At 37.9% G+C, this 72089-nt stretch overlaps 1 non-coding gene across 1 annotated transcript; it reads right to left on the reverse strand.

The window, feature by feature from the left end:
• Window positions 1-44348: 44348 nt before the first annotated feature.
• Window positions 44349-44420, reverse strand: TRNAA-UGC (transfer RNA alanine (anticodon UGC)). The gene has a single exon. It is a non-coding gene; the product is annotated as a tRNA-Ala (tRNA).
• Window positions 44421-72089: the final 27669 nt, after the last annotated feature.

The raw sequence follows: 72089 nt of genomic DNA on the forward strand, positions 1-72089 counted from the left end.
AGCCCTAATCCCCAATGTGGCTGTATTTGGAGATAGGACCTTTATAGAAATAATTAAGGTTAAATGAGGTCATAAGAGTGGGGCTGTAATCCAACGTAACTTGGGCCCATATGAGAAGAGGAAGAGATATTGGGGATGCGTGCACGCAGAGAAAAGTCCATGTGAGGATGCAACGAGGAGGTGGCCGTCCACAAACCAAGGAGAGAGGCCTTAAGAGAAAGCAAACCTGCCAACACCTTGGTCTTGGATTTCCAGCCTCCAGAACTGTGAGACATTTCTGTCATCTAAACCACCTATTTGTGGTATTTTCTTATGGTAGCCCTAACAAACTAATACAGCTGTAGAAACAAAACATTTGAGTTTTGAATATGGTATCTTTAACATGGACATAATGTGGTTCTTTATAGATTACCTTAGTCTTACAGAGGTTCTAAAACTGAAATAGTGGCAATTCTAAGGACATGCAAGCTATGTCAAATAATATTTAACTGAGTTTTTACTAGGTAATGTAACAGAGTAGATACCAAGGATAAATGGGAATATAAAACAAATTAAATGAACTTGCTAGTTATGCAACCCATTAAACTGAGGGCTATTTTCCTCAATTTACAATTTTATTCATTTAATAGATATTTATTGAGAGCCTCCTATGTGTTTAGATACTATGCTAGTTGGTAGAGATACAGAAATGAATACACAGCCAATTCAGTAATTAATTCTGCCAAATATATAGTATAGTGAGGGAAATAGAAAATAAACAAGCACATAAGTTACAATTAAAATTTGTGCTGAGGTCATAAAATAAATGAAGTTGCTAATATAAGTATGATATCAAGGACTATTTTTTTTCTAGATGTTGGGGGTGGGAGTTTATTAATTAATTTATTTCTTTTTGCTGTGTTGGGTCTTGGTTTCTGTGCGAGGGCTTTCTCTAGTGTGGCAAGCAGGGGCCACTCTTCATCGCGGTGCACGGGCCTCTCACTGTCGCGGCCTCTCTTGTTGCGGAGCACAGGCTCCAGACATGCAGGCGCAGTAGCTGTGGCTCACGGGCCTAGTTGCTCCACGGCATGTGGGATCCTCCCAGACCAGGGCTCGAACCTGTGTCCCCTGCATTAGCAGGCAGATTCTCAACCACTGTGCCACCAGGGAAGCCCTCAAGGACTATTTTTAAATGTAGGGTTCAAGGAATCCTTTGACAAATCTCAGGTGGCAGATGGGTATAATATAATCTTGCCAAGAATGGAGCGAATGCCACAAACAGACCCTTCACCTTGACAGTCTTCTAGCATATGTAGTGTTTGTTCTGCACTGGAAGAATCAATACAAATTTCTGTACTAGGAAAGCACCAATAACATCACTACTGTACCATAGCAATTGGTGGTTAGTAGTAACTTCTTTGGATAATGGAACAGACCAAAAAAAATGGGTGGGAGAATTAATAGGCCTCATCAATCGTGCATTTATTAGGGAGTTAATGTTTTAATATAACTTGTATTCAAATAGGAATTATTCATGTGTAATTCAGTGACTAACTGGATTCTAAAACACACACATACACATATTAAAGCTTTTACCGGAAAAGAATCAAGGAAGAATTTTAGTCCTCGGAACTGTTTATTACACAGCATAATTCCTCTCTTCTCAAACTTTTTTTTTGTATGCCAAGTATTATGTTGAGTAAAGTAATAAAACTTTAATACAAGTGTTGATATATAGAAATTATAAAATGTAAATACAGAGAATGACTAATATTAAAAAAAAAGAATGGAGTGAAAAGTGTTCCAGTTGCAATGAAGGTACCAAAATGGGACAGTGTTTGAGCATGCTCTAGATGTGCATTTGAGCATGGTTACAGCACTGTTATATCCCCCAAAGAATAGGAAAATGAAACACATATATATAGTCTCACATGGTAGGAAACCTGTAGGGAGAAGAATCTCTCAGCTTGTACAGAGTAGTATGAGTTGGCATACTACTGGGGGTTATGACCAACTAGATGTAGAATCCAGGGGGTCATCTCTTGGGTAGTCTCAGACAGCTGCCATTGGAGGTATGGGCATTTCAAAAGGCATGTCAAAAGCCAGCTTAAAGAGAGACGGGCTAAATCTAGGATCTATAGTGATAGTGATAATAAATAGTGATAATAATGAATTATAACCCATAGAATTCATGAGTCCACACTGATAAAAAATATAAGTGAATACAGAAATGGAGACGAAAAAAGCTCTTCCTTATAGTACAATGCGAACAACTAGTAAATGTAAAAGGAACAATGGGATTACAAAATGAACATCTGGCAACAATTATAGTAATAATTCAAGCATAAAATAGCAATAAATGTTCAAATTACTGGGTAAAATTTTAATAAAAAGTGAGATTTTATATGGTCTGGAAGTATCTACCCATAAAATACTGAAAGCTAACTCTACAGTGGAGAAAACTGGCATCCTCCATCTTAATGATGTGACTAATCAAATGATAAAAGTTAACACCACCAATAATAAGACACATAGATATTTGCCACTTTATTTGCAATAAGAAGAAACTTTATGACAGAGACCCTGGCCAAATACGCATAACCTAAATCTAAGAATAAGAAAACAGTGGGAAAATCCAATCTGAGAGACATATTACAAAATGAGTGGCCTGTACTCCTTAAAAGTATCAAGGTGATCAAACTCAAGGGGAGATTCAGAAATAAGCTGTTCTAGATTTAAAGAAACAAAAAAGCCATAACAACTGGATGAAGCTCATGATCTTAGAATCCTTTTCCTATAAATGATACCATTGGGACAGATGGTAAAAGTTGAATAAGGTCTCTGGACAACTAATATACGAGAGTTCTTTGTACTAGACTTAAAACCTTACTGCAAGTTTGACATTTTTCAAGAGAAAAAGTAAAAGAAACAATGACACCAACAGTGTGTTTCTGGCTGAGTCTTCAGATAGTTCTGAAGCAAAAATTGGAACTGTGCTAAAGTATTTCTTTAAAAAGCCAATGTGGATAGACCATGAGTACAGGGGAAAGTTGGAGACTCACAATTTGTCCAGGGCTTTGTAAACCAAGATAAGGCATATGAAATTTTAAGATCGCTAACAAACCATTGGAAGTTTGTAAGTTAGGGTATGATAAAGGCTATTGGGCACTATGCAAGGAATACAGCATGGGAAAGTGGAGAGAACGAGATCAAGGAGACCAGATAGTCTTTGCAGTTGTCAATGTGAGAGGCAATAGCAGCCTCTACTAAACAGATGCAATGCAGATTGAGATTTTAAAGGTATAAGAGTATTATGCCTAGTGAAATAAGTCAGAAAGAGAAAGACAAATACTGTATGTTATCACTCACATGTAAAATCTAAAAAATGAAACAAATGAACGAATATAACAAATGAGAAACAGACTCACAGATATAGAGAAACTAGTGGTTACTAGCTGAGGGAGGAGCAAGATGGGAGTAGGGGATTAAGAGGTACAAAATATTATGTATAAAAAAGACATAAGAATATATTGTACAGCACAGGGAATACAATCAGTATTTTATAATTATTTTACATGTAATATAATCTGCAAAAATATTGAGTCACTATGCTGTACACCTCAAACTAATATATAAATTACCTATACTTCAGTTTAAAAACTGCCAAATATAAATTCTAGAATGGAAAAGTTCAATATCTGAAATATTAAAAAGATAATTGAGCAAGTTTTAAAAGTGCATTAATGACAGTCAGTAGCTTGAGTACAAAGCCACAGAATTTGTCAAATTTGAAGAAAAGCAACAGCAAAGAAAGACAGTCTATGAACTGTACACAAAATATTAAGCAGTGTAACACATGTCATTGCAAACTCAGAAGAAGAGAAAAAAGGGGAGAAAAATTACTGGAAGAAATAATGGTTGAAAATTCACAATTTGGTAAAAATCCAACTACTTTCAGATGCAAGACGTTCGCTGAAATTTAACCAAGATAAATACAAAGAAAACCACACCTAAGCACACTGCAGTCAAACTGATAAAAACCAAAGTAAAAGACAAAAACTTGAAGACAATCAGAGGGAAAAAAGACATTCAGGGAACAAAAGTATAAATTATGTCTCAATCATCATTCATAATAAAGGATATCAAAGGAAAAAGAAAGGACATATCTAAATACTACAAGTAAAAGGGTATTTATATTTTTGAGTTAGTAGTTTCTTTTTTTCTGGATATATGCCCAGGAGTGGAATTGCTGGATCATATGGTAGTTCTATTTTTAGTTTCTTGAGGAACCTCCATACTGTTTTCCATAGTGGTTGCACCAATCTGCAATCCCACCAACAGTCTACAAGGGTTCCCTTTTCTCTACATCCTCACCAACATTTGTTATTTGTAGACTTTTTGATGATAGCCACCCTGACAGGTATGAGGTGATATTTCATTGTAGTTTTAATTTGCATTTCTCTAATAATTAGAGATGTTGAACATCTTTTCATGTACCTGTTAGCCATCTGTTTGTCTTCTTTGGAAAAATGTCTATTCATGGCTTCTGCCCATTTTTTATTGGGTTGTTTTGCTTTGTTTTTGATATTGAGTTGTATGAACTGTTTGTATATTTTGGATATTAACACCTTGTCAGTCACATCATTTTCAAATATTCTCTCCCATTCCATAGGTTGTCTTTTCATTTTGTTGGTGGTTTCCTCTGTTGTGCAAAAACTTAAGTTTAATTAGGTCCAATTTTTTAATTTAATTATTAATAATTTTTTTATTTTTTTATTGGAGTATAGTTGCTTTACCATGTTGTGTTAGTTTCTACTGTACAGCAAAGTGAATCAGCTATATATATACAAATATCCCCTCTTTTTTGGATTTTCTTCCCATTTAAGTCACCACAGAGCACTGAATAGAGTTCCCTGTGCTATACGGTAGGTTTTCATTAGTTACCTTTTTTTTTTCTTTTTTGCGGTACATGGGCCTCTCACTGTTGTGGCCTCTCCCATTGTGGAGCACAGCCTCCGGACGTGCAGGCTCAGCGGCCATGGCTCACAGGTCCAGCTGCTCTGCGCCATGTGGGATCTTCCCAGACCGAGGCACGAACCCGTGTCCCCTGCATCAGCAGGCAGACTCTCAACCACAGGGAAGCCCTAGTTACCTATTTTATACATAGTATCAATAGTGCATATATGTCAATCCCCATCTCCCAATTCACCCCCCCCCCAGAGGTCCTATTTTTGCTTTTATTTCTTTTGCCTTAGGATACAGATTGAAGAAAGCATGCTACAATTTATGTCAAAGAGTGTTGTGCCTATGTTCTCTTCTAGGAATTTTATGGTTTCAGGTCTTACATTTAGGTTTTTAAACCACTTTGAGTTTTGTTTTTTTTTAATATGGTGTGAGAGAATGTTCTCATTTTTTTTTTTATTTTACATGTGGCTGTCCAGTTTTCCCAGCACCACTTGAAGAGACTGTCTTTTCTCCTTTGTACATTCTTGCCTCCTTTGCTGTAGATTAATTGACCATAAGTGCACGGGTTTATTTCTGGGCTCTCTATTCTGTTCCATTTTCCTATGTGTCTGCTTTTGTGCCAGTATCACACTGTTTTGATTGCTGTAGCTTTGTAATAGTGTCTGAAGTCTGGAAGAGCCATACCTCCAGCTTTGTTCTCTTTTCTCAGGATTGCTTTGGCAATTCAGGTCTTTGTGTCTCCATATAAATTTTAGGATTATTTGTTCTAGCTCTATAAAAAATGTCCTGGGTATTTTGATAGGGATTGTATTAAATCTATAGATTGATTTGAGTGGTATAGCCCTTTTTAACAATACTAATTTTCCAATCCAAGAACATGGGATATCTTTCCATTTCTTTGAAGCATCTTCAATTTCCTTCAATGTTTTGTAGTTTTCAGAGTATAGATCTTTCCCCTCCTTGTTTAAGTTTATTACTAGGCATTTTATTTTCTTGATACAATTTTAAATGGATTTTTTACTTTCTCTTCCTGATATTTCGTTATTAGTGTATAGAAATGCAACAAGTTTCTGTATGTTAACCTTGTATTCTGCAACCTTGCTGAATTCATTTATTAGTTCTAATAGTTTTGGGGTGGAGACTTTAGGGGTCTCTCTATATAGTATCATGTCATCTGCAAATAGTAACAGTTTTACATGTACCCTAATGTTCATAGCAGCACTATTTACAATAGCCAAGACATGGAAGCAACCTAAGTGCCTATCAACAGATGATTGGATTAAGATGTGGTATGTATACAATGAAATATTACTCAGCCATAAAAAAATGATATCCTGCCATTTGCAGCAATGTGGATGGACCTAGAGAATATTATGCTTAGAGAAATAAGTCAGACAAAGACAAATACTATATGCTATTACTTATATGTGGAATCTAAAAAGTACAGACGTATATACAAAACAGAAACAGCCTCATGGACATAGAAAACAAACTTGTGGTTACCAAAGGGAAGAGGGACAAATCAGAGGTATGTAATTATTAGAAACTACTATCTATAAAATAGCTAAGCAACAAGGATTTACTGTATAGCACAAGGAAATATACCCATTACCTTGTAATGAACTATAATGAAATATTATCTGCGAAAGTATCGAGATTGAATGACTATACTGTACATGAAGCTAACACAATACTGTAAATCAACTATACTTCAATAAAAAACACTAAAACGGTGTTAATCCATATTGTATACATAGCAAAAAACATCATCCAAAAATGTTTGAGACTAAAGACACTTTCAGATAAGCAATAGCTGAAAAAAATACCACCAGCAGACCTGCACTAAAAAGTACTTTAACCATCCTTGAAACTGATACCAGATAGAAAGAAGAGTTAAGTAATTGGAAAAGGTACAATGTGTCCATGTGTTGGAAACTCAAAATAATCAGAGATCAATTCTCCCCAAATTAATCTATAGATTCAACACCACCACCATCCCCCAAAAATCCAGAAGCTTTATAGAAATTGACAAGTTGCTTCTAAAATTTTGTTAGAATGAAATTCAGGTAAAATAACCTAGAATTCTTGAAAAAGAAGAGTTGGAGGACTTATACAACTTGAAGACTTACTATCAAACTGCAGTAACCAAGACAATGTGTTAGTGATGTCCAGAGAGAGAGGAAAATAAAAAAATCACTGAATCAGAATAGAGGTTACAAAACTAGAACCAGCCATGTACATGCAAATATTTTAATAAAGTTGCCAAGGTAATTCAATGGAGAAAGGGAAGCCTTTTCAGTAAGTAGTGCTGGATCCTCTAGGTATCTGTATAGCAAAAGATTAAAAAAAAAAACAAAAAAAAACAACCTCAAACCCTACCTCACACCATATACACAAACTGATTCAAAATGGACTACAGACCACAGTCAGGGTGTTAACAATGGAGAGGGTGTGCACAGCCAGAGAATAAGCTCTGATGGATATTTTTTTCCTTAAGTAATATCCTGAGGTATTCTAGGAGTCATCTTGGGTTCTTGACTTTCTTAACCTCCACTCTACCCTTTCATATTAAGTCAATAGACAGTAATGCCAAAAATCTGCTGGAATAGAGAAGGGACATTTTTAAATCAACATCACTGACTCCTTGACCAGAAATTTACCTGGCTTCCTTAGACTTCTTCTTGGGGCTATTAATAGGTGTACTTCATGACACTGGTTGTTTATGCTCAGGATGTCCACCAATCTGACTAAAATATTTTGAATTATTTGGCCTACCATTTTTCTAACCTAAGAAAATATAAAACAAAGTGTCTGAGGAAAAACCCTCATAAAGATAAGATGTGATATAATGTAGATTTTACATACGAACCCAATAACAATGATCTTTTTTTATAGTAAGATTTTAAACAACATTCTGGCTTTCTACTAAAGATTCCCTTAGAGACTGCCAGATTCTCAAAGGAACAAAAATAGAAATAAAAGCATATGTAAATCTTCATGGACATTCTTCCACTCCCTGGGGAAAGAATAAATGTTATAACGATAAAAAAGAATTGCTGTAGCTTCATATTCAATAATAATAATAACAACAACTGCAACACCTTTAAAGACAGAAATTAAGTTCTATTAATCTCACCTGGAAAAAGGAGAATGCCATTGAAATCTACAGTAAGTATACTGTGCTCTCCATGTGGGAGTTTGAAATTATTTCCTGACTCTCAGATAAGAATTTCTCTAATGATTTAATTTGTATGTTTTGGAGTAGCCTGCACACTGACCTGGGCTTTAGAAATTATTATAATTTTTTTAAAGGAAACCGTGTTCAAGTAGTTATAGAACTAAACTAGTGATACAAGGAGTCTCTGCACAAAAACTGATAACTTATGTCTCATATTCATAATAGTGAGACAGGATCATCTTTAAATACTGTATTAATTGCTGATTCTATGCTTTTGCATTTCTCTGAATTATTTTTAGGAACCAGCATTTTCTTTTTGCCTTCAAAGTCACCTAAGACACCAGGATTTTTATTTTGTATTTGATCCTAGTGTGAAGGAACTAAGAAAGTGAAAGACTTTTTTTAGCTAAAACAAAAATAGTACTTTGAGGGCCATTTTCTCCTTAGTAGATTTATTATAGTTTATTATATATCTGATATCCAACACAAAGAGAACTAAGAATTGAATGGAAAGATTTTTTTTTCTCATTTTATTCTTCACTGGGAGTTGAGTCCGTTTCTAGCATTGTCTCATGTAATTCACACAAACAAGAACTTTGAGTAGCAGTACTGTGGTGTTTCATATGCTCTGACAGTAGACATATTAGCAGCATCTCCTCCATTCCTGTCTTGTTCACAAGAAGTTATTGGCTGCATTACACCACACCTCAGATTAGAGATGGGTTTCACTGGCAGCACTGTCAATATTTTAGGTTTTATACACATACTCATTTCAGTGAAAAGGAAGTAAATAAAGTCAACCAGCTATTTAGCAAGTAATAAACAACACACTGAAGCCTGACTGAACTTGCTACATTTCAACTGTTTTTATGGACATTATGTAGACAAAGACAATTTCAGGTGAAATAATACTAGATCTATAGTAGTAAGACCGAGATTTACTGGAACTTCAACCACAAAATCTGGAAATAACGGGTGAGTTTGCAAATGGAAGGATAAGGAGATCCAACACTGATTAGACTAAATCCCAGTTCAAGGGGCCATTGTGATATGAAGAGGCTTCAAGTACAGACATCTCTTACTTTATGCCAGTAATCTATTCTTAAAAATAATTTGGCCTGAAAACGCTAACCAGGAACTATTTTCCATCATTTCAAATGGAAAACAATATAATGTATTTCATATCAACCCCAAGCTCCTAACCAACTTCCTTCAAAGTGATTAAAAATGGTAAAACATAAATATCCGTTATCATGTGGTGTGTGAAATGCTTAAAACCTGACTTGCTGATTACCAAACAATTAAAACGGTTTTAAATAGCTGCTGTATATACTGTTACATGGCCTCTCTTTGCACAAAGAACTTTCATGACTCACATCCCCTTTGTTGACACTTGGTGTAGTGTTAAAGATTTTGACATGTGACTCTGACATTCTACAAATTATGTCTGGAATGCAATTCAAAAGATGTTAAAAATATTGTAAAGAGTTTGTGTGACCTAAATACAAGATTTTCCGATAAAAGTAGTGGCCGAGGGTGGGGGGGAAACATTGAATTGAGAAATATATACAGTCCACGCAGTTTGGGTATTAAAAGCCAAACAGTATTCTATGGAAAAACCTTAACAGGAAGACATTCTGTGGGGGATGCCTATAGAACAAAAACTAGTCCTATAGGTCCTTATACACAAGAGAAAGAGGAAGCTAGAAAAGAAAAATGTCAGCTAATATCAAGATAAAATAGAAATGAATGACTTGAGAAGCAAAAAAGAAGGTTGGTTAAAATTGTGAAGAAGAACACAATGTAAGAAAATTTTTCTGACTTGCAGCATACATACATATATGTATATATAAATATGCATATATATGTACATACATATACACACACAAAGATATCCTCTTTAACTCCCTTGTGCTGTTACACTCCCCCTGTGCCTGCTTTACACATGCCAAACCTTGGAACAAGCCAACTATTTATCCTCTCTATTTATAATGCATTATACTGAGCATTATGAGAAAAATGCAATTATAGTGAATAGTTCTTGATTTTGTTTGGTTTAGGTTCAGCTTCAGGTGACCCAGACAACAACAAGGTGGCTTAAGCAAGTTTATCTTTGTCTCATGTAAATGAAATCTAGAGGTAATCATTCCTAATCTAAACCCATAAATTCAACCTCGTGATTCAAGATGGCTACTTAAGCTCTAGCCATTATGTCTGCACTTCATCCAGCAGGAAGAAGGTTGGGCAAATAGGTTGTGCCTTCTCCATTTAAGAACATGTCCAGAAAGCTGCTCATCACATTTCTACTTACACCCTGTTGGCAAAAACTTAGTAATATGTCCAAACCTAAGTTCAAAGTAGTCTAAAATGTAGTATTTATTCTGGATATCTACATGGCCAAATAAAAATCAGGGTTTCTACTACTAAAGAAAGTGAAAAGAGACATTCAGAGACAACTAGGATTTTCTCTAATATCACTACAAATTCACGGTCTACCTTAGAGGTCAGCAAATGATAGCCCAGGGACGAAATTCAACCTGTATGTGAAGTTTTATTCCCACAGCCATACCCATTCTTCCGGTATTATACATGACTTTGTTTGGGCTACAATGGCCAAGTTGAATAGTTGTGGCAGAGACCATATGGGCCTGCAAAGGGTAAAGTATTTACCATCTGGGCCTGTACAGAAAAAAAAATTTTCTGACCCCTGATGACAAAAGGTCAACAGCTTTCTCAGTCCCTGTTACCTCTCATTTGTCTCTACCTCCTATTTGTGGACTTTTCATCCATTTCTTAAACAATGAGATTCCCAAGGCACTGACCTTTGTTTCAGTCTTGCTCTCTACAGTTTACTGGGACAACCTCATTTGCCAAATAAGGAAGACGCCTTTGCTTGGAGCTGATGGTACTGTTCTCATGGAAGGCAAGTAGAAGTAGAAACACATCACTTTCTATTTTAATTTTGTATTCTCTATTGAGGTAAGTGTTGCTTGTTCTGAGAAAAAAAATTAAAGATGATTAAAAAGATTGTAAGATGGTACAGAGTTATTCTTAAGGCATCTCTTGGCCTAATCAAATCATATCTCAAGGGACTGAAAGAACATATACATGAGTTAGCCTAATTATTGTAGGTGATATTTGAATAATCAAGGAAAATGAGATATTGAAAGTTTCTAGACTTATGTTATTCTAATTTTCCAGAAGAAAAATGTACTTTCTACCAAATTTATCCCAGCAATATTGACACCATTTGTTATAAAGATTCTGGAACGATTTATTAAAGAGATGGTATGAGAGTACCAAAGTCTTAGAAGTGAATAAAACATCTAAATTTGAGCATTAGATTTAATATTTTACTCTGATGTTAAGCACCGTCTAATTAACATTATATAATATTCGATACCATCATTAAAATTAATAAAAAATTAATCGTTTATTCAGAAGATACATGTAAGTATATTTTCCTTCCTAGTAGGCTTTTGAAATATGCCTATCATGCTATTGATTTAACATAAGTTTTTTAGTGTTGACAACTTTAAATCCTTTTTGATATAAAGTTATTTAACTGTACACTACAGCGTCAAGCAACAATTTTGTTTTCTTCAATGAAAATTGAGGAAATAAATTTTATAAGAAAGTTATAACCCAAAGATGCAAAGTCATGTGAGTAAACAAAATACGGTTAAAATGAAAAAGATAATGAGAATATGTAAAAATAAAGCACTCTTTTGTGGATAATTTCTAATTGATTATTTCCTGTCATTCAGTTTTGCTCGGATTTGATGCATGAATTCTCAAAATACATGTTTTAGCAACTGTATTTAGTTTTGCAACATTGGCAGCTCTCAGTAGCATAGCATATATCATTGGTGTTTTTTCTGGAGGCAACTAGAATTGACTGTATCAAACATACCAAAAATAGTGCAGCTAGAAAGTTATGGCAGTGATGACCATCAAAATGAAACTTTTAGTAAAAACAAAGCTTTTTCCCTGATGACCCAGGTTCCTTGAAACTTCAGTTTTATTGATCTGGTTACAACTCCAGTTAATAACACTATACACTGAGAGTACATGACTCATGAACAAACTGAGAATTAAATGAATAGCTTCAGACATTAAGTCCCATTCCTTTTTTGTAATTGCAGAACTGCAACTTGGCTTTACTGGTCTTTAGATGGTAATACCTTCTTTTTTTTTTTTTTAATCAACAACACGGTGACTCCCACTGAAATAAACACACCTAAGGAGTCCACATTGAAGCTAAGTATGCAATTGATGTGTTTACTGCTACTGAAGTATAGGTATTAGACATAGTAAGAACTATTTATATCACTTCTGTGGGCCAGGCACTGCCTCAGACTTTATCTGTATAATCCCATTGATTCCTCATAAATTTATAATGTAGGTCATACTGGAACTATAATTTTTCTCATTTTACAGATGAGAAAATATAGAGGCTCACAGCTCTCACAGGTAGTGATAGAACCTAGGTTCAAACCTATGTTTATCATCTGATCTCAAGACTCTTACTATGCTATAAAATCACACAATGATAGATACAGGAAAGAATGTGCTGAGTTCCAAAGATAACATTACAAATAGAAACCTATGTTATTTCAATGATGAGTTTTGCTAAAAGACAAGCAGGGTGTACTTTTTAAATTTCCAAAAATGTCCAATTCCCTATATGTCATGACCTTGCCAATTCTTATAGTTTTATCTCCTGCCACATTCCCATTCATTCTATTTGCTTTAAACAGTTCAAAGATTGTATTTCCTCCAAAACATAATGTTCATTCGTGTCTCCATATCTTTCCACATGGTGTCCCTTTTGCCTAGGATATTCTTTCCAAGGTTTCTCCATAAGGTAAATTTCTATTCATCCTTCAGGATGCGGTCTACATGCCCGAACCTCCAGCAACTAGCAGAGTTCAGAAGGTTACGAATGGATGTGACTTCTTTCCTGCCCACTCGTGGAGATATTTTGTACCTTCAAATATCTTTGCTTCCTCGCCTTGTACACTATACTCCATCTTGCCCTACTTACTCAAGAACTTACTTGCCACAGTTTTTCCTTCGCTCTTCACACCAATGTTTCTTCCCCACTGGAGCATTCCCATCAGCATGGGAAAGTTCAATTATTTCTCCTATAATAACTTAAAAACTCTTTTGACCTAACTTCACTCACCAGTCATTGCTTCATTTCTCTGCCCCCTTTTATGACAAATCTCGTGAAAAGTTGTCTATACTTGCTATTCTATTCTCACCTGCTAAGACACCGGTATCCCTTGTTTGGTCCACTCCAGGACAAGCAGTCACCTTGTGTTCCTCTAACGTTCCAGAATATTCTCAACACAGAGCCTTTGCACTTGTTCCTTCTAACTAGAGTGCTCTCCCCCAGGTATAAGCTTCCTCACTTCCTTTCGGACTCTGCTCAAATTTCACCTTCCTGGTGAGGCATGGACTCAGTGCAATTAAAAACATAAATAGCACTCCCCCAGCCTCAAGCATTCTATAACTTCCCTTTACCCTGCTTAAGTTTTCTCTCTAGTAATTACCATTTTATTCACTATATGTTTACTTGTTTATTTGGTCATATCCCACCACTAGGATTCAAGTTATTTGAAAGCAGGGACTTGTTTTGTCTACTGCTATGTCTCCGGTGTCTAAAGTCATCCATGGCACATAGTAGACCCTTAATACCTGTTGAATTAAGTAATTTATTGACTAATTGAATGATGACTTTTTAATGTTCATCAAATGCAAATTAAGTTTTATGCAATTTTATTCCTTGAAGTAATTAAGTTATTCATCTTTTCTCCCATAGTTCTCTCATAATTAACAATAAAAATTTGTATTGAATAGACAGCAAAAGACAGAAAGTCTTGAAATAGTGGGCCCTTTGCTTGACCATCATCTTTAACACAAAACTTTCCTCCCAGTTAATCCAAATGTAAAAAAAAAAAAATCAGTAACTAACATCTATGAAGCACTTACTTTGACTCAGGTATTGAATTAGTTTGCCTACATGTTATCAAGATATAAAACGGCCCTACTATTAGTCCTATTTTACAGATGAAAAAGCTGAGGTTCAAGGTGGGTATAGTAACTTGCCCAAGGTTACAAAGATGAGGAATGCAGAGCTAGAACTTGAACACACTTCTCTTGGAGTCTAGAGACTGAACTCACAAGCACTGAGGTAAGTGGTTGATTAGCAACTCAAACTTTACCACTGTCTTCTAAATAATAAAATGATATCAATGTGATTTATAAATATAGGGGTGTAAGTGGAACCTACTTATGTTATAAAATACTGTTATGATTAAAAAAGAAAACTTGATAAAACTACTCTTAAAAATGTGAGATCTTTGGGACTTCCCTGGTAGCGCAGTGGTTAAGAATCTGCCTGCCAATGCAGGATACACAGGTTCGATCCCTGGTCCGGGAAGATCCCACATGCCACAGAGCAACTAAGCCCGTGTGCCACAACTACTAAGCCTTCACTCTAGAGCCCATGAGCCACAACTACTGAGCCCACATGCTGCAACTATTGAAGCCCTCGCACTGTAGGACCCACGTGCCACAACTACTGAAGCCTGCGCACCTAGAGCCCGTGCTCTGCAATGAGAGAAGCCACCACAAAAGAGAAGCCTGTGCACCACAATGAAGAGTAGCCCCAGCTGGCCACAACTAGAGAAAGCCCGCATGCAGCAACAAACACCCAACGCAGCCAAAAAAAAAAAAAAAAAGAAGAAAAAGAAAAGAAAAAATATTAAAGAAAAAAGTATTAGCTCTGAAGGTGCTAACATATTAAAAAATATATATATGAGATCTTTGATTTGGAGGAGTTAAAGTTGTCTTATTACCATTTCACTTTTAAATAGTGATATCACATTTTCATAGCACTTTAGAGCTTAAGTTATTCTTGGCACTTATTTTCTTCTCATAAAAATCCTGTGATACACATAGGAAAGCCCCACTTTGCAGCTGGGAGAATGGGGGCTCAATGAGTCAGGATCAGTCTACTACAAATCCAGTTATTTTTGTCATTTATTTCAAATTCAAGCATCATAAATCCAGAATAAAGTAGGAGAATCATTCAATATAATGCTGGAATTTCTAGGCTGTGTATAGGGTGACAGGGTATCTAAAGCGTGTATTATATTGTGATAATAAATGCATACACAATAAATTAGTTTTTAATTTAATTTGCCTTGATCCAATAACTTTATCATTTATTAGAATATTTGGTGAAAAATGAAAAAACAGATACAAAAAGGTAACATAGTGTGGAAGGATTTAACATCTTTCATATGCAATAGCAGAAATGGAAAGCAAAGCTGGCATCTGTCAGACTCACTGATTTCATTCTAATGGTAACTAAAAATGAAGAAATTAAATACTTTCACTTGTTAATCTTCTATCTAAAGGTTAAGCATTTCCTCATGATTTATATACAATCAATAATATTTCATTGAGAAATTTATATCTAAATCACATGTATGTATAGTTTGAGTTCCATCTCAAGAAAGCCCTTGGACATAGAGAACAGACTTGTGGTTGCCAAGTGGGAGGGGAGAGGGGAAGAGAAGGATTGGGAGTTTAGATTAGCAGATGAAAACTAGTATATATACAATGGATAAGCAACAAGGTCCTACTGTATAACACAGGGAACTATATTCAATATCCTTTGATAAACCAGCATGGAGAATATGAAAAAGTATATATATATTTATATATATACACACATATATAGATACATATATATAATATGTATCTATATATGTGTGTATATATATATAAACTGTGTCACTTTGCTGTACAGCAGAAATTAACATAACATTGTAAATCAACTATATGTCAATAATTTTTTTTTAATTTACAATAAAAAGAAAGAAAGAAAGCTCTTGGAAGTTAGATCCAAATCTATGTTGACTCTTGCCTAATTGCAGGCAATAAAGAACTTTTTGAAATCTTGGCATTTTCTATGAAGTACTTTTGTTTTACATTTTAAGCTATCTGTAATCATTCTTCGCAGATTACTATTAACTAACTATGGTCAGAAGCACGCTGTGCCAGCATCTATACCCTCTATTATTTTGAAGTGCTGTAAAAATTCCTGAGAAGAGTAGGCATCATTTCTAACCTAATTTTAGTGAGATCATATACACTAATAAAAAGGTCAACCAGATCATTTGAGTAGATGATGTACAAATGAGAGTGTAGTTGACATTTTGTGGTACTATAGATATATCTATCATTTTGCATACTTCAATTTTTTAAATTCAGAGCAATTTGAAGAGAAGGAACAAAGGTAATTCATAAACTTGAAAACAACTGAGGTAGCTGGCCAAAGGCGTAAGAATTAACATTTCAAGAGGTGAAATAGTGATTTGGGCCCCTTCAATACTTAGCATTAGCTGAAAAGCATGTATGATAACAACTTGAACTGCCATTCATTCATACATCTACTCACTCATTCATGTATTTCATGAACACTACCCACACACAAGGCACTTTGATGTGTGGCCAAATAATATGCTGAAATAAAGTGTACTTTAAACATACAGTTAATACAATCAGAAATTCAAGTATATCTCCTGCAAGATTATTTAAATATCAATACACGAAGTAAGCAGGGTTACATCATTCCATTCCATGAGGGAAGAGGTGAAAAGGAAAGCTATGAAGAGAGGCAGCCAGTTATTTTGTGAAGGGTACTGTGGAAGGATATGGCAAGTGAAATTAGTCCAACCCTTGGTTCAAATGCTAACTCAGTTGCCCTCACCTGAAAAGACATTTGTCCCATCTATCAAAATAAGGTTGTTATGAAGAAAAATGGAAAAAAATTAGAATGAAAGTACTCTGTAAACCATAAGTCACTATATAAATCTCTATTAATAAGTGATGCTTTTGATAGTGCATTAAAATACGATATGTTAGTATCTTGATATCAGAAGCAAGAATATTAAAAAGGGATAATGAAACAGGATCCATTAAAGTGAGATCAAGAAAGAAGACATCTCCATCCAGTATCTAATATCCTGGGTGCTGTGGAGCCAATGTTATTGCTCACGTTTTTCTACTAGGTTCACATTCTCTACATTCTTATTATATAGATAATAATAATAACTATTATTTTGTGATGTTTAGTGAATATATGCAAGTAATATAAAAAATGTAGCATGAAAAATAAATCCAATTTGTTTAATTAATGATAAAGTTACAATTCAACAATGATTTATATCAATGGCTCAGTTTTGATTTCAAGAGGCAGCAAAATGTCATGGTTAAGTACAAACTCAAGCCAGAGTGCCTGGGTTTAAATCTCACCCTCACTACTAAATTTCTCTCTCTGCCTTGATTTTCTCATCTGTATTTAACAGATTAAGATAGCCCCTACCCTACTGGGTTATTATAAAGATTAAGTGAGTCAGTGTTTGCAAACTGCTTAGAATAGTGCCAAATAATACTATTATGGAACTTTTTGCTATTATAAGCTTATTATTTTCCAAAATGTTAAATCTGATTTACATCTGTGATGATAGATGATATATGTATTCTCATTTAATATTATCAAAGAGAAAATATTCTACCTGCCAAGAGTAATAATTACTTTGAGTTACTGTATTAGTTGACATATGCAGAAAGCCACTGGTACAAACTAGCTGTAAAAAAATGTTTCTATAGCTCCAACTACAGGCCAGGAGAAAATGGCGGCATCGCCAAAGTCTTTGGTGCTTAGATAGAGTACAGCTCGACTGACTTGTGGTATACATACCACTGATTACTCTCTGTATGCACTTGTGCAAGGTATTCTCTGGTGCCAACACCTGCAGTTTAATGAGTGGCCATCTGCTTCTATTCTAAAGTACTCAGTCAGCTTTAAGAAAGTGAATTAGTTGCCCCTTGGCAGATTTTGAAAATGTTTGCAGTGTGTGCCCCTTTAGTAGACAGTATTTATAAAAGCCTAATATAAGATTATACCACACCTATAAACCCAACATATGTCTCTTTACTGTAATGTCCTGAATAGAACTGAGGATTTGATATATACTATAATTAAAAATAAAATGCTGTGGCTGTCTCTAAAATATAACTAGCAGGCAGAATAACTAAACTCATACCTCCTTAGTTTCCAAAGTTGTCTGAGAATTCACATATACTCTGATAGGTAACGTTTTTAAATTTATTTATTTTATTTTTGGCTGCATTGGGTCTTTGTTGCTGCATGCGGTCTTTCTTCAGTTGCAGCGAGCGGAGGCTGCTCTTTATTGCAGTACGCGGGCTTCTAACTGCAGTGACTTCTCTTGTTGAGGAGCCCGGGCTCTAGGCATGCGGGATTCAGTAGTTGGGGCTCACGGGCTCTAGAGCGCAGGCTTAGTAGCTGTGGCGCACAGGCTTAGCTACTCCACGGCGTGTGGGATATTCCCGGACCAGGGCTCGAACCCGTGTCACCTGCCTTGGTAGGCGGATTCTTAACCACTGCGCTACCAGGGAAGCCCTGATAGAGAATGGTGCTACTTAAAATGAACTAAGGAGAACTCCAAAATCAGGAACTAAGGAAATATCTTAACCCTCTACCACAGAGAGTAAATGTTCTCAAAGCAAACAGGAGATTCAGGTCAGCCTAGAGTAGAAAAAAAGTTGCTCCTGTGATGAAAGTACAATGACACCAAGGAAGCCACTTCTTTTGTGTATGCAGGTCATCCAAGCCTCTATTTAAACAGAATTTCTGCAATTGTTAAGAAACTAAATTTTATAAACCAAAATTTCTAAGCACAGTATTTCAGTTTATATTGAAAAACAGAATTTTCCGACAAACCAGGACTTTACTTTGAGATGGCCTGCAAATTATTCAATCAAAATACAGACTATATTACTTTTTGGTGAGCAGATTCTTTATCTGAAGGATGGCAATAAAAAAGGTATCTTGACTAACTAATGGCTATAAGCTGTAAAACCCTGATATATCAATAAAAAGGAGACATGATAGTCCAGAACAGACACCACTTGAATGGGTCTTAGATGGGACCCAAGAAAACTTGTCTATCCTTTTGCCAAGTTCCAAAAAACTTCTTTAGATATCCTAAGATCATAGATGAGGCTCTAACCATAAACTTGTTTCTCCATAAACTTTCTTTCCCTGCTTCTGGTCCAGGAAGTATTTTATAACAATGGTAATGTTTGCAGTGATATCATGCATTATGTGTTAACTGCAAAATAATTTCCCTTGACTTTTATATAAAGATGACAGTCAAGTAAGTCCCCAATTCTGAAATAAACTATTTATAGAATCACATATAGATATCTAAAGCTATATTAGAAATGCAAGTGAAGAATATTAATTCAGGTCCTGAAAGAGCCCAGAAAAAATTCCACAAATAAAAGAGGCATGGGGGACTCATACATAATACAGGACAACAGATAAGACAGGAAGAGATTCCCAGTTACATTCCATTAAGTACACATCCACTGACAAAGGAACTTTGCGCAAATAAAGTAGGCAACTCCCTGGTCTATGATATCAGAACTGCTTTCTGAAGAAGAAGCATACGGCTTTTTTTCTTTTAGCCTCCATCATGACCATTAACATGTCCCCATTTTTTATGTTTTTGGAATGCCATGAAATAGACAGCAGAACATACAGGATATGTCTTACAGCATTCTCAAGTTAAAAGTTTTTTCTGCAAATGTGTTGACATGACAAATCCTGGAAAAAAGGCAATCTGTGTTGTAGTTTGTCTTTCATGGCTTTCTTTGAGGGAAAAATTATGGACTATTTCAAAGTATTCCGGTATTAATATTCCTTTGTGGAATCAGATAGCTGGGCCCTAGAAGTTAATATCCCTTTGTAGAATCAGATAACCAGGCAAGAGGGAAATAAGATACCTCCTCCTCAGTCTAGCAGTACCATGCTATTAAAGGATACCAGGCTTCAGAAATAATGGTAAGCAGCTAAGTTTCTCAAGCAAAACTCCAATGTAATATCAAAGAGAAAGGATGCTAGGAGCATCCAAGTAGAACCTAAGGGTAATCAAAGAGAGACAATCTCTGTTGTTTAATGGAAAACCAGATATGTGAATGAAACTCATTATTTCAAAATTAATGAAAGAGAAACAACAATAATGAGCCTTTGAAAAGATTTCATGGTCAAGGGATAAAGAAAACACACCTATGCTAGAGAAATACTTTGTCTAATTAATAAGAAAATTTTAGAGATCACCTGCTTTCTATAATCACTTTAAATCAAGAAAAAAGGAACTTAGATAAGCAAGTGATAAAATGAAATAAATGCACAAGAGACTAAGGTGGAAAAGTCATTTCAATGTGCAGAGTATTAAAGAAAAATGGATAAGATATCAGAAGAGTATAAGCAAGCCAAATAAAAGTGCTGGAATAAAAATTTGCATCCAAAACCAGAAAGAACAAAAATGACTCTATAGATTGTCAAATCAGTGATGTAACATTCAAATTCGAGAACACAGCATTATTAATCAACTATTTTGCTTACAAAAACATGTTGATAAGAGTTTAAAGTAGTATTAACATTTTGGAAGGCAACATGGCTATGTCTATTCAGGTCTTCTGCCCCTTTTTGATTGTGTTTGTTTTCTGATGTTGAGTTGTATGAGTTGCTTATACATCTTGCATATTAACCCCTTGCTGGTCATATCATTTGTAAATATTTTCTCCTATTCCATAGGCTGTCTTTTGTTGATGGTTTCCTTTGCTGTGCAAAATCTTGTAAGTTTAATTAGGTACCATTTGTTTATTCTTGCTTTTACTTCCATTGCCTTGGGAGACTGACTTAGGAAAACACTTGTAAAATTTATGTCAGAGAGGGTTTTGCCTAAATTCTCTTCTAGGAGTTTTATGGTATCATGCCTTAAAATGACTTGAGACTTAAATATGAGTTTATTTCTGTGTATGGCATGAGGGAGTGTTCTAATTTCATCGATTTACACATGGCTGTTCAGCTTTCCCAACACCACTTGCTGAAGGCGGTGTCTTTTCGCCATTGGACATTCTTGCTTCCTTTGTCGAAACTTAATTGACCATGGGTGTGTGCGTTTATTTCTAGGCTCTCTGTTCTGTTCCATTGATCCATATGTCTGTTTTTGTGCCAGTGCCACACTGTTTTGACTACTGCTCTGATATTTATTATTTCTTTTCCTCTACTAACTTTGGGCTTTGTCCTTTTTCTAGTTCGCTTAAGTATAAGGTCCTTTCAAAACACTCCCATTTACCACTGCAAGAAAAAGAATAAAATACCTAGGAATAAACCTACCCAAGGAGACAAAATACCTGTATGCAGAAAACTGTAAGACACTGATGGAAATTAAAGATGATACAAACAGATGGAGAGATATACCATGTTCTTGGAATGGAAGAATCAACATTGTGAAAATGACTACACTACCCAAAGCAATCTACAGATTCAATGCAATCCCTGTCAAACTACCAATGGCATTTTTCACAGAACTAGAACAAAAAATTGCAAAATTTGTATGGAAACACGAAAGACACCACATAGCAAAAGCAATCTTGAGAAAGAAAAACGGAGCTGGAGGAATCAGGCTCCCTGACTTCAGACTATACTACAAAGCTAGAGTAACCAAGACAGTGTGGTACTGGCAGAAAAACAGAAATATAGATCAATGGAACAGGATAGAAAGCCCAGAGATAAACCCATGCACATATGGTCACCTTATTTTTGATAAAGGAGGCAAGAATATACAATGGAGAAGACAGCCTCTTCAATAAATGTTACTGGGAAAACTGGACAGCTACATGTAAAAGAATGAAATTAGAACACTCCCTAACACCACACACAAAAATAAACTCGAAATGGATTAAAGACCCAAATGTAAGGCCAGACGCTATCAAACTCTTAGAGGAAAACATAGGCAGAACACTATATGACATACATCACAGCAAGATCCTTTTTGACCCACCTCCTAGAGAAATGGAAATAAAAACAAAAATAAACAAATGGGACCTAATGAAACTTCAAAGCTTTTGCACAGCAAACGAAACCATAAACAAGATGAAAAGACAACCCTCAGAATGGGAGAAAATATTTGCAAATGAAGCATCTGACAAAGGATTAATCTCCAAAATTTACAAGCAGCTCCTGCAGCTCAATATCAAAAAAACCCACAAACAACCCAATCCAAAAATGGGCAGAAGATGTAACTAGACATTTCTCCAAAGAAGATATACAGATTGCCAACAAACACATGAAAGGATGTTCAACATCACTAATCATTAGAGAAATGCAAATCAAAACTACAATGAGGTAACACCTCACACCAGTCAGAATGGCCATCATCAAAAAATCTACAAACAATAAATGCTGGAGAGGGTGTGGAGAAAAGGGAACCCTCTTGCACTGTTGGTGGGAATGTAAATTCATACAGCCACTATGGAGAACAGTATGGAGGTTCCTTAAAAAAATAAAAATAGAACTACCATACGACCCAGCAATCCCACTCCTGGGCATATACCCTGAGAAAACCATAATTCAGAAAGAGTCATGTACCACACTGTTCAATGCAGCTCTATTTACAATAGCCAGGACATGGAAGCAACCTAAGTGTCCATCATAGGATGAATGGATAAAGAAGATGTGGTGCACGTATACAATGGAATAATACTCAGCCATAAACCAAACAAAATTGAGTTATTTTTAGTGAGGTGGTTGGACCTAGAGTCTGTCATACAGAGTGAAGTAACTCAGAAAGAGAAAAACAAATACCATATGCTAACACATATATATATGGAATATAAAATAAATAAATAATAGTTCTGAAGATCCTAGGGGCAGGAGAGGAATAAAGATGCAGATGTAGAGAATGGACTTGAGGACACGGGGAGGGGGAAGGGTCAACTGGGACGAAGTGAGACACTGGCATGGATATATATATATATATATATATATATATATATATATATATACACACACTACCAAACGTAAAATAGATAGCTAGTGGGAAGCAGCCGCATAGCACAGGGAGATCAGCTCGGTGATTTGTGACCACCTAGAGGGATGAGATCGGGAGGATGGGAGGGAGATGCAAGAGGGAGGAGATATGGGGATATATGTATACCTATAGCTGATTCACTTTGTTATGAAGCAGAAACTAACACACCACTGTAAAGCAGTTATACTCCAATAAAGATGTTAAAAAATATTTTAAAAATAAGAAAAAAAAGTATAAGGTCCTTTCGCTTTTAGTCTGTGTGTGTCTTTAGGTCTGAACAGAGTCTCTTGTAGCCAATATATATGGGTCTTATTTTTGTATCCATTCAGCTACCCTGTGTCTTTTGATTGGAGCATTTAGTCCATTTACATTTAAAGTAATTGATAGGTGTGTACTTATTGCCATTTTGTTCATTGTTTGGGGTTGCTGTGGTTCTTTTTCGTTCCCTTCTTCTTTTGCTCTCTTCCCCTATAATTTGATGACTATCTTCAGTGTTACGTTTGGATCCCCAAACAGGAGGCTGGAGCATTTTTCTGTGGAGAAACTTACAGATCTAAGAAAGATAACTTGTTTGCAGCCTGTGCTGCTAGACAGGGTTTTCACCTGTGTTTGTTACGCTAATTCAGTAACCACTTACCTCTCCGTCTTGCTTAACTTTTAAACAATTCATTTTCAGGATCATGTTCTCACCCATATTATCCATATTTTTGTATTTGAATTTTTTTTCCTTTATTCTAATTTTAGCAGAACTTGGATAGGATAGGAGCAGAGTTAATAGTGTTGTTTAATCTGTCATATTCTACTATATTTTCTACTATAACCAGAAAAATCAGAGGTTAGGTAAAAATTTTTAAATCCAAGTTGTAACCTTTAGTGTTTTAGTGCCGTGTTAATGACATCCTTCATGTGGCTTAGTTAGTATCTTAATTTGCCTCTCTGGGTTGTGACTTTCTTTTTCTCTGCTCTGATTCAGAAAAGAGCCATGCTAACCATATTTTCTGATTCGTGCCTTAGAGAGAGAAGTAGTTAGCAGTACTGACATGATGAGCAACATCACTGGGGGCTGCAAATACATTTGATGGTCACACTAAACTCTTTATAAAAATTATAAAGATTGTGCTGCTATTTATATGTTGGGTGATTTACAAAAGCCCATATATGTTGTTTTCCAATATAATTTGTGTTAATGGATTTTTTCTGTTCATATGAGTACATTTTGACCTGGGTATCCTGATGAAAAACTTGCATCTGAAGGAACAAAACAACTAAGGTTCTCTACATGTTCAAAATGAAACCCTTAACTTCCAATGAGAAGGGGAATTGATAGGACCAGAAACATACTACAATTGTCTATCTATTGTCCAATTTCCAATCTTCAATATTACTACTGAGTGGATCATGAAATAAAGCTGAGAGGACATCATTCCTTGAGTACGAATAGCATTAGAGAAATACTGGAAGATATAAAACCATATAAATGTTATTGTTCATATAAAATTTGACTACTTTATAATTGTTCAGATTCATTATAGTACTTGAGAAAATGAAAGCCATGAAAGATTACACATCTTGCCCAAGATCACAAAAGTAGTATAATGGTAGTTGCCAAACCAAAACCTTGTTTCTAGACTTCTGGTGTTTTATCCTATACCAGTGTGGTACATTCTAAACTGCTTTGCAACCAAACACAAATAAGTCTCAATTTCAAGATTATATTTCATAGCTGTGTGGCTGTGGACATATGACATTAATTTCAGTTCACTCATTTTAAAAATGGAAATTTCTTTCCATGACTACTTCATAGCATTATGGTGAAGATAACATATGAAGTACCACCCACAGTTGTTATAATATTGTAAGTGCTCAAGTATTTATTGTTTTAATCAACAGCTGTTCATTTAACACTTACTATGACCCAGGCACAGTGCTAGATGTTGAGGCTTTAAAGCTGAGTAAGACATATGTAGATTCTGTCCACGCAAAACTTAAGACCCAGTGAGAAAGGGGTAATAAAAACAATTACTATGAAGAAAAAAATGCACTGCAGTGGTAGAGAATAATGATGTGGGGGAGATGGCTACTGATAGAGAATGGTTAAAAGGAATAATTGAAGTAGTTAATGATGGTACACCATAGGCATGGGCACATTGACCCGTCTAGATTTGAAACCATTACAGCCTGCACTAGTATGCTGACAATGAGGATAGAGAGTTGACAGAAGGTGAGTTTGGGAAATAGAACAAACATGATTTCTCGATGGACTGAAAGTGAGAATGAGAAAGAGTGGATGACTCAGATTTCTGGCTTTATTAACTGAGTAGATTTTTGAGATCCCTATAAAATGTGCAAGTGGAGACCTTTGAGAAGCCTTTTGGATTTGAATCTGTAACTCAGTGAAGAGATAAAGCACAGAGATAACTTTAGGCATCCATTAGCATATAGATGGTATCTGAAGCAAAGGAGACGGATAAGATCACTTAAGGATAGAGAACATAAAGTATGAAGAGGGCTCAAGATGTAGCCCTGGAGCATTTGAATAGTGACACAGAAAAAGAAAAAAAATCAGTGAAAGACAGATAAAGGTTTGATGAAGGTGAGAAATCTGGAGTATGACATCACGTTAGCCAAGAGAAGACCATTTCTAGAGGAGGTGGTTCATTATATTTAATGATCCTTGAATGTGTTTTAATCATAGTGAAAATAATGTTTGAAACTCCTGTTTATTTTCTTCTTGCCAGTGCAGTTGGCTAGCTCCCTTCCACATGGGCTCCATTTGTCTATTTGGCCATTAGTTAAGGAAACAACGAGCCCACCAATGATTTCAGAGTGTCACGGAGAAAAGTTTCCATTCCTCCATAAAAATGGCTTCTTTTACTGCATTTTTTTATTGTGGTAAAAACACATAAATTTACCCTTTTTAACAACTTCTAGTTTTTATTTATTTTTTGTGTGTGTGGTACACGGGCCTCTCCCGTTGCGGAGCACAGGCTCCGGACGTGCAGGCTCAGTGGCCATGGCTCACGGGCCCAGCCACTCCGCGGCATGTGGGATCTTCCCGGACCGGGGCACGAGCCTGCGTCCCCTGCATCGGCAGGCGGACTCTCAACCACTGCGCCACCAGGGAAGCCCAACAACTTCTAGTTGTACATTAAAAATTGTTAACTATGCACAGTACTGGACAATAGATCAAGAATTTTCATCTTGCATGACTGAAACTCTGTATCTGTTGAACAACAATTCCCTATTTCCCTCTCCCCAGCCCCTGGCAGCCACCATTCTACTTTGTTTCCATGAATTTGACTACTTTAGATGCCTCATAGGTGGATTCATACAGTATTGGTCCTTTTGCGATTGGTTTATTTCACTTAGCATAATGTTCTAAAGGTTCATCCATGTTGTGGCATGTGACAAGCTTTCTTTAAAGCTGAGTAACATCCCAGTGTTTGTATATATACTACATTTTCTTTATACCACATTTCCTTTATCCACTGATATATGGTGTGTCTGAGAGTGTCTGAGGTCATCTCATTGTAGTTCTGATTCTATTTCCCTGATGCTTAGTGATGTTGAGCATACTTTTATGTGCTTGTTGGCCATTTGTATATCTTCTTTGGAGATATGTCTATTCAAGCCCTTTGCCTAATTTTTAATTAGGTTATTTGATCTGTTATCAGATACACTGTTTGCAAATATTTTCTCCCATTCCATAGGTTGCCTTTTCACTCTAGATTTTTTTCCTATGCTAAGCAGTTTTTAAGGTTGATGTAGTCCTACTTAATTTATGCTGCTTCTGTTACCTGTGCTTTTGATGTCATATCAAAGTTTTACTAAACAGGTTTTAAGCTACTAATATTTCACTAAGATTTTATTTTTACCATATAGAAAATGAGGACACTTGAGTGTTGAATTGACATGTTCAGTGTGCTTTTCATCTCTATTGAAGAATCACAATAAGATCTTAGAGTTTGTGTGCAGTATAGGGTTTCAGAAATCCTTGGCCATAAACCCAGGACTGTCTGGCCTACTCTAGCACACCATATGGCCTGCTTAATTAATGGCCACTCTGTGGTGACATCAATAACATGTGTTCTACAATTCAGTGACTTTAGTGATCAACAGGATTTTACTGAGATCAAGGGATCAAGGACTGATTAAAATTGAAGTATGGAAAGTGAATTAGAAAAATAATCTGAATTAATATCACTTGCAGATGATAGGATTTGTCTTTCAGCAAATCCATAGAATAAACTAAATCTACTACTACAAAAGTGTTCATCAAAGTGTCTTCTTAACCAATACACAGAAATCAACAGTTTTACAATTGATAAGCGATAACTAGCTTAAAATTTAAATAAATCTCCAATTTCTAACACCCACAAAACGTGAAACACACAGAAGTAAACTCAATATGAAATGCACAGATACTGTATGAAGAAAGCTATAAAACTCAGGTAAGAGACACAAAAGAAGACATGAATAAATAGAGAAGCATATTTTGCTTTTGGTTAGGGAGATACCACATAGCAATAGTGCTAATTCTTCCAAATTACACTACAAATTTTATGCAATAGCACTTGAAATTTAAACAATTTGGGAACTTGACAAAATGAGAGTAAAATTTATGTGGAAAATAAACAGTACAGATTACCCAGCAAAATTCTGAGAAAGGAGAGTGATTGGGCATATCAGTCCTACTAGATATTAAAATTTATTATGAAGCTGCAGTAATTAAGGAAGTATGTTACTGGTTCAAGAGGAGACTGACAGACTGTTGTAACTGAAGAGAGTACAGAAATAGGCTTTCCTATAAGTATAGAATTATTTAAAAATATAAACTTGGGTTTCACCTGAAATTAAACCTCTTAGAGGCTCAAGGAAGACTGAACTAAAAATGTAACTTCTTGGTTGGCTAATAGCCCAAAACTTAATTAAGGCAACCCTTTATATTAAGTGGCAATCCCTACCAAAGTACTTATAAACCCTCCTATCCAATGCAATTTTATTTCCATGGGCTTACATCTAGTTTTCACCCATATGCTCTTTCTCTCTCTCTCTCTCTCTCTCTCTCTCTCTCTCTCTCTCTCTCTCTCTCTATATATATATATATATATATATATATTTAAATAGTTGCAAGAATGTAAAAAGATAAATATGTTCAATAACATTTCATGAACACCTTCCTGTTTTTCTATATAACCTTAATAATGAATAATTTAACAAGTTCTTTATCATTCTGGAGTGAAAATGATTCTAAAATTTAATTTGTTCTATATTTAATTTTTGTTCACTTTATTGTATAAGCAGCATAGAGCTACTTAGTCCATCTTTTCAACTAGTCTCTTGTAATATATTCTATAACAAATGTTTTAGTAGATATAAATTGCCTTCTGAAAGGATGGTATGAATGTACATTGCATAAGTGTTTACGTTTTCATGATGTATTTACATAGTGAAAAGATACTGATTATATCTTAATCTGAGTTGCACAAATTGATAGTAATGCTGAAGAATTCTGTGTGTATTATACATATGTACATAATTTTGTTTTAATTGAGTATTCCCTTACCCACACATACATTTGTTTCTCTATATATCAGAGGTTAATTACATATTATTCACTGTTAATCCAGAAACTTTAGCCATGTTATATCTGACAGGAAACTTTTCCTTTAACCAGTGATAAGCCCAATATAAATTAACTTAAGTAACTTTATAGACAGTAAGTATTAATGGAAATTACAGATTTCCAATAAATATACAAAGGCTTTAAGATCAAACACGACTAAGCTAAAAACACCTGAGTGATGATAATGTGGGAGGAAAATGGGAAGAGAAAAAGTAACTCAGGTAAAGGGTTCTCAGAAGTAGCCCTGATAATTTGTCCTCATAACAAATGGACATCTAGGAAAGAGCAGCAAGAGAACAAGCTGTTCTCTAGAAAAAGGTGAACTACCAACACTGACTCAAGGAGAAACAGAAAACCATGAGACCTATAATCATTGGAAATTTTCATTAGTATTAAAAATTCTGTAATAAAGCACCAGGTTATTGTTAATGAACATTCTAAGGATAAATAATTTGTACAGGTTAGAGTTTAAGAGTAGAGATCATGAAGAGCTGCCAGACTCATTTTATGAAGCCAATTCAACCTCCATACAAAACCAGGTAAGGATAATCTAAGAAAGGAAAATCACAGGCAAATTTCATACTAATTGAACACTTTTGCAAAAATCTAATATGCAGAATACCCAGTAACACATTTATGTAAATAAATGTTTAGCCATAAACCAAATATAGGATTATTTGTTCTATGTATAAATGCCTATATAATACATGTATTTAAAAATGTGGATAAGAAGGCACATCTAGCTTCAGGAGAGCCGTTAAATCTGGACAGAGATGAAGAAAGGGATCAGGGATGGTAATAAAGTAGGTTTCAACTGTGTATCTACTTTTTTTTTTTTTTTGTGGTACGCAGGCCTCTCACTGTTGTGGCCTCTCCCGTTGTGGAGCACAGGTTCCGGACGCGCAGGCCCAGCGGCCATGGCTCACGGGCCCAGCCGCTCCGTGGCACGTGGGATCCTCCCGGACCGGGGCACAAACCCGTGTCCCCTGCATCGGCAGGCGGACTCTCAACCACTGCGCCACCAGGGAAGCCCTGTTTTTTAATATATAAAAATCCAAAGCCAAAACTGCAAATGTTAACATTTGTTCAGTGTGAGTTTAGTCACATATGTTTATTATTCTTTGAGCTTTTCTATGAGTTTGAAAACTTTCATAATGAGGATTGTGAATACAGACAGATATGTACTATTGGTCTCCATAACAGGAGCAAGTTCAAGTGATTTCCCTCCTGAACCCACTCTAGTCAGGTTGAGAGGAAGAAAAATTGTAGACAGCAAGTATAAATAATGATTTCAAGAAGTTTTAATATAAGGGGGAACAGAGCAATCTGGAAAAAGCTGGAGGGAGATATAGAGTCTCAAGGAAGGTTCGGTAAACATGACAGATATTATAGCATATTTTATGCTGAAGGGAAATATGTAATAATGAGAAAGATAATTCAAGAGAGGGAAGAATTTCTGGAAGTATGTCCTCAGCTAAGTGAAGGGGAATGGGAATTACTCTAGTAAAGAAAGTCAACTGTAGTAACGGGAGAAAAGAGAGACAGATGCAGGGAGTTTGATAATGATGCTGGGGGCTTGTGGAAGGTGCCTTCTGATTGCTTGTCTTTTCTTGGTGAGGTAGGAATATGTATAGGGAAGTAGCATATGGAAAAGTGGTAGTACTTCCAGGCAGCATTAAAAGTGCACTTGAGGATAGGTGTTATGACTTTTAAGTGAGTTCCATTGGCATGATTGTTTTCCACCAGCCATGTTCAGCTGCATGAGTGTAGGTGGAGAATAGTCTAAGTTAAACAGGATTTTGTTTTTTCCTTGATGGCTAGAGAGCGCAAGGGGAACAAGAAATTTGAGTGTATAAGCATGGAAGTGATTATAATGACTGACCTTGGAATTGACGCCGAGGAATGAGGGAAATAAGAACATGAGGTGGGTGAAGGATAAGCAAAAGGTGGCAGGATCAATGGATTAGAGGTCCCAATGGGGGCTAAATGTGGTTAAAAGTGTGTAGTAGAGAGGGTGACCTGAAAAAACAGGGGTTGTTGGTCACAGATTGAGATTTATGAAATGGAGTTTATGGAGGGGTGGCAGTTGACTGGCAATGACACTCTCTAGGATAGCATTATGGGAGTGAGTGGCGAAGGTGGGGTGGAGAACAAGATCCTTTGGTGAAGAAGTTAAGAAACTGAGGCCTGGGTATTGGGAAGATCATTCATGGGGATATTAAAATCAAGGATTATGACAGGAGCCGTGACAGGCTTGTGGTCCTAGCCAAGATGAAAGATCCCCTATTCCAGGTCTCCTCTCTGACAACTAAAAATCCCACAACAAAAGGAAAATGGAAGGCTCTAAAAGTCTTTAAAAGGTTGAAAAAAGATTGCATAGAGGCTTTGAGACTTGAGGAATGACATGGCAGTGTGTTCACTCGGTTTCCTTATTGTTTCCATGTATCCTAAACAGGGCACTTAAGCCTTCAACCCAAACCAATAACAGGCACAGATAAAAATGATTTTTAAAAAGCCTGTTCCTCCAAGCCAAAGGACTTGAAATGTAATGGCTTAAGAACAGAAAATCTTTTTGACAATACCCATCTGGCTCCAGCCAGACACCAATGGCAAACGCACACCCCCTCTCTGGTTTCAGCTCACCTAAGCAGGAAGCCGATATTCCCAACATTTCCCCACACACCACAGAAACAGCCAGCAAGTGTCCTGGTTCCCCCAGTGATGCAGTATTGGTGAAACCAAGAGATGTGATGATCCAGCCCGTTCTTAGAAGCAGGTGATGGTCTGATTGCCCGGCTAAGTTAGTGTAGGTGCAGTTGAGTAAGGAGCTGATCTTCCAACCCCTACGCAGTAGAATTAGGTAATACTCTTGACTGTCAGCAAAATTCAGCAAGCTAAGCTTCAATTCCCACCTAGCAGCAAGGAGACTTCGTGAGGATTCGCGAGTCAGAGCAAATGAGCACTCTTCTTCCCTCCCACCTGTCCCAGGTGTCAGCAGGATCCAGCAGGTAGCTGAACATCGACCCTGAATTGGCAGCAGCAAGACTCAACAGCTGGTGTGAGTAGAGTGGACACGATGATGTCCCCCACTGCTGGTGTCAGTGGGGCCCAATGGGGAACTTAACATCCACACCCAACTAGTGGCAACAGACAGACTGAACAATGTGGTATGAGGCAGTGCTAGGCAGCATGCCTGTGCTTCTCCCTACCCTTGTGCCAGTGGGTAAGAGACCGAGTACCCACACCCAAGCAGCGTCAGTGAGGTATAAGGAGGTGTTGCAAGAGGAGCTTAACAACTTTATTTCCCCCTCCCTCGGTGGCATGAGCCCAGTGTGGAGCTGAGCTTACACCACAAAGAAGGAACAGGGCATTGTGAGTTGGTGCCCAGCTTCTGTGAAGGGGTCTAGGGCAAGGGGTGAGCGGAATTTCCACTCCATCCATGTGTAATGAGGCTCTATGAGTCAGGACTCCACTTTTGCTGCAGAGGTGTTGGTGACGCCCAGGGGGAAGTTGAACCCACGCACCCACCAGAACCTTGAACTGCACCTTAACAGGGAAATTCCCTGCTAAGAGGAAATATTAAATATGATCCAAAGTATTAGAATTCGACATCTTTCTTAGTCTGTTCAGACTGCTATGACAGGATACCATAGATTAGAGGGCTTATAAACAATAAGAATTTCTCACCTTTCTGGAGGCAGGAAGTCCAAGATCAAGGTGCCAGCAGATCTGGTGTCTGGTAAGGGCCTGCTTACCTGGGTCATAGACGGCAGTCTTTTCACTGTGTTCTCACGTGGAGGAAAGGGCGAGTGATCTCTCTGGGGCCTCCTTAATAAGGGCATATATCCTGCTCTGCCTTTATGTCCTCATCACTTCCCAAAGACCTCACCTCCAAATACCATCACGTAGGGGATAGGTTTCAACATATGAACTTCCGGGGGATACAAACATTCAGTTTATAGCAACATCCCAAAAAGCCAGGATACAAAAATAAAAATTACCCGTCATCCCAAGAACCCGGAAAAAACAATTACAACACAAATGAGAAAAAAGCAATCAACAGATCCGAAAGGCATATAGTGTGTGTTCTCCAACCACAGTGGAATCAAAATAGAAGTCAAAGACAACTGAAAAAACTCTAAAGACTTGAAAATTAAACAACACTTCTAAATAATCCCTGGGTCAAAGAATAATTCTTAAAGAAAATAGAAATACATAGAGCTCAATGATAACGAAAATACAATATATCAAATTACATAGGAGGCAGCTAAAGCAGTGCACACAGGTAAATTTGCAACACTAAATCCTTGGATTAGAAAGGAAGAAACACTCAAATCAGTAATTTCCTACGTTGAGAAATTAGGAAAGTAAGAGCAAAATAAATTCTATGCAAATAGAAGAAAGTAAACAAAAGGAGCAGAAATTAGTGCATTGAAAATTAAGAGTTATAAAGTCAATGAAACAAAAAAGCTGTTTTTTAAAAAATATCAGTAAAATTGACAAACCTCTAAAGAGACCAACAATTTTTTTTTTTTTTTTCAGTACGCGGGCCTCTCACCGCCGTGGCCTCTCCCGTTGCGGAGCAACAGGCTCCGGACGCGCAGGCTCAGCGGCCATAGCTCACGGGCGCAGCCGTTCCGCAGCATGTGTGATCTTCCCGGACCGGGGCATGAACTCGGGTCCCCCGCATCGGCAGGCGGACTCTCAACCACTGCGCCACCAGGGAAGCCCAACAATTTTTTAAAAGATAGAATTCCAACATCAAGAATGGAAAAAGTAATATCACTGCAGATCCTGCAGTCATAAGGATAATATAAATGATAATAAGGGAATGTTATAAACAAATCTACACACGCACATAAATTGGAAACTGAGGAGAAATGGATAAACTTCTTGCAAACCACAAACTCACAAACTACTGAAATTCAACCAAGATGAAACAGGCAATTGGGAGTAGTCCTCTAACCATTAAAGAAGTTGATTTGCAATTAAAGAACTCCTGCAAAGAGATCTCCAGGCCCAGATGGTTTACAGGAGATTTCTACCAGATATTTAAAGAGGAATAGACTGCAAATTTACAATTTCTTCCAGAAAGTTGAAGAAGAATCACTCCCTAACTCACCTTATGAAGCTAGGGTTACCCTAATATCACAGAAAGAAAAAAAGGAAAAGGAAGAAAAACTGTAGGTCAATATCTCAAACAAAGCTGCCAAATTCATCAACAAAATATTTGAAAATCGAACATGGCAAAGAATAATTACCATGAGCAAGTTGCTTTTATTCTAGGTATGCAAAACTAGTTCAACATTGAAAGGTCAATTAATGTAATGCACCATATCAACAAGGTTAAGAAGAAAAACCACATGACCATAGCCATTGTAGAACAAACATTTGATAAAATCCAATGCCTATCATAATTTAAAAACAAACAAACAAACACAACTCAGCCAACCAGGAACAGAAAAGTTTCTTCATTCTCACACATAGCCCCCTACATCTCAAAACCAGCAATGGCACATCAAATCCTTCTCACTTTTGGAATATTTTTGACTTACCCTTCTGCCGCGTCTCTCCTGCCTCTTCCTTTGATGCATCTCTGACTTTCTTTGGCCTCCCTCTCCTACTTATATCATGTGATTACTTACATTGAGGCCACCTGGATAACTCAGGCTCTCCTCTTAAGATCATCTGATGACCAACCTAATTACATCTGCACGTCCTTTCACAGCAGTACCTGGTTTAGTACATGATTGAATAACTAGGTGATGGGAATCTTAGAGATTTAGACTTATGTCTAAAAAATGGCAATAAGTGTCAAATTCAGACAAATCTCCGTATGGACAGGGATAGGAAGTCTTACTGGATGAATCCTAATTAAGTTTCTTCCTTTTTTTCTATTCCAATATTTACTAAATATTTACTGAATGAATGATATGTACTCAGATTGTTAGTTAGATTGTTAGATGAAATGGATAAAGTTGTGAATAAGAAACATCCCCTGCCCTCGTGGATCTGGTATTCCTGTGGCAAATACCAAGAGCTAAAATTCTGTGATGAATCCCAAGAAGCGAACAGATGGAATGCAGGAAGAAGAGTGCATTGGGCCGGGCGCCGCGATAGCTAAAAAGAGGGGAACCTGAACCAGTCTAATGGAGAACAAAGTTTACAATCTACAGTTCTCCAACGCTGGGGAAGCTGATGACTTCCACAATCATTTCAGACCTAAGGTTACATCTAAGAAATGGTAGGCAGGTATAGAAGTCTTCAGGCAGGGTATGTGAAGGTTGGATAGAGATCACAGGGATTTCCAAATACTTAAAGAGTATAGCTCTATAGGAGAGGTTTTGACGGGAGGTTGGAAAAGTACCCGTAATACTCCAGGTTTCTGGTCCTCAGTAAACATCCTTGCTATGTTTCTTATTTGAAATACATAAGATAAACATTTGTATTTCATAAGCAATAACTTTCAAAATTATTCTGAGAAATAATATGGCAAGAACTGTTGATAATAAATTAATCTTTCTTTCTTTTGTTCTTTCGTTCTTCCTTCTTTTAACTGTTGAAGGAAGAGGGGGAAGTTGAAGGTTAGGTAACATTTAGTTATACAAACAGAACAACTCATTTTCCTGTGACCTCCAGGCACTTATGTAAGTGTCCATCATTTACAGGAACCAGTGCAGTGCCCAGTTTACACAGTTCACACTATTGGGATCCTATTTTTCCTCCTAAAATGAATCTTCCTCAATAACCACTTTCCTTTTTATTTTTAACTTCCTTTAGGAGGAACAGCTTGGGGTGAGGAGACATTTCACCATGGTGCCAAGTGAAAGGCTCCTGAAGGAAACAGTGGGAGTGACTATTTTGACATTGACCGTACTGCCTTAAAATAAGTTTTTGATGAAACAAAAAAAAAATGGCCCATGAAAATAAGATCCAAGCCAGCACCAAACATCCTGGTGCCATCTCAGGAAACCACTGTACTTACTGCACATATAATCTAACTGTCTACACTCAAAAGGTGCTAGAGAGATTGTTTTAGGTATAATGTGCGTCATGATTACTTTCAAAATGACTTAAGGCTTAGTCACACTTAAATAGTGCAAAATGAGACAAGATTAGACAGAGACCATCTTAATACTCAGTTCACGTTTTGCCTCTTCCAGGAAGTCTTCCCTGACCCTGCTCCCTTTCAGCTGTTAAAGCTGAGTCATGTGCCTCTTCCTTTGTCTTACCATATGGCCTTTTGCTTCTATCTACTACAACACGTGTCTCCTGAAGGTTGGAGGCTGCTGGTAGTTTAAGATGGTCTTCAGCTTCAGGAGATGCTGCTCATTTTGTGGCAGGTCAATAGATGTTGCTAAATGCTTGGCATAGATTAAGTACTTAGTAAATAGCTGCTCACAGTCATAAGTGGGCACAGAAATAGGCCCTGAGTTTCTTGATAGTGAAGGAAATAAAGGAGCCATAGTGAACTATAAAATTTGAGGACCCTTTTTTCTCTATTCTTACTTGATCTTTCAGAACCAGGTGCACAGGAAACCACATCCTCTTTTTGGAAACACACTCCTCTCTCAACCTCTTTGACAATGTACTGTCTTGGTTTTCCCTCTACCTCACTGCTTACTCTTTTTCACCGTCTGTTATTTTTTCCTCCTCCTTATAAAGGTTGGAATTCCTCTCAACTCTATCTTTGGCCACATCTCCCTCTGTTTTTTTTTTTTTCCATAAGTGATCTCATTTATTCCCATGGCTTTAAGCATCAGTTACATTCACAAATCTCAAAGGTATATGTATAGTCCACATCTCTCTTTTGAATTCCAAACTCAAATATTCCATTGTCTACCTATATCGCTAATTGAATATCTAATGTTTATCTCAAAAGTAATATTCAACATTCAACATGGGACTGCTTATTTCCTTTTCATCCTCCCAAGTCCTTTCTCCATCCCTCCAACCTTCTCAATAATGGCAGCCATGAAAATGCTCCTCCCAGACATCTAATTACAAGGAGTGTAATTGACCAAGTGCTCAGATGTTGAGCTCTGAAATCCATCCACGTATTTGTGCAGAGGCTTTACTTTTCACAGACAGCTCCCAGCCAATGGCTGAGTGCAACAGGATTATTAAAGCAGGCATATTTATGGGGGATACAGGATTCCTCTGATAGATAACTTTGGCTTAAGAATTCCCTTATGACCTTGCTCAACATTCCTTAGGCTGCACTGTCTGACGTGCTTACACTCAAACTTCCTTCGTCCCTTCTTTCCTCCACTCTAGGGCAAACCTACACTGGTATCTCTCAGCCCTTCTTAGCTCCTTCCTCATTTCTTCTCACAAGTGTTTACCCTAGTAAAATCCATGCATGTTTAATGCTATCTTGGACTCTGCCTTTTAGAGGACCCAGATTAATAAAAGTGGTACCAAAAATAGGGTAGTCTGAGAAACAGGCAAGAAGATGAGGTTTCGGTATTGGCTTATCCATTGCCCAGCAGATGAAAAGGTGGGGTCTGTTTGGTAGGTAAGGCATAGGTAGTCCCTAGCACAAGTTGATGACTCAGTTGCAAAATATTTCTCAACAGGTGATTTGGGAAAATATCCCAGTGCAGGAGACTTTTGTGTTAGTGTAATGATGTAGGTATTTGGAGAATACTGTACATGTGCACAAAATAGCAGTTGGCTGGTTAATGCTAAGTTGTATCCAACGACTGCAGAAGGATAGTGAGAGAGTGAAAGATGTTAAGAAGCAATTAATAGCTTAGTGTGAGAGCCAGAGACCCCTGTTGATTGATGGTAGCATATAAAGTGGCCCTTATCACATATAGTGCAAGAGCAGACATAGGGGAACATGAGGTTGAAGACCCAAGTGTGAAAGTACCAGAGATCCAGAGATGTTTCAGTGGTTAGCCAAAGATGGTCAGTTATGCAAAGATCAGAGTCCTGGAGTCCTGACACATGGCATGAAGATATACCCTGAGGTATGCAACTACTTGACACCTAGAACTTCTAGGGTTGCAAAGGTAGCTCATACCTCCCCCCAAAAGAACTAGTACATCTGCTATGTTGTAAGATTCACAAGGCAACTGGTACCTCCCTCAGGATCTGCTCCCACCTCCTCTCTTGGCTGCTAGTCCCATAACCAGACTTAAATCCCAGTATAACCTGACTGGGGATATGCTAGGTCTATAAGGAAGGGAAGGTATATGTGTGAAGAACTAAAATAATCAGCAGGGCCCAGGGTCATACCCCTAAAATTGGATTTTGAAGGTACTTGATCAAGAGGACCAGAATGTGAGACTGGATAGGCAATAATTTGTTAACTTGAGGATACTGACTTGGACATGGGACACTCTCGCCAGGTCCCAGAGGATGGAGCAAACTTGCTGTTGGGGGGGCTATCAGAAGCCAGGAAAAAGCTATGGTCAATACTTAATGGAAATACCCGATTAGCACTGGAAAACAGTGGAGGAAGGAAAAAAGGCTGTTAGAACTGGGCATGTGAATCTGGAAGATCAGAGTCTTATGATCCAGGGAAGGCCCAAGTGGACATACTATTTGCCAAGGCCATCAGGAATGTGCTGAGAGAAGGGCTCCAGCATCACTAAGGAGTTCAATGCTTATTTTATTTTGCAAGCCAGGAATGATGGTAGAAAAGGCAGTCATGGAGCTTAACTTATTAATATCCATGAGGATGATGGGGCCTAAAAACAACAGAGATCAGGTTGCAGCACTTAAATGCTAGAAGCCATGATACCACAAATACCATGATGACCAACAAGGTCTAAAGGGCAGCCAAGGGCACTTGACCCATAGGGAGTCAGAGAAATAAGTTGAGCACAGCATCTCTAGAGGCAAAGTAGACAAGCAACCAACAAAGGTACCACTTAATATCTATAAGTAAAAATTTTTTAAAATAAGATGGAGAAGCAAGAGGCTGAGTGTAGTTGACTCAATAAAAAGTCATGATCTCTTGCTTAGACCTGAATCAATATTCAGATCTGGAATCCAGTGACTGAAGAGATGGACAGGTCCCTAGGAAGAAGACCCCTAAATACCATGGCAATATATATCCCATGATGATTCTCAAAGTCTTTCCCCCAAAGGACCTAGGGTCTTTGACTTAGGTGACTGTACAGTGAGAAAAGGGTAATAATAAGACATGTATAGTACTACTAATCACAGTGGACATTGATACATGGAGACCGTCGGTGTCATCACACTCTCTTCTCCCACTAGACTGGTAACTTAGAAGCCAAATAACAAATAGAATACTGGCTAAAGTATGGCTCACAATGGGCTCACTGGGTCTACAAACATACCCGTAGTCATTTTTCCAGTCCCCACATGCACAACTGAAATTGATATACTTGAAAGTTGGAGTAAGCCCTACATTGTGTCCCTGGCCTGTAAAGTAAGAACTATCAATATTAGGGAAGACCAAATGGAAACCCCTGAAATCACCTGAAAATGATACTAAATCAGAACAATATCTTACCATCACGACAGAGGGTATGGCTGAGATCAGTGACACCATTAAAAATCTAGATAAAGAAGACATGGCATATATATACATGGAATACTACTCAGCCATTAAAAAGAATGAAATAGTGCCATTTGCAGTGACATGGACGGACCTAGAGATTATCATACTGAGTGAAGTAAGTCAGACAGAGAAAGACAAACACCATACGATATCACTTATATGTGGAATCTAAAAAAAGGGTATAAATGAATTTATCTACAAAACAGAAATAGAGTTACAGATGTACAAAACAAACTTATGGCTACCGGGGGTAAAGGGGGAGGGATAAATTGGGAGATTGGGATTGACATATACATACTACTATATATAAAATAGATAACGAATAAGGACCTACTGTATAGCACAGGGAACTCTACTCAATATTCTGTAATGGCCTGTATCAGAAAAGAATCTAAAAAAGAGTGGATACATGTATATGTATAACTGATTCAATTTGCTGTACAGCAGAAACTAACATTGTAAATCAACTATAAATTTTATTCCAAAAATTTTTTTTAAATAATAAAAAATAAAAGGATAGAGGAGTGGTAGCCTTTATATCTCTGTTTAATTTTTCAATCTGGAACCTGCAGAAAATGGATGGATCCTGAAGAATGACTGTATACAATCACAAGTAGTAATCCTGATTGCAGGTACTGTGCTGGACATGATATCTTTGCTAGGACATACTAATAAAGCCTCTGATGCATTCCATGCCACCATTGATTTAATGAACATATTTTTACATTCTAATTAGCAAAGAGTATCAGAAATAATTTTCATTTATGTGGGATCAACAGCATTCATTTATAATGTGTCACGGCTATGTTAATTTTCTTGCACTGTTATAATATAGTCTGAAGAATCTGGACCATAGAACATCACACTGATCCACTGCATTGATAACATCATGCTGATGTGACAGGGCAGGAAAGAAGTGACAAATAGACTGGAGGTCCTGTTAAGGCACATGTACTCCAGAGGGTGGGAGATAAACCCTAATAAATTTTAGGGACCTGCAAATTCAGTGAAAGTTTTACACTTCCAGCGTTCAGGGACATGTTGGGATGTCCCCTCCAAAGCAAAAGACACATTTCTGTATCCATCTTGAATTCCCCATCACAAAGAAGGAAGCACAGCATTTTGTAGCCATCTTTGGATTCTGAAGGCCTAGAATTCCATACCTGGGAGTATTGCTCTACCCTATACACCTTTGGACATGGAAATCTACCAGCTTTGAGTCAGACCCAAGGACAAAAAGGCAGTGGAGCAGGTCTAAGCCAGAGTGCCATTATCCTTGTCACTTGAGCCACAAAATTAAATAAACCCTATAGTGTTGAAGATACAAGTACTGGGAAAGGATGCAGTTTGGAGCATATGCTCCAATGGGATATTCACAATATAAGCCCTTGAGATTCTGGAATAAGGCTATGCCATCCACAGAAAAGTATATGACTTTTTTTTTTTTTTTTTTTTTGTGGTACGCAGGCCTCTCACTGTTGTGGCCTCTCCTGTTGCGGAGCACAAGCTCCGGACGCACAGGCTCAGCGGCCGTGGCTCACGGGCCCAGCCACTCCGCGGCATGTGGGATCCTCCCGCACCGGGGCACGAACCCGCGTCCCCTGCATCGGCAGGCGGACTCTCAACCACTGCGCCACCAGGGAAGCCCGAAAAGTATATGACTTTTAAGAAACAACTCTTGGAGTATTACTGGGCTCTGGTAGAAACAGAACACTTGACCATGGGTCACCAAGTAAAGATGCATTCAGAACTGTCCCTTCTGTTGGACTCAACAAATTATACACTCAGACACGCCTAGAAGCAGTCCATCATGGAATGGAAATGTACATCCTGCAATCAACCCAAGCAAGACAAGAGGGCACAAGTTAGCCGCATGAACTGGTAGCCTAGAACTTTTGCTACCCAAAAGAGTTGCACCAGTGCCCGTCCTTGGCTTGCAAAGGACTCCTGCATGACTGACTGGAAGAAGAGGAAAACCGGGCTTCCCTGGTGGCGCAATGGTTGAGAGTCCGCCTGCCGATGCAGGGGACGTGGGTTCATGCCCCGGTCCGGGAAGATCCCACATGCCGCGGAGCGGCTGGGCCTGTGAGCCGTGGCCACTGGGCCTGCGCGTCCGGAGCCTGTGCTCCGCAACGGGAGAAGCCACAACAGTGAGAGGCCCGTGTACCGCAAAAAAAAAAAAAAAAAAAAAAAAAAAGAAGAAGAGGAAAACTCCGAACTTGTTTTATGGATGAGTCAGCATGCTATGTGAATGAAAAGCAAAAATGGACAGTGGCAACATAGCCATAGCCACATTCACAGTGGCTAACCTTACAAGATAGAGTAGAGCAAAATCATCCCAAGGGTAAGATGTGCACCTGGTTATCTACTTTGTGTAGAAGGATAAGGGGCCTAAGGTGAGAATATATAGATTCCTGGGTAGGGGTCAGCAGACTAGGTTTCTAATCTGGGGCTTGGAAAGACAAAGTCTAGAAGACAAAGACAAAGAGGTTTAAGGAAGAAGCATGTGGACAGACATACGGGAGTGGGCATGAAGTATGAAAACATTTATATCACACATTAATGCTCACCAGGAAGTATTCATCACAGAGAGGCACTGAAAACCATGTTGATGAAATGACTCAGTCAGTTGACATTACTGGCCTTTCTCATCAGCCATCCCAGAAGTAGCATAATGGGCATTTGAATGGAGTATCCATGGTGGCAGACATGGAGGTACATGTGAACCCAACAACATGGACTTCCACTGACATAGGTATTGCTATCTCTGAATGTCCAACATGTCAGCAACGTAGACCAATGCTGAGCACCTGGTATGACACCATTCCACAGGGAGATCAAATGGCCACATTGTGGCAAGGTGATGACATTGGGCCTGTCTATTCTGGAAGGGCCAGCATTTCATTTTCATAAGAACAGATATTCATCCAGACATGAGTTTGCTTTTCTTCTTACAGAATCTTAGCCACTATCTGTGGGCTTATGGAATTCCTGGTCCATAGGCCTGGTATCCCACACACAACATAGCATCTAACCAGAGTATCCATTTCACAGAAAAGGATGTGCAGGAGTGGGCCCATGACCATAGGTTCCACTGGCCACATCACATACACCACCATCCAGAAACAGCTGGCTGTGTAGAACACTGGAACTACCTTCTAAAGATACAACTAAAGTGCCAGGTCAAAAGAAATCCTTTGAAAGGATGGGATGTCATCCTTTGCAATGCAGTGTACTAGACTGCATTTATTAAATCAGGGGCCTCTATATGGCACTGTGTCTCCCTTATGAAGGTACATGTATCTGGGAACCAAGGGTTTGGCAGCAAGTTTGGCCTCACACCACCACTCTCAATGACCTACTGGGGAATTGTGTGCTTCCTGTCCTCATCATTCAGGGCTCTGTGGGGTTGGAGGGTCTAGTTCACAAAGGAGCCACACTCTTGCCAGGGGACATAAGTAATGGCAAGCTACGGCTGCCACCAGGACCCTTTGTATTCATTATGTCCAAGGACCAGCAGGTAAAAGGAAGAGTCACCATACTGGCATGTACAAGCAGTCCTGATCATCAGGCTAAGGCAGGGATTCTTTTTCCCCACTGGGGCCAAGAGGATTATGTGTGGATCCCAGGTGTTCTCCTGGTACCTCCTGGTACTCTCTTGCCCCACTGTAACTGTGAATAAACAAGTGCAGCATCCCCAGACTCAGGTCTCAGAGCACTCAAGAATGAAGGTTTGGGTTACATCACCAGGTAAGCCACCAAGACCTGCTAAGAAGATAGCTCAGGGCAACTTGTTCCCCAACCCCACCAAATTGGGCTCAGAACACTTCCAATCCATCAACAGACACTGTTGGATTTCCCTCCAATAATATTCCTTAAAACCATCTACTTTTCTCATTTCCACTTCTCCACCTTAGTCTAAGCCATAATCATATCACATTTGGGTCACTTGAGAGCCTCCTAAATTGTTCCCTTTCTCTTTTCCTGCTACAATTCACCTACCCTACAAGAGACAAAGTGACTTAAAAAGAATACATCAAATTTCTTCTATGTGTTTAAAAACTTCCAGTGCTTCCTTACCAATTTTAACAAAAAATTCCAACTCCTAACAGCAGCTACAATATCCTGTATGATCTGGCCCTTACCTCTCTTTCCAACCATATCTGTATGCTCTTCCCCATAACTCATCGACCACTCCAGCCTTGGATTCCTTGATAGTGTTGGAATATGCAATCACTTTTTACCTCATGGTCTTTACACTAGCAGTTCTTTTTGCCTGCAGTGGTCTGTTTTTGGATCTTTGCATGGCAGACTTCTGTTTGTCATTCTGTTCTCAGTACAAATACCACACATTCCCTGATGTCTTTCCTGGAAATCCAGTGTAAAGTACTAAAGTAGGTTTCCCCTGTCTCAACAACAACCGGTTATTCTTTCTCAACACTTTTTTTATTATTTGCTTATTTTTGTGGTTTTTTTTCTTATTATCTATCTCCTCAAATAGGCTTTAAAACTGATTATATCAAGAATTAGTTATGCCTTGTTTACCATTAAATGCCCAGTGCCAAACATAGTACAAGGCACATAGTAGATGCTCAAAAAATATTTTTCTTCCAGTTTTATTGAGATATAATTGACCTACAGCACTGTATAAGTTTAAGGTGTACAGCACAATGGTTTGACTTATATATATCATGAAGTGATTATCACAATAAGTTTAGTGAACATCTGGGACTTCCCTGGCCATCCAGTGGTTAAAACTCCGTGCTTCCAATGCAGGGGGCGTGGGTTCCATCCCTGGTTGGGGAACTAAGATCCCACATGCCATGCAGTGTGGCCAAAGAAAACCCAAACAAACAAACAAACAAAAAGTTCAGTGAACATCCATCACCTCATATAGATACAACATTAAAGAAGTAGAAAAAACAAATATTTTTCCTTGGATTTTCTCTCTTAACTTTCATATATAACGTACAGCAGTGTTAATTATATTTATCTCGATGTAATAATTTTTTAAACTCAGATCTTCACTTGCACTAGCCATATTTTCCAAGAATTAAACAAGGAGAAATCAAGTGGAGATGCTGGGGATCGAACCCAGGACCTCATACATGCAAAGCAGGTGCTCTAGCACTGAGCTACATCCCCATGTTGATGTAATCATTTTTAATAAACTTTGTCAGTGTATAACCAAAGAAACTTGCCTGAGCCAAACCATTTTACCTTAAAAAAAGCAATATTATGTCATGTGTATGTAATTTTGATACAGGAAATTGGAGAATATCATAGATAGTAGTTCAACTATGGCTTTATAAAAGATATAATATTTTATCCTCCATAGAGGCAGTAAAACCACAATTCACAAAACATTTTCATGGGAAAAGTGACAGCAGGTTATATGGAGAAAACAGAGGTATAATGATCCAGGAATCCATTCCTTTATGAGGATCCAATTAAATTATGTATTATTTATATGTTTGATTATAAAAATTATATAAGCTCATTATTGATACTTTAGAATATATATTTATACTATCAGAGATAACAACTTTTCCACGTAGGGTCACTAATTTTCCAGTCTTTCTTTTAGAGTAAACTGGATATACAGTTCTGTATTATTCCGATTTACATTATATAATCAACATTTTCCCACATTTTTCCAAATAAAATTTAAAGGCCTGCATTTTATGCGATCACATGAATGTGCTCTAATTTATTTTATTCCATTCCCTACAGTTAAATGTTTACATTTTTCTACTTTTTCTTATTATACAATAACTCTGAGAGGGTCATCATTATTTATTAATATACGTTTGTATTTATGATTATTTCTTTATGATATAGTCACCAAAGTATAATTTCTATGTCATACTTCTTGAAAATTTTTGAAGGTTGCTATAGATTGCTGTTTCTTTCCATAAGTTTATAAAATTTGTACTAATTTATAGTTCTGCCAGCAATATTTGGTTCTTGTTTCATAAAACTTTGTCATCCTTGAGCATCAGTATCTTTTATAATTTAATAGGTAACAAATGGTATATATAACTATTTACTTTTGTATTTCTTTGATTACAATTTTTAATGTTTATATCATAATTTCTAATTTTTGATGTATATGGGCATGATTTTTGTTTAGTTCCTACTTTTTAAATCAGCATCTCAGTTTTCTTAATATATGAAAAGATTTAATTATAAAAAATGCTTTTACATTTCCAACCAACTATTACATAAAGCAAAAATCCTCTTTCCTAATATGTATCTATTGTTAACACTTTTCTTGATAGTACCGGTGTAATTTTATTTTACTTCATGTAACATTTTTTGAGCAATAATGAACATGGAATTGACAAGCCAGGGTTCTCATTGCTGACTCCACCATATCTTTTTGTGTGACCTTGAAAATGTACACAACAGATTTTATTCTAATGCAGAGACAGCTGGTGCCCACCCATTCATCCATTCACTCATTTACTCATTCTTAAGTCATTATTTTAATGAGTACCCCATGGAGAGAACTTGGAAATTTTCCATCCCTACATCTCTCCCAAAGCTGCTGGATGCCTGAAATTTAACCATTAGAGAATCATTTTAGGGACTATTGATCTGGGGACAGAGCTATCAAGAGGTTTAATTGTAAAAAGTCAAGCAACAGGCAAACAGCTGCCTCCTTCTATCCATTAAATCACATTCTTCCACTGCCTTCCAATACACCAAGCAGGGCTTTGGGGAAAATTCCTTCCCTAGGGTTTCTCATCCTTTCTTCTCATTTCACGGCTTTGGATTTATATTGGGAGGATCATGGTGAGCTTTCATTAGATTATTTGGGGGTAAAGGATGGTTGCTTTCCTGACGAGCCATAGGTAAAGAAGCTCAGCGTACAATTTACTTCATGCCTAGTCACCTCATGAGGTACTGGGGTAGGAGTCCCATTACCTTTCTCCTGAATAAGAGTAGCATCCTCTTCTGGGTTTTAGGTGGGCTTGGGGCCTGGATGCGTCTGTCTCAGGGCCAGGACTGGGATGACAGGATCGGACAGAGCCTGGGTTAGGATGAGGGAAGTGACTGAGTTATTCAAGTGCAGGGTTGGATCCCATATTTATTTAAACTTTTGTCCATCATAGATTTTTCATTGATTTCAAATTTTTAAAATATTACATTAGAATAATGTGCATTTTGGTTTACTGATTTTTTTTTTTTTTTTTGGCCACGCCACATGGCATGTGGGATCCTAGTTCTCTGATCAGGGATCAAAGCCACGCCCTCTTCAGTGGAAGCGCGGAGTCATAACCACCGGACCACCAGGGAAGTCCAATTTACCGATGTTTTTGATGGCTCCTAAAATTCTGTGCCCTCGTTGAGTGCCTCAGTTGCTTGATCGTAATCCTGGCCCTGATTTTATTTCCTAGAGACGGAGGGAGCTTATCATCACCTTCAAGCTTGATATTAACCAAAGCTGGATGATTCCCAAATCCAACCCCAGCTGTCACTTTTGGAGAAAGTTTTGGCTTCCTTCCATATCCATCTGCTCTGGCCACTGGGTGTATTCCACATGTTTGAGTCTATGTCCTGGTCTATATCCTGTGACAATTCAGCAATTATCTCTCATTTGGCATTCATCTTGGCTGAACAATAAAACAATAGCAACAGGTACCATGCACTTTGGAGACCTCCACAGACTTCTTTGGTTCAGGAACTTGGGGTAGGTGGAGTTGGGGATGGTGGGCAGCAGGACATATTCCTTCAAGGCTCTGAAGCGGCAGGGGCCTGCAGAAGGTACACTATTACAGGGATTCTTAAACCTGGCTACATACTACAATCACCTGAAGAGCTTTCAAAAATACCTACGTCTGGGTTCTACCCTCAGCTTTTCATTTAATTGGTCTGGGGTAGAACTGAGGCGCTGGGGTTTTGTAAAGCTCCTCAGATGATATTAATGTGAAACCAAACTCGAAAACCACTGTCTTTCATTACTCAGGGGCCAGCTGAGGCTCACTCTGAAGGGCATGAGAAGCAGATTATTATGGATCTGAAGAATCAAGTGAATAGTTTCTAAGGGTTTGGGTGAAGAAATGTCTTGTACAGCGAAAATTGGTAGCAGTGAGAGGGAGGGTGGGGAGAAAGTTTCAGTATTTCCCTAAGATTTGCTCAGTGCTATGTCCCAATTCATTATGGATGTTGGGAGCTGAATACTCTTTTTCCCACTGAGTGCCCAAACTTTTGTTGAGTTTTGTTTTTGAGGTATAACCCTGGTCTCTGCTTATAATCAGATTTGAAGCTATAGAATCTCACCAAGTGAGTTTCTAAATGTATTTTAAACATTTACCAAGGAGCTTCCTCCAAAATATGTATTCTTTTTTTTTTTTTTTTTTTTTGCGGTACACGGGCCTCTCACTGTTGTGGCCTCTCTCATTGTGGAGCACAGGCTCCGGATGCGCAGGCTCAGTGGCCACGGCTCACGGGCCCAGCCGCTGCGCGGCATGTGGGATCTTCCCAGACCAGGGCCCGAACCCGCGTCCCCTGCATCGGCAGGCGGACTCTCAACCACTGCGCCACCAGGGAAGCCCTGGTGTATGTTTTGAATACCTTGAGAGACATGTTTCTGCTGCCAGTTTTAGGCTAGGGTGTAAAATTTCTAGTAAACATCAATCTCAATTTCAAAGCCATAACCCCTTGCCTTCAGAAAATCCTCTCCATTTTAGAGTTGGAAATAAGAGAGCACCGATGTGGAGAGGGGCTGATATTGCTTCTCAGGTCGTCAATGACCATAATGACGTGAAGAAGGTGGAACAGTTTCTATCTTCATTACCCTAATAGGACTTTGAGGACTATTAGGGTAATGAAGATTAATAGTTCCATTACTCTTTCACTTTCGTGCTAAACCAAAGCCACAGATCACTGAGGAGAAAAAGGTATCCCAAATATTATGTAATTGTCATTGACTGCAAACAACGAGGCACTCCATTTGGTTTCTTGCACTAAGTTTGGTTTCAGTCTTTGCTGGGTAACCAGAACTTTCTGTGGTCCAGATGATACTGCTGAAAATGATCACCATACTGTCCTCTATTTTGAGGTTTATTAAAAGCAGCTCTTGTTCTGTTGAGATGTCTTGAGAGTGGTGGAAGGATGGGATGCCAGGGCTGTTTCTCTCTCCTACATTTTGGAATTCTTGATAGAATAATTTTCTGAAACTTTGCATTAAGGTCATAGGACGTCCACTGGGAGGATTTGAGTCATGGTAATTACCTAGAAAAATACTGATGTAGTATATTTTTTATCTTGTTTCACAACAGCATAATGAGAATTTACCTGGTACTTTTCCTAAACTGCTGCATGAATTTAGGGAGATCACTTCCCTTCTTAGAGCCTCAGTTTTCATGTCAACACATTGGAGTTGAACTGCATGATCTCAAAGCTCCCATCCAACTCAAATATTCTATGATTTGGTGATTTCTAGCTAAAATTGGGTGAGTTAATGCATGCAGTTTTTACTTCATATCTAGGAAGACAAAATAATTTTTCTGACAACAAATTCAGCATATCAATGCTGTAATGTTGCTATCTTTATACTTATTAAACTTTATTTTTTTCTAAAGACCTTAAAGCACTTTGACATTTCTTAGACTTTATCTCTGAAGCTGAGTCTACGCCTTATTTCATTAATTCTCACCATGTGTGTTTGAGCAAAGGCGACAAGAAGGTTATTATCCTTGTTTCACAGATGAAAACACAAGGTGAGTTAAATTACAATCTTCAAGGCATTGAGGGATAAAAAGGAAAATAAAGACTAGGACTCAGCCTGTATGGCGAAGGGAAGGAGGAAAGAAAAAGAAGCTGCTGGTAGCTGAATTTGGGTATGGGATGTGGGGACAGAGCCTCTATGGGGCCTGTTGCCAGGAAGCTACTTGAAAAATAAAGAGTAGGAGGTAGTAGGTAGTAGTGGTCAGATTGATCATGATTCTGTCTGCCCAGCCCAGATTCTAAGAACTTTTCTAAGAATTAAATGCTAAATGTGAAAGTGGACCTAGTAAGTTTTCTACCCTAGTGTTTTACCCAATACCTAATTTTCCTCTAAAAGCAGCAATTATTGCTAAGTCTTACAGTGCTTGGTATGTCATATGCATTATCTTAGCTAAATATTCATGGGTCGGTACCATTACTGTGTCCATTATACAGCTAAAGAAGCTGAACTCCAGGTCCAGGTCACACAGCCTGTAAGTGGAAAAACTAGCACCTGAATCTAGATCTGTCCCAACTCAAACCTGTGCTTTACAAAACTGCTTTCTAATATTTCTCTGATAAGTGATATTCTAAAAGTTTATAGTAATATCATTTTTGTCTGCATACTACATTGCTTTATAAAAATACATTTCAATTTCTTCATGAAAATTTTGAGACCTCTGTCACTTAGTCTACCTACAGAAAAAAAAACGTTTCGTTTTCTTTCTATGAAAAAGATGAGCAGTGATATTGTAAAAAAATTACAAACAAATGGTATGCAATGTCTCACAACTCTACTGCAATTCATTTCGACAAGTATGTAGGAAGGTCTCATTTGTACCACATAATATGCAGAGAAATATGAATATGAAGATAAATAATACAGTCTCTATCTTCAAAGAATTTACAATAATTGAAATAGGCCCATTTCTTGGACACAGTAACATGGGTGGCTGCATTATATCCCACTCATTTGGAATGATGGCATAGATGCTGCACCTTAATGTTTTTTCTGTCTATCCTAGGGATCCGATGAGGAGTATCTACAGAGCAGCTTCCTTCTATGGATGATATTCTTGGGCAGCCTTCACTGGTTGTTTCCCCAGGGCCACAGCCCCTTTTCATGACGGTTGTGGAGAAACATGGAATAAATAATGAGTTGGCAAAGCCCCGTATCACTGCAGAGGAAGGAGTATGTATGTATTTATGTATTCCAGACATGTGAAATAATATTAGAGAAGATTGAGTCTTCAATGGTACATAGTTTTAAGGTTGGCAAGAAGTGGCTATTGATGGGGAGAAAAGTAAAGGTGGAGAGATCAAAGCAATTCTATGGAAGTGTAAGGAGGTATGAGGAGAGCAGATTTCTTAAGTTGTGGAATGCCATGAAAAGGTACTTAAATTTTGATATGAACAAAATGGAAAGACATTAATCATTGCAGTTCTGAAGGCTGGAATCAGTGCATAGGTAGTAGTTTTCTGTAATCCAGTGGCTTCCAAAATGTGATTCATGGGGCACTTGACTTTTATGGAGTCCTCTCATTAGTGACCCCTGTAGTGTTAATATTTATAAAGTCAGTTCTATCTAGGGTTAAAATAATGTACACATGGAGCTAAGAGTATCTCATAGCAACACACACACAAGGGTTTGATTTTAAAAAAGGTAAGATAAATTATGCAAAAGTTATAGGAATTAAAAGTTTCTTACGCAATTTACTTAAATTTAAATAATTTTTAAAAGCATGGACTATGGATGTCAAGTAATATTTCCGTCATTGCCTAAAGGTATATTCTTAAGAGTTGCAAAGCATTCTTTGTTTCAAAAGTCTGTGGCAACAGACAAGATTGATATCAAACTGAATAATTCATCAGCTAAACTTTGCTCATAGCCATTAGCAGTAATTCTGATGAGTAGGCATACAGAGAACTTGTTCAAATTTTCCTCCTAATTTCAGCATTGAACTTGAATGGTTCTTCAAGATTCAAATTTCAAGTTTGTCAGGATTTTCAATCTCCTCATTAAAAAAAAGTCTAGGAAGGATTTATAACTTGAGAAGACATCCAATATTTATTTTTCCATATGAAATATACATGGATTAAAAATGTTTGGTACTTTATATTTAACATAACTTTATCAGATCCTTTTTGTAAAAGTATATCTTAAATCCCCAAATTTTAATATCTAATTTTTGGCCCATAGGAAAAGCTTAAGAAATATGTACTGAATAATTATAGCTTTACACTATCTGCCTATATCCAGTCTCAGTCTTCTCCACACAATATTCCTTAGAAGCAGAGAAATAAGTGTTAATTTCCTCATTTTTTGGATCAAGGTATTAAGGCTCCAAGACTTAATGATTATCCTAAATTCACATAATTTAGTGTTAAAACCAGCATAGCATGCAGGTTACCGAATCCAAGTTCAATGCTCTTATGTCAAATCAGAACATATTATATGATTCGTGTTATCAGTTCTTCAAAAATACTTGGAGGAATTTTACAATACAAGCTACATAAAAATGAAATTCACAGCAGAAATAAAAAAGAATAAGATAATAACTATACATGTAGTCATAAACTAATCCATATCCTGTGGTCAAGAATTTACTGTGGATCTAAATTTCCTTGCAGCAATGTAAAAAGTTATATAATTTGCGTCATTTGCCAAATGGAAAAACACAGGCAATGTGATATCATGTCACAACCATGCTAAAAACTCTCCCAATGTCTTTTCATTGCACTTACATATAATTCAAACTACACGTGTAGCCTACAAGGCACAACATCCTCTGGCTCCAATTATTTTTCTAGTCTCATCAAGTATTACTTTCCGCAATGTTAACTACATTTTAATCTCTCTCTTCCTTCAACATGCCACACTCATTCCCATCTTCAGGTCTTTGGACTCACTATTCAATCCACTGGCAATACTATTCACCCAGATATTCACTTGACTAGCTCTTTCTTATTATCCAGGTCCTAGGTCAAAAGTCTTAGGTTCTCCTTACTCAAGCCTCAAAGAAATCATAACTGACCACCTTATCTAAATTAGTCATTTCCCCAGCTACTCCCTAATGAATTACTATGGCCTATTTTCTTCATAGCACTTGACCCTCTCTGAAGTTTTCATATTTTTCCTAATTTTTGTTGATTTCTCTTCCCCTCCAAGTTGAATGAAAACTTCACAAGAGTCAAATACTCATGTATCTTTTTTTCCCACTGTTGGATCTCCAGCACCAAGGACAGAGCCAATTGGGCACTCAATTGTAAATGAACAGTCACTGAGATGAACTTTTCTGAAAACTTAATTCTAAAGCCTCATAAATTCTTTTCTTTTCAACTTTTTTTTTTATGTTTTTTAAACATCTTTATTGGAGTATAATTGCTTTACAATGGTGTGTTAGTTTCTGCTTTATAACAAAGTGAATCAGCTATACATATACATATATTGCCATATCTCCTCCCTCTTGCATCTCCCTCCCACCCTCCCTATCCCACCCCTCTAGGTGGTCACAAAGCACCTAGCTGATGTCCCTGTGCTATGTGGCTGCTTCCCACTAGCTATCGATTTTACATTTGGTAGTGTATATATGTCCATGCCACTCTCTCACTTCATCCCAGCTTACCCTTCCCCCTCCCCACATCCTCAAGTCCATTCTCTACGTCTTCATCTTTATTCCTGTCCCCCCCTAGGTTCTTCAGAACTTTTTTTTTTTAGATCCCATATATATGTGTTAGCATACCGTATTTGTTTTACTCTTTCTGACTTACTTCAATCTGCATGACAGACTCTAGGTCCATCTACCTCACTACAAATAACTCAGTTTCATTCCTTTTTGTGGCTGAGTAATATTACATTGTATATATGTGCCACATCTTCATGATCCATTCATCTGTTGATGGACGCTTAGGTTGCTTCCATGTCCTGGCTATTGTAAATAGTGCTGCAATGAACTTTGAGGTACATGACTCTGTTTGAATTATGATTTTCTCAGGGTATATGCCCAGGAGTGGGATTGCTGGGTTGTATGACAGTTCTATTTTTAGTTTTTTAAGGAACCTCCATACTGTTCCATAGTGGCTGTATCAATTTACATTCCCACCAAAAGTGCAAGAGGGTTCCCTTTTCTCCACACCCTCTCAAGCATTTATTGTTTGTAGATTTTTTGATGATGGCCATTCTGACTGGTGTGAGGTGATACCTCATTGTAGTTTTGATTTGCATTTCTCTAATAATTAGTGATGTTGAGCATCCTTTCATGTGTTTGTTGGCAATTTGTATATCTTCTTTGGAGAAATGTCTATTTAGGTCTTCTACCCATTTTTGGATTGCGTTGTTTGTAAAACTTCAAAATTTTTTAAAAAGACTTTGAAAACATGATGTGATATGGCTTTAGCATCTACTTTTAGAAATATGAAGCCACCACCAGTAGAGATGGGGTAGAATGAAGACAGAGTTTATGGCAGACCTTTGAGTAAAACTAGTATGTAATTGAAGGCCAACTAAATAAGAGCCTTTGAAGGAGATTAACATGAAATGTCCACAGAGAGGAAAAAAACAAGGTTTGTGTTACAAAATCAAAGTGACAGGAAGATTTTTAAAGCAGGTCATGAATAGTGTAAATGCCTATTTACATTGAAAAGTATTCAATGAATTTTTCAACAAAATTCCTAGTGGTAACCTTGGCAAAAGTAAATTCAGGGGAGCAGCCACAGTGATGATGAAAGTTATATTGCAGTGGATTCATGGAAAATTATAACATGGAATTTCAACATGAAAAATTTATGGCATGATTTTGTGCTAGACATTCTTAGAGTATATTTGTACTAGTCTCAATTTAGCTCTCTGCTCAAGTATCTGTACTAGAGGAGCACTGCCTTCTGATGAGATACTGAACTGGATATTCACAAATAAATTGGATTTTTTCCCACCAGTCAGGCTTTTAAATATTTGAATACCTACATACTGTATACCTTAAATCTTCTCTTCTGTAGGCTGAATATTTATAGATTCTCCAACCATTCCCACTTATGACCTGGTTTCAAACCCTTTACTTACATCCATGTTGGCCTCTGGCCACTCTAGTTTGTCAATGTCATCTTACAATGTGATTTCTAGAAATATTTAAGGACATCACTACACCTTTCCAAATACTTGTAATAGTTCCCCATTGCCCCATTCATTCTTACTTGCAAGACCTGCAACATTGACTTTAGCAAATATTCTTAGCCATTATTTCCCTTTCTCCTCCATTATTTACAATACACAGTCTAGACCAGAGGTCAGCAAACTTTTTCTGTAAAGGTCCAGTTAGTAAATAGGTTTGCTCTGCAGACCATATGCTCTCTGTTGCAACTACTCAACATGTCATAAACAATACAATAGATAGTATCTATTACAGACAATACATTAATGACTGACTGACTGTGTTCCAATAACACTTTACTGGAGAAAAATATAGCGAGTTGAATTTGGCTCACGAGCCATAGTTTGCCAACCCGTGGTCTAGACAAGCAAAGTGCCTTGACATTTCCTTGGTACACCTCAGTTACTTCTGTGGCTTTGTTCATGCTCTCCACCCCTCCCCCCACACCATTAGTTAAAGTAAAGGTTATGCTGATGTAACCAACAGACTCAAATACAGCAGTTTACATGAGAGGAGAGGTTTTCCTTCTTACATATCAGCCTGGCATGAGTGGAACAGGTTGGTTCACAGGTCTGTTCTATGAGATCATTTCATACCTGGGCTCCTTGCTAAATGTAGCAAGTACTTGTTAACTCAGAGTAATACACTGGCACTAGCACTCTGTCCCATGATGATCATTTACCCTAGATATATAGGCCTATATATCTTTTTTTTAACTTAAAAAGTACTGAAAAAGATAGTTTTGTCAAATGTTTTGACCTTACACAACACGGGGGGGTCTACTTTCCCAGCCTAGTACATCTTTTCCTATCCATGAAGCCAATGACTCATAGATTTACATTTTTGTTACTGTAGATCCTCTCTTCTGATACCAATTTCTACATTAGAATCAGGTAGTGTGTGTTAAATGAACCAGAATATGTAAAAAACAAAAAAAGCCCTGCGGCTTAACATAATAAAGGTTCATTTCTCATTTATTTAACTGTTGAGGTTGGTTTAGGGTTGTTGAGAGAGATTCTGTTCCACAGTCACTAATGGACCCAGCCTGATGGCCACTCTGCCATATTCAACATGTGGCTTCAAAGTGCATCTAGGTGGTTGTCATAAGTTTGATGGAAGAGGAAAAGAACAAGGAAGAACTCATAAAAAAATCTCTATGGTCCAGGACACCATTTTCTCTCATGTTACATTGGCTATAATTCTGTCATATGGTCATATGGCCATACCTAACTGCAAGTGCAACTGAAAAATGTATTTCAGCTATGTGCCTAGGAGGAAAACAAAAATTATGGTAAATAGCCATTAGTTTCCGTATACCGTCTGTCAAGACTGCAGTATTGCTTCATCTGTGCTTTCTTCTTAGTCCTCTTTCTCCACAGTTCTATTTGTACACTTTTCATGGTACACAAGTTTCTCTACTTGAACTGCAGATACTGGTGGGTTTAGATTTGATGATTATTAAAGGCAGAGTCTGTAGGATTCTGCCTTCTGGTTATAGCACAGGAACCTGGAAATGCAGCCTACGGCCTGATGGCAAGGCACAGAAGAAGGGCAGATAAGCTTTTGTGTGTCTAACTCATCTTTGTATCATGTACTCCCAGCAAAGAACATTATAATAAACGGAGACCCAGTTAGTGTGGTTAAAATCATGCTTTATTATTTCCCAGTCCTCTTGGGCTTAACCAAAATCTTATTTTTTTACTTCAAACCTGCAGTACACTCTTCTTTGGGTAAACATCTGATTCAAAGTGTGCCTTTCTTCCCTTGGAAAAACCTCAATACATAGAGGAAACCAGCACTAATGATTAAATGAACTTTGAATCTGTAACCGTAGCTGAATGATCCATAGACTAAATCTCTACAGAGCATATAAAAACACTGAACATAGACTGGGAATCTTCAGAGCCAAATCACGTCAATGTTAGAATGTTAGGGAAGAGATTCACAATTTTCTGCTGTTGAAGTTCCAGATCCACTATGAGTCTTCCTTAGTAAAACCTTTCACTGAAACTGTAAGACACAACAGTACCTTTCAGTGTACTTAACATTTTGCTAAAATACTAAAATGAGTTTCCTCTGTTTGCTACAGAAAGAAACTTGCTATTCCCTTGTCACTGTTAGATTTTTAGTGTTCTGGGGTAGAGGGAAGTACAATAATGTTTGAGTCATTATTTTTTCTCTTAAGTATATTTTGACATCAAACCCAGGCCACAAGCTGTTGGCCTAAGTCATTTTATTTTGTTCTTACATGAAGCCCTCCTTATTGTAACTTCCTTTGAATCTGATATTTGTGTACCTGGATTTTAGAACCCTAATATTGTTGTTATATTTTCTGTTATTGTAAATTTTTTATTTCATTCATTATTCCAGATTATTAAATTCATGTTTAGTCCTGACAGAGACACACCTCTTCTACATGAAACTGTTTCTATACTACACTTCTTAGGGCTTTTGCAGTTAGGTAGTTGAGTTTTGGCCAATGGCATGTGGGTAAAAATGAAGTGTGTCACTCATAGACCTGACCTGTCAAAACCCATGTGCAGAGAACTTCAAGATGGCGGAAGAGTAAGATGTGGAGATCACCCTCCTCCCCAGAGATACATCAGAAGTACATCTACACGTGGAACAACTCCTACAGAACACCTACTGAACACTGGCAGAAGACCTCAGACCTCCCAAAAGGCAAGAAACTCCCCATGTACCTGCGTAGGGCAAAAGAAAAAAGAAAGAACAGAGACAAAAGAATAGAGATGGGACCTGCACCAGTGGGAGGGAGCTCTGTAGGAGGGAAAGTTTCCACACGCTAGTAAGCCCCTTCACTGGTAGAAATGGTGGGTGGCGGCAGGGTAGAAGCTTCAGAGCCACGGAGGAGAGCGCAGCAATAGGGGTGCAGAGGGCAAAGCGGAGAGATTCCCACACAGAGGATCGGTGCCGACCAGCACTCACCAGCCCGAGAGGCTTGTCTGCTCCCACGCTGGGGCGGCGGGGGCTGGGAGCTGAGGCTCGGGCTTCGGTCGGAGCGCAGGGAGAGGACTGGGGTTGGCGGCGTGAACACAGACTGAAGGGAGTTAGTGCACCGCGGCTAGCCGGGAGGGAGTCCGGGGAAAAGTCTGGACCTGCCGAAGAGGCAAGAGACTTTTCTTACCTCTTTGTTTCCTGGTGCGCAAGGAGAGGGGGTTCAGAGAACCGCCTTAACGAACTCCAGAAATTGGCACGAGCCACGGCTATCAGCACGGACCCCAGAGACGGGCATGAGGCGCCAAGGCTGCTGCTGCCACCACCAAGAAGCCTGTGTGCAAGCACAGGTCACTCTCCACAACCCCGTTCTGGGGAGCCTGTGCAGCCCGCCACTGCCAGGGTCCCGGGATCCAGGGACAACTCCCCCGAGAGAACGCACGGCGCACCTCAGGCTGGTGCAACGTCACGCCGGCCTCTGCCGCCGCAGGCCCGCCCCGCACTCCGTACCCCTCCCTCCCCCCCCCCCCGGCCTGAGTGAGCCAGAGCCCCCTAATCAGCGGCTCCTTTAACCCCGTCCTGTCTGAGCGAAGAATAGACACCCTCCAGCGACCTACATGCAGAGGCGGGGCCAAATCCAAAGCTGAGCCCAGGGAGCTGTGCAGACAAAGAAGCGAAAGGGAAATCTCTCCCAGCAGCCTCAGGAGCAGCGGATTAAATCTCCACAATCAACTTGGTGTACCCTGCATCTGTGGAATACCTGAACAGACAACGAATCATCCCAAAATTGAGGTGGTGGACTTTGGGAGCAACAATATATATTTTTTTTTCCTTTTCCTTTTTTTGTGAGTTTCTATGTGTATGCTTCTGTGTGTGATGCTGTCTGTATAGCTTTCCTTTTACCATTTGTCCTAGGGTTCTGTCTGTCCTTTTTTTTTTTTTTTGACAGTATAGTTTTTAGCACTTGTTATCATTGGTGGATTGGTTTTTTGGTTTGGTTGCACTCTTCGTTCTTTCCTTCTTTTTTAATTATTTTTTATTTTTAATAATTACTTTTTATTTTTTATTTTAATAACTTTATTTTATTTTATTTTTTTCTTTTTTATTTATTTTTTTCTCCCTTTTATTCTGAGCCGGGTGGCTGACAGGGTCTTGGTGCTCTGGCCGGGTGTCAGGCCTGTGTCTCTGAGGTGGGAGAGCCGAGTTCAGGACACTGGTCCACCAGAGACCTTGCAGCTCCACGTATTGTCAAACGGTAAAAATCTCCCAGAGATCTCCATCTCAACACCAATAACCAGCTCCACTCAACGACCAGCAAGCTACAGTGCTGGAAACCGTTTGCCAAACAACTAGCAAGACAGGAATAAAACCCCGTGCACTAGCAGAAAGGTTGCCTAAAATCACAATAAGGTCACAGACACCCCAAAACACACCACCGGACACAGACCTGCCCACGAAAAAGAAAAGTTACAGCCTCATCCACCAGAACACATGCACCAATCCCCTCCACCAGGAAGCCTACACATCCCACTGAACCAACCTTAAACACTGAGGGCAGACACCAAAAACAACGGGAACTATGAACCTGCAGCCTGTGAAAAGGAGACCCCAAACACAGTAAGTTAAGCAAAATGAGAAGAGAAAGAAACACAGCAGATGAAGAAACAAGGTAAAAACCCACCAGACCAAACAAATGAAGAGGAAATAGGGAGTCTACCTGAAAAGGAATTCAGAGTAATGATAGTAAAGATGATCTGAAATCCTGGAAATAGAATGGAGAAAATACAAGAAACGTTTAACAAGGACCTAGAAGAACTAAAGATTAAACTAACAATGATGAACAACACAATAAATGAAATTTAAAATTCTCCAAAAGGAATCAATAGCAGAATAACTGACGCAGAAGAATGGATAAGTGACCTGGAAGATAAAATAGTGGAAATAACCACTGCAGAGCAGAATAAAGAAAAAAGAATGAAAAGAATTCAGGACAGTATCAGAAACCTCTGGGATAACATTAAACACACCAACATTCGAATTATACTGGTCCCAGAAGAAGAAGAGAAAAAGAAAGGGACTGAGAAAATATTTGAAGAGATTATAGTTGAAAACTTCCCTAATATAGGAAAGGAAATAGATAATAAAGTCCAGAAAGTGCAGAGAGTCCCATACAGGATAAATCCATGGAGAAACACGCCAAGACACATATTAATCAAACTATCAAAAATTAAATACAAAGAAAAAATATTAAAAGCAGCAAGGGAAAAACAACAAATAACATACAAGGAAATCCCCATAAGGTTAACAGCTGATCTTTCAGCAGAAACTCTGCAAGCCAGAAGGGAGTGGCAGGACATATTTAAAGTGATGAAAGGGAAAACCCTACAACCAAGATTACTCTACCCAGCATGGATCTCATTCAGATTTGATGGAGAAATTAAAAGCTTTACAGACAAGCAAAAGTTAAGAGAATTCAGCACCAACAAACCAGCTCTACAACAAATGCTAAAGGAACTTCTCTAGGCAGGAAACACAAGAGAAGGAAAAGACCTACAATAACAAACCCAAAACAATTAAGAAAATGGTAACAGGAACACACATATCGATAAGTACCTTAAATGTAAATGGACTAAATGCTCCCACCAAAAGACACAGATTGGCTGAATGGATACAAAAACAAGACCCATATATATGCTGTCTACAAGAGACCCACTTCAGACCTAGAGACACATACAGACTGAAAGTGAGGGGATCGAAAAAGATATTCCATGCAAACGGAAATCAAAAGAAAGCTGGAGTAGCAATTCTCATATCAGACAAAACAGACTTTAAAACAAAGACTATTACAAGAGACAAAGAAGGACACTACATAATGATCAAGGGATCGATCCAAGAAGAAGATATAACAATTGTAAATATTTATGCACCCAACATAGGAGCACCTCAATACATAAGGCAAATACTAACAGCCATAAAAGGGAAATCAACAGTAACACAAGCATAGTAGGGGACTTTTAACACCCCACTTTCACCAATGGACAGATCATCCAAAATGAAAATAAATAAGGAAACAAGCTTTAAATTACACATTAAATGAGATGGACTTAATTGATATTTATAGGACATTCCATCCAAAAACAACAGAATACACATTCTTCTCAAGGGCTCATTGAACTTTCTCCAGGATAGATCATATCTTGGGTCACAAATCAAGCCTTGGTAAATTTAAGAAAATTGAAATTGTATCAAGTATCTTTTCTGACCACCATGCCATGAGACTAGATATCAATTACAGGAAAAAATCTGTAAAAATTACTAACACATGGAGGCTAAACAATACACTACTTAATAACCAAGAGATCACTGAAGAAATCAAAAAATACCTAGAAACAAATTACAATGAAAACACAACATTAACATAATAAAGGATAAAAATCATATGATGATCTCAGTAGATGCAGAAAAAGCATTTGAAAAATTAAACATCCATTTATGATTTAAAAAAAATCTCAAATAAGTGGTATAGACTGAATGTTCCTCCACATAATAAAGGACATTTATGACAATCCCACAGGTGACATCATACTCAACAGCAAAAAGCTGAGAACTTTTCCCGTAAGATTAAGACAAGGATGCCCACTCTTGCCACGTTTATTCAACATAGTACTGGAAGTCCTAGCCACAGCAATTAGGCAGCAAAACCAAATAATAAGTATCCAAATTGGAAAGGAAGAAGTAAAACTATCACTATTTGCTGCTGACATAATTTTATATATAGGAAAACCTAAAGATGCCACCCCAAAACTGTTAAAACTAATAAAGAAATTCAGTAAAGTTGCAGGGTAAAAAAATCAATGTGTAAAAATATGTGGTGTAGGGACTTCCCTGGCGGTGCATTGGTTAAGAATACGCCTGCCAATGCAGGGGACACAGGTCCGAGCCCTGGTCCAGGAAGATCCCATATGCCACAGAGCAACTAAGCCTGTGTGCCACAACTACAGAGCCTGCACCCTACAGCCCATGAGCCACAACTACTGAGCCCATGTGCCACAACTACTGAAGCCCACGCACTTAGAGCCCATGCTCTGCAACAAGAGAAGCCACCACTATGAGAAGCCGGCGCACTGCCAGGAAGAGTAGCCCATGCTTGCCACAACTAGAGAAAGCCGGCAAGCACCAACGAAGACCCAATACAGCCAAAAATAAATAAACAAATTTATTTTTTAAAATGTTTTAAAAAATAATAAAAAAATGTGCTGCATTCATACACTAACAATGAAATAGAAATAGAAATTAAGAAAACAGTGCCAGTTACAATACATCAAAAAGAATAAAATACACAAGAATAATTTTAACCAAGGAGGTGAAAGACCTGTACACTGAAAACTATACGACATTGTTGAAAGAAATTGAAGAAGATACAAATAAATGGAAAGATGTTTTGTACTCATGGATTGGAATAATTAATATTATAGTAATGTCCATATGACCCAAAGCAATCTACAGATTCAATGCAATCCCTATCAAAATTCCAATGGGATTTTTCACAGAAATAGAACAAAAAAATCCTTAAATTTGTATGGAACCACAGGTGATCCTGGACAGCCAAAGCAATCCTGAGAAAAAAAGAACAAAGCTTGAGGCATCACACTCCCTGATTTCAAATAATATTTCAAACCTATAGTAATCAAAACAGTATGGTATTTGCATAAAAACAAACAATAGATCAATGGAAAAGAATAGAGAGCCCAGAAATAAACCCAAGCACTTATGGTCAATTAATTTACAGCAAAGGAGGCAAGAACATACAATGGAGAAATAACAGTCTCTTTGATAAATGGTGATGGGAAAACTGAACAGCCACATGCAAAAGAATGAAAGTCGACCACTGTCTTACACCATACACAAAAATTAAGTTAAAATGGATTAAAGACTTAAATGTAAGACCTGAAACCATAAAATTCTTAGAAGAAAACCTAGGCAGTAAGCTCCTTGACTTCGCTCTTGGCAATATTTTTTTGGATCTTCCTCCAAAGGCAACGGCAACAAAAGGAAAATAAGCAAATGCAACTACATCAAAGGTTCTGCACAGCAAAGAAAACTATTTTTCTCTTTGGAAAAATCTCCATTCAGGTCCTCTACTCATTTTTCAATCTGGTTGTATGTTTGTTTTGTTGTTGTTGTTATTGAGCTGTATGAGTTCTTTATATATTTTGAATATTAACTATTTATCAGATGTATAATTTGCAAATATATTCTCTCACTCAGTAAGTTGCCTATTCGTTTTGTTGATGGTTTCTTTTACTGTGCTGAAGAGAGGGGTCTTCTTTGGATAGCAGTCTGGACTTGCAACTGAACGTACTCTGAGAGGAGTATCCCCACCCTTACCCCCCATCATGTAACATAATTACAGGTTGGCCAAAGAGAGGCTAGGGAACACCTACTTTCTCTAAGCAACAAGAAATACATCCAGGGGTCTGCAGGCCCAGGAACAATGCAAGATAATACACATGCCAATGGCCAAATTCTTCATACTGTTAGCCCTGGGAACGGCCTTGCGGCCAGAAATGCTGACATCAACCAAGTGCCAAATTCAAGATCCAGCTGAGCTACTTCCCCATGAGCTTACAGGACCACTAGAATTTATCTCTCTTCACCTTTCTAAGCTCACCATTGTCTCTGTTCTGGGAGACAGTCTTCACAAGGGCTGATAGCCCTCCTTCATGCTTAGATGTAAATCCCCACTATTCTTGAGATACACTTTGACAGTTAATCTGAAGACCCCATCCCATAGCCTGACCCTTCACGTTGGATCAGATTTTCTATGCCTTACCCAGCAGTCAATTCCACTTAAAACTCAGTATGTTTCAGAGACTATTATTTTATCACAGCAAGCCCAGATGGATGATGAATAGAGTTAAAGCACTTAAAGTCCTTATATTGTATTGTTGAGAAGGATGGTAAAGAAAATGACTATCTGTATAACTCAAGATAAGTAGGGCACTTTAAAATTACTAGTGTAACAACTGGTAGAAATATATTGTATATTTTCAGAACCAGTAGATAGGGAGAAAAAGTGAAATGAGAGAAATAAAATACTAATTAAAATAAAGGCTAGAAAGAAAGGAAGAAACTCAAGGAAAATATTGTAAGATGATAAGATATAAATGAAAATAAGTTCAAAAATAAAATAGAAAATCCAAATATATTAGAAATCACAGTAAGTACAAATGGACTGATAATGTTTGAGGAACAAAATTTCCAAGCTTACTCCTATACGCCCAAATTAGAAAATTCATTCTTTTCAAACATACGTGAAACATTTATAAAAGTTAACCTCCTATTACGCTATCAACCCCAGCAACAAGTTTCAATGTATTTAGTGTCATCCAGATTGATTTTCTGACCTTGATGCACTCCAATTAGAGACGTTATAAAAAGATGACATTAAAACATACATTTGGAAATTCAAAAACACATTCATGTAAAAAATAAATTAGGATAGAAATTAGAAAACATGTAAAAGTAGATAATACTGAAAGGACCAAATACAAAATAACAACCTGTTAGATGTAGCCAAAGTGGCCCTTTTTCAAAACATAAAAATGAAAGTGAACTAGCTAAAGAAGTTAGAAAAAGAAACATATTTAAATCAGAGCACTGAAAATAATTTTTTAAATACAAAATCAAATATAAGAATAAAATATAGCTAGGAGATCAGTATGGTTTAAGGGAAGAGAAGCAAGTGTCATAGAAGAATTCAGAGAGGTAAGGGAGGGAAGAGGGCCAGATGACTGAGCCTTTCAGGTCATAGTGAAGACTTTGCCTGGTACTCTGAATGAGCTGGGGAGTCATGGGAGGGATTGTTTTCTTTTAATAGATCTTTATTGGAGTATAATTGCTTAACAATACTGTGTTAGTTTCTGTTGCACAACTAAGCAACTCAGCCATACGCATACACATGTCCCCATATACCCTCCCTCTTGAGCCTCCCTCCCATTTTCCCTATCCCACCCCTCTAGGTGGTCACAAAGCACCGATCTGATCTCCCTGTGCTATGCGGCTGCTTCCCACCAGCCAACTATTTTACATTCGGTAGGGTCTATATGTCAATGCTACTCTCACTTCGCCTCAGCTTCCCCCTCCCACCCCATGTCCACAAGTCCATTCTCTATGTCTACCTCTTTATTCCTGTCCTGCAAATAGGTTCATCAACACCATTTTTTTTTAAGATTCCATATATGTGCGTTACCATACACTATTTGTTTTTCTCTTTCTGACTTATTTCACTCTGTATGGCAGACTTTAGGTCCACCAACATCACTAAAAATAACTCCATTTTGTTTCTTTTAATGGCTAAGTAATATTCCATTGTATACATGTGCCACATCTTCTTTATCCATTCATCTGTCAATGGACATTTAGGTTGGTTCCATGTCCTGGCTATTGTAAATAGTGCTGCAATAAACATTGTGGTACATGTCTCTTTTTGAATTATGGTTTTTTCAGGGTATATGCCCAGTAGTGGGATTGCTGGGTCATATGGTAGCTCTATTTTTAGTTTTTTAAGTAACCTCCATACTATTTTCCAAAGTGGTTGTATCAATTTACATTCCCACCAACAGTGCAGGAGAGTTCCCTTTTCTCCACACCCTTTCCAGCATTTATTGTTTCTAGATTTTTTGATAATGGCCATTCTGACTGGCGTGAGGTGATACCTCACTGTAGTTTTGATTTCCATTTCTCTAATAATTAGTGATGTTGAGTATCTTTTCATGTGCCTCTTGGCCATCTGTATGTCTTCCTTGGTGAAATGTCTATTTAAGTCTTCCACCCATTTTTTAACTGGATTGTTTGTTTTTTTGATATTGAGCTCCATGAGCTGTCTGTATATTTTGGAGATTAATCCTTTGTCTGCTATTTCATTTGCAAGTATTTTATCCCATTCTGAGGGTTGTCTTGTTTATGGTTTCCTTTGCTGTGCAAAAGCTTTTAAGTTTAATTGTCCCATTTGTTTATTTTTGTTTTTATTTCTGTTACTCTACAAGGTGGGTCAAAAAAGACCTTGCAGTGGTTTATGTCAAAGAGTGTTTTTCCTATGTTTTCCTCTAAGAGTTTCATAGTGTCTGGTCTTACATTTAAGTCTTTAATCCATCCGGAGTTTATTTTCGTGTATGGTGTTAGGTAGTGGTCTAATTTCATTCTTTTACATGTAGCTGTCCAGTTTTCCCAGCACCACTTATTGAAGAGGCTGTCTTTTCTCCATTGTATGTTCTTGCCTCCTTTGTTGTAAATTAGGTGCCCATATATTGTGGGTTTATCTCTGGACATTCTATCCTGTACCACTGATCTATATTTCTGTTTTTGTACCAGTACTATACTGTCTTGATTACAGAAGCTTTGTGGTATAGTTTGAAGTTGGGGAGCCTGATTCCTCCAACTCTGTTTTTCTTTCTCAAGACTGCATTGGCTATTCGGGGTCTTCTGTGTTTCCATACGAATTGGAAAATTTTTCGTTCTAATTCTGTGAAGAATGCCATTTTTAGTTTGATAGGGATTACATTGAATCTGTAGATTGTTTTGGGTAGTATGGTCATTTTCACAATATTGATTCTTCCAATCCAAGAACATGGTAAATGTCTCCATCTGTTTATGTCAACTTTGATTTATTTCATCACTGTTTTATAGTTTTCTGAGTACAAGTCTTTTGCCTCCTTAGGCAGGTTAATTCCTAGGTATTTTATTCTTTTTGTTGCAATGGTAAATGGAAGTGTTTCCTTAATTTCTCTTTCTGATTTTTCGTTGTTGGTGTATAAGAATGTCAGAGATTTCTGTGCATTAATTTTGTATCCTGCAACCTTACCAAATTCATTGATTAGTTCTAGTAGTTTTCTGGTGGCATCTTTAGGATTGTCTATGTATAATATCATATCATTGGCAAACAGTGAGAGTGTTATTTACTCTTTTCCGATTTGTATTCCTTTTATTTCTTTTTCTTCTCTGATTGCTGCAGCTAGAACTTACAAAACTATGTTGAATAAGAGTAGCAAGAGTGAACATCCTTGCCTTGTTCCTGATCTTAGTGGAAAAGGTTTCAGTTTTTCACCATTGAGTATGATGTCTGCTGTAGGTTTGTCATACATGGCCTGTATTATATTGAGGTATGTTCCCTCTAGACCCACTTTCCGGAGAGTTTTTAATCATAAATGGGTGCTGAATTTTGTTGAAATCTTTTTCTGCATTATTGAGATGATAATATGGTTTTTATTCCTTAATTTGTTAATGTGGTGTATCACATTGATTTGCGTATATTGAAGAATCCTTGCATCACTGGGATAAATCCCTCTTGATCTTGGTGTATGATCCTTTTAATGTGCTGCTGGATTCTGTTTGCTAGTATTTTGTTCACGATTTTTGCTTCTATGCTCATCAGTGATATTGGCCTGTAGTTTTCATTTTTTGTGACACTTTTGTCTGGTTTTGGTATCAGGCTGCTGGTGGCATTGTAGAATGAGTTTGGGAGTGTTCCTCCCTCTGCTATATTTTGGAAGAGTTTGAGAAGGATAGCTGTTAGCTCTTCTCTAAATGTTTGATAGAATTCGTCTATCTGGTTCTGGGCTTTTGTTTGTTGGAAGATTTTTAATCACAGTCTCAATTTCAGTGCTTGTGATTGGTCTGTTTATATTTTCTACCTCTTCCTGGTTCAGTTTCAGAACGTTGTGCTTTTCTAAGAATTTGTACATCTCTTCGTGGCTGTCCATTTTATTGTCATATAGTTGCTTATAGTAGTCTCTCATGATCCTTTGTATTTCTGCAGTGTCAGTTGTTACTTCTCATTTCTAATTCTATTGATTTGCTTCCTCTCTTCTTTTTCTTGATGAGTCTGGCTAAGGGTTTATCAATTTTGTTTATCTTCTCAAAGAACCAGCTTTTAGTTTTATTGGTCTTAGCTATTGTTTCCTTCATTTCTTTTTCATTTATTTCTGATCTGATCTGTATGATTTCTTTCCTTCTACTATCTTTGGGGTTTTTTCTTGTTTTGTTTTGGTTTTTTTTGCTCTTCTTTCTCTAATTGCTTTAGGTGTAAGGTTAGGTTATTTATTTGAGATGTTTCTTGTTTCTTGAGGTAGGACTGTATTGCTATAAACTTCCCTCTTAGAACTGCTTTTGCTGCATCCCATATGTTTTGGGTCGTCATGTTTTCATTGTCATTTTTTTCTAGGTGTTTTTTAATTTCCTCTTTGATTTCTTCAGTGATCTCTTGGTTATTTAGTAGCATACTGTTTAGCCTCATTGTGTTTGTATTTTTTACAGTATTTTTTCCCTTAATTGATATCTACTCTCATGGTGTTGTGGTTGGAAAACATGCTTGATACGATTTCAGTTTTCTTAAATATTCAAGGCTTGATTTGTGACCCAAGATATGATCTATCCTGGAGAATGTTCCACAAGCATTTGAGAAGAATGGACAGATAGAACCCTAGGACAAATGGTGGAAGCAAAGCTATACAGACAAAATCTCACACAGAAGCGTACACATACACACTCACAAAAATGAGGAAAAGGGGAAAAAAATCATAGATCTTGCTCTCAAAGTCCACCTCCTCAATTTGGGATGATTTGCTGTCTATTCAGGTATTACACAGATGCAGGGTACATCAAGTTGACTGTGGAGCTGTAATCCGCTGCTCCTGAGGCTGCATGGAGAGATTTCCCTTTCTCTTCTTTGTTTGCACAGCTCCCGGGGTTCAGCTTTGGATTTGGACCCACTCTCAGGTATCTCTTCCCCACCCAGACAGGAGGGGGTTAAAGCAGCGGCTAATTAGGGTGCTCTTGCTCATTCAGGCCATGGGGAAGTAGGGGTACGGTAGTTATAATTGGAATGCGGGGCAAGCCTGCGGCAGCAGAGGCCAGCATGACAAAGCAACATCCTGAGGCATGCTAAGTGTTCTCCTGGGGAAGTTGTCCCTGGATCACGGGACCCTGGCAGTGGAGGGCTGCGCAGGCTCCTGGGGTGCTGTGTATGGACAGTTACCTGTGCTTGCACATAGGATTCTTGGTGACTGCAGCAGCAGCATTAGCATTTCACGCCCATCTCTGTGGTCCAAGCTGATAGCCATGGCTCATGCCTGTCTCTGGAGCTCATTTAGGTGGTGCTCTGCCCTCTGTGGGTACACAGGAATGGAATACCCTCTCCTTGCACACCCCGAAACAATGGTCTCTTGCCTCTTAGGCAGGTCCAGACTTTTTCCCAGACTCCCTCCTGGCTAGCTGTGGTGCACTAGCCCCCTTCAGGCTGTGTTCACCCAGCCAACCCCAGTCCTCTACCTGAGATATGACCTCTGAAGCCTGTGCCTCAGCTCTCAGCCCCCACCCGCCCTGGTAGGTGAGACAAGCCTCTCAGGCTGGTGAGTGCTGGTTGGCATGGACCTTCTGGGTGGGAATCTCTCCACTTTGCCCTCTGCACCCCTGTTGCTGTGCTCTCCACGGTGACTCTGAATTTTCCCCCTTGCCCACTTCCCATCTCCACCAGTGAAGGGCCTTCCTAGTGTGTGGAAACTTTTCCTCCTTCACAGCTCCCTCCCAGAGGTGAAGGTCCCATCCTTATTCTTTTGTCTCTGTTTTTTCTTTTTCGTTTTGCCCTACCCATGTATGTGGGGATTTTCTTGCCTTTGGGGAGGTTTGAGGTCTTCTGCCAGTGTTCAGTAGGTGTTCTGTAGGAGTTGTTCCACATGTAGATGTATTTTTGATGTATTTGTGGGAAGGAAGGTGATCTCCATGTCTTACTCCTCCACCATCTTGAAGGTCCCCACACCACATCTTCTTCAACCATTTATCTGTTGATGGACATTTAGACTGCTTCCATATCTTGACTACTGTAAATAGTGCTGCTACGAACATTGGTGTGTGTGTTTCCTTTCGAATTAAAGTTTTCATCTTTTCCGGATATATACCCAGGAGTGGGATTGCTGGATCATATGGTAGCTCTCTTTTCAGTTTTTTTAAGGATCCTATAGACTGTTTTCCATAGTGGCTGCACCAATTTACATTCACATCAACAGTGTAGGAGGGTTCCCTTTTCTTCCACACCCTCTCCAGCATTTGTTATTTGTAGACTTTTTGATGGTGGCCATTCTGACTGGTGTGAGGTGAAACCTCATTATAGTTTTGATTTGCATTTCGCTTATCATTAGTGATGTGGAGCATCTTCTCATGTGCCTGTTGGCCACCTGGATGTCTTCTTTGGAGAAATATCTATTTAGGTCTTCTGCCCATTCTTTGATTGCATTGTTCGTTTTTTTGATATTGAGTTGTTTGAGATGTCTGTATAAAGAAGTCACACTTAATAATTATTTTTCATGGAGAGAATGCAAGATGCAGATTGTCATCCTTTGATTGAAGACTTATTCAAGACAATAATTCATGTCAAAACAAATTAAAAAGTCAGAAAGAGAAAGATAAATACCGTATGCTAACACATATATATGGAATTTAAGAAAAAAAAATGTCATGAAGAACCTAGGGGTAAGACAGGAATAAAGACACAGACCTACTGGAGAATGGACTTGAGGATATGGGGAGGGGGAAGGGTGAGCTGTGACAGGGCGAGAGAGAGGCATGGACATATATACACTAACAAACGTAAGGTAGATAGCTAGTGGGAAGCAGCCACATGGCACAGGGATATCGGCTCGGTGCTTTGTGACCGCCTGGAGGGGTGGGATAGGGAGGGTGGGAGGGAGGGAGACACAAGAGGGAAGAGATATGGGGACATATGTATATGTATAACTGATTCACTTTGTTATAAAGCAGAAACTAACACACCATTGTAAAGCAATTATACCCCGATAAAGATGTTAAAAAAAATTAAAAGAATGTGAAAATATTCTCATAAATGAAACTCAGTATGTGCAATATCTCTCCAATTATCACATGAGTTATTTTTATACTAGTAAAATACATGAAAAAGAGATATTTAAAAGTTACTAACACTTATAGGAATTTAAAATTTCAGGGCTAAATATAACCTGGGATTTTACTGGAGTTGAGGCTGCAGAATAACCAGGAACTCTTTTACTTTTATTTCTTTACAAGCCTAGATAGTGATACATTGCATGTTTTAGAAATCACTGGATCTTTCTAAGGAATTCCCAAGTCATTTCCTTAGAAAGAAAGTGCTGAATGTGATTATTCCTCCTTATATTGTAAATTGCACTCATTAGGAATTTGATGCACACTTTTTTTCTCTATAGGGCTGTCAGATTTTGATTAAAGGAGATACTGAAGGTTTGTTATACATACAAAGCAGAATTAAGTCAAAATTAACAAAATCAGTTTGAAAATTAAATGAAGTAAAATCATTTATAATTATCAAGTGGAACCTAATGTACTTTTATGGTTTATTAGGCTTCTGTATGGTGATTTATTTTGTATAGATAAACATTATATATTGCAATTAAATTTATGTAACTGCTCAGGTTCTCACCTCATTCTGTGGGGTTTCTACCAATAGGTCTAATTCAATGTCAACTCCTTTTTGTTTTAATTCAAGGGTTTTTTTGATCCCAGTGATCTCTCCAATCCTTAAAATTCAGTTTGAATTAGTCTGCAACTTCATCTCCAATATAAATTGAGAGAATTTAAATGTTCATTGAACTTATAAGGTTAAATTGTTGTTATCAATAGAAATATAGAAATATCAATAGAAATATATACTTTGAAAGAGCTAGTGAGGAATCTAAATATAACCATAGTTCTAATGCTGTGAAAATTAAGCAGTTTTTAGGAAAAACAGTATCACAATCTGACTAAAAGACAGTTTTAGCTGTGATTTCTATAACTTATATTGGGATGAAAAGTTTCCTGTTCCATTAAAAATGCATTAAAAAACAAGTCATTAAATTATCAAAATAATAATGATATGCAAATAGTTTGATGCTTTGAGAATTACAACAGCAAAAATAACATTGTGTTTGTGTATTAATAATATAAGCAAGAGAGAAAACCAAAATTCAAAAAGAGTCATGTACCAAAATGTTCATTGCAGCTCTATTTACAATAGCCCGGAGATGGAAACAACCTAAGTGCCCATCATCGGATGAATGGATAAAGAAGATGTGGCACATATATACAGTGGAGTATTACTCAGCCATAAAAAGAAACGAAATTGAGCTATTTGTAATGAGGTGGATAGACCTAGAGTCTGTCATACAGAGTGAAGTAAGTCAGAAAGCGAAAGACAAATACCATATGCTAACACATATATATGGAATTTAAGAAAAAAAAATGTCATGAAGAACCTAGGGGTAAGACAGGAATAAAGACACAGACCTACTGGAGAATGGACTTGAGGATATGGGGAGCGGGAAGGGTGAGCTGTGACAGGGCAAGAGAGAGGCATGGACATATATACACTAACAAACGTAAGGTAGATAGCTAGTGGGAAGCAGCCACATGGCACAGGGATATCGGCTCGGTGCTTTGTGACCACCTGGAGGGGTGGGATAGGGAGGGTGGGAGGGAGGGAGACACAAGAGGGAAGAGACATGGGAACATACGTATATGTATAACGGATTCACTTTGTTATAAAGCAGAAACTAACACACCATTGTAAAGCAATTATACCCCAATAAAGATGTTAAAAAATAAATAAATAAAATAATATAAGCAAGAAAATTCAATAAGGGATCATGGGCCTACAGTCTAATTAATGTAATGTGGCCAAGTTGCAGATACACAACATATTTTAATCTATATATTCAGCTAAACTGGATAAATGAGACATGTATTTATCTTGGTGAGGTTACAATAAAGATTTTTTCAAGACTGAAATCAATCCTAATTTTTTGGCAGCTGATTTAATAACAAGTTATACCAAAATATGTACCATCACAAAAGCACCCTTTAAAAAACGTTTACTGAGATCCAGGATTTTACAGTAAAGCAGGGACTGGGGTAAACTTAGTGGGTCTGCCCCTCTGGAGAAGTCACATGAATT

Source organism: Delphinapterus leucas, chromosome X (genome assembly GCF_059928025.1).
Source record: "Delphinapterus leucas isolate spDelLeu-1000000601 "Yukka" chromosome X, BTC_Dleu_Yukka2, whole genome shotgun sequence".
NCBI classification, from domain to species: domain Eukaryota; kingdom Metazoa; phylum Chordata; class Mammalia; order Artiodactyla; family Monodontidae; genus Delphinapterus; species Delphinapterus leucas.